At 50.6% G+C, this 68,139-nt stretch overlaps 4 protein-coding genes across 13 annotated transcripts; 2 read left to right on the top strand and 2 right to left on the bottom strand.

Moving 5' to 3' along the window:
- Positions 1–33,271: 33,271 nt before the first annotated feature.
- KAT5 (lysine acetyltransferase 5) lies at positions 33,272–40,794 on the top strand. Of its 5 annotated transcripts, none has more exons than XM_060158613.1 (14): positions 33,272–33,501; positions 33,601–33,667; positions 33,993–34,061; positions 34,148–34,284; positions 34,548–34,730; positions 34,820–34,894; positions 35,004–35,078; positions 35,429–35,677; positions 35,751–35,840; positions 37,614–37,754; positions 37,835–37,928; positions 39,831–39,990; positions 40,126–40,207; positions 40,301–40,794. In XM_060158613.1, exons 1-14 carry the CDS (start codon positions 33,490–33,492, stop codon positions 40,433–40,435), a joined length of 1,569 nt encoding a protein of 522 aa, XP_060014596.1. In that variant the 5' UTR covers positions 33,272–33,489; the 3' UTR covers positions 40,436–40,794. The 5 variants fall into 5 exon arrangements, with proteins under 5 accessions (XP_060014596.1, XP_060014598.1, XP_060014600.1 ...); XM_060158615.1 differs by having other exon boundaries at positions 33,273–33,501; positions 34,575–34,730; XM_060158617.1 differs by lacking the exon at positions 34,548–34,730 and having other exon boundaries at positions 33,276–33,501; positions 40,301–40,793.
- Positions 40,795–40,926: 132 nt separating this feature from the next.
- Positions 40,927–42,279, bottom strand: RNASEH2C (ribonuclease H2 subunit C). The gene is made up of 4 exons (XM_060158618.1): positions 41,971–42,279; positions 41,585–41,781; positions 41,385–41,504; positions 40,927–41,058 (listed from the first exon to the last, which is right to left on the bottom strand). Exons 1-4 carry the CDS (start codon positions 42,140–42,142, stop codon positions 41,032–41,034), a joined length of 516 nt encoding a protein of 171 aa, XP_060014601.1. The 5' UTR covers positions 42,143–42,279; the 3' UTR covers positions 40,927–41,031.
- Positions 42,280–42,689: 410 nt separating this feature from the next.
- AP5B1 (adaptor related protein complex 5 subunit beta 1) lies at positions 42,690–57,731 on the bottom strand. 3 transcript variants are annotated; one of them, XM_060158607.1, is made up of 4 exons: positions 57,324–57,731; positions 48,914–49,081; positions 46,308–48,809; positions 42,690–45,782 (listed from the first exon to the last, which is right to left on the bottom strand). In XM_060158607.1, exons 2-3 carry the CDS (start codon positions 49,061–49,063, stop codon positions 46,326–46,328), a joined length of 2,634 nt encoding a protein of 877 aa, XP_060014590.1. In that variant the 5' UTR covers positions 49,064–49,081; positions 57,324–57,731; the 3' UTR covers positions 42,690–45,782; positions 46,308–46,325. The 3 variants fall into 3 exon arrangements, with proteins under 3 accessions (XP_060014590.1, XP_060014588.1, XP_060014589.1); XM_060158605.1 differs by lacking the exon at positions 57,324–57,731 and adding an exon at positions 49,680–49,903; XM_060158606.1 differs by lacking the exon at positions 57,324–57,731 and adding an exon at positions 49,476–49,544.
- Positions 57,221–66,992, top strand: OVOL1 (ovo like transcriptional repressor 1). 4 transcript variants are annotated; one of them, XM_060158610.1, is made up of 5 exons: positions 57,221–57,687; positions 58,577–59,317; positions 64,237–64,454; positions 66,113–66,302; positions 66,490–66,992. In XM_060158610.1, exons 3-5 carry the CDS (start codon positions 64,323–64,325, stop codon positions 66,783–66,785), a joined length of 618 nt encoding a protein of 205 aa, XP_060014593.1. In that variant the 5' UTR covers positions 57,221–57,687; positions 58,577–59,317; positions 64,237–64,322; the 3' UTR covers positions 66,786–66,992. The 4 variants fall into 4 exon arrangements, with proteins under 4 accessions (XP_060014593.1, XP_060014592.1, XP_060014594.1 ...); XM_060158609.1 differs by lacking the exon at positions 58,577–59,317; XM_060158611.1 differs by lacking the exons at positions 58,577–59,317; positions 64,237–64,454.
- Positions 66,993–68,139: the final 1,147 nt, after the last annotated feature.

Here is a 68,139-nt window from a genome sequence, read left to right as displayed (position 1 = left end):
TCCGCAACAAGAGAAGCCACTGCAATGAGAAGCCCGCCCACCACAACGAAGAGTGGCCCCTGCCCGCCGCAACTAGAGAAAACCCCAGTGCAGCAACGAACACCCAATGCAGCCAAAATAAATAAATTTATAAAAAATAAAAAATGAACAATGGACTTGAATGGACATTTCTTCAAAGAAGATGTAAAATGGCGAATAAGCACATGAAAAGATGCTCAACATAATAGCTATCTGGGAAATGCAAAGAAAAGTCACACTGAAATCCTACTTCATACTCATTAGGATGGCTATTATCAGAAAAACAAAACAACAAGTGTTGGCGACGATGTGGAGAAAGTGGTTTCTTTGTACATCACTGATGGGAATGAAAAATGGTGCAGCTGCTGTGGAAAAGAGTAATCCTCAAGAAATTAAACAGAATTACCATATGATCCAGCAATTCCACCTCTGGGTATATATACAAAACAATTGAAAAGAGGAACTCAATGTTCATAGCAGCATTATTCACAATAGCCAAAAGGTAGAAGCAACCCAGATGTCCTTGAACAGAGAAACAAAATGTGGTATATACATACAGTGGCATATCATTCAGCCTTAAAAAAGAATGAACAGCAGAAACTAACACAACATTGTTAGTGAATATACTTAGTGCCACTGAACTGTACACTTAATCATGGTTAAAATGGTAAATTTTGGGCCTTCGCAGGTGGCGCAGTGGTTGAGAGTCAGCCTGCCGATGCAGGGGACATGGGTTTGTGCCCCAGTCCGGGAGGATCCCACATGCCGCAGAGCGGCTGGGCCTGCGCCTCCAGAGCCTGTGCTCCTCAACAGGAGAGGCCACAACAGTGAGAGGCCCGCGTACAGCAAAAAAAAAAAAAAAAAAAAAAAAAGGTAAATTTTATATTACGTATATTTTACTACAATAAAAACAAATCTCTCAGTGATACCAGACAATTACTCATTTGGTCTGTCTCATACTATACACAAAACACTCAGAATAATGATACCAACTCTACCACCAATAATGTGATTAAATACAGAGTATATTTTTACAGTTCTTGTCCTTAGGTTACATTCAGTTTTGTTTTTGTTTTGTTTGTTTTGGTACATATCTATTACCAAGTTAAGGACGCTCCTTTCTAGTTCTAGTTTACTGCATTTATGATAAATGGGTGTTGATTTTTTTTTTTTTTTGGCTGCACCGTGAGGCTTGCGAGATCTTATTTCCACTACCAGGGATTGAAACTGGCCCCAGCAGTGAAAGAGCTGAGTCCCAACCACTGGCCTGCCAGGGAATTCCCTGGGTGTTGATTTTTTATCAAATGCTTTTCCTGTATTTATGGAGAAGATTCTTCTTTATCTGTTAATGCCAAGTATGACATAGATTTCCTAATAGTAAACCGTCCTGTATTCTTGGGATAAACCTAACTTGGTCACAGTGTGTTACATTGTAGAATTTGATTCACTGATATTTTAGGAGGAAATTTTACAACTGTATTTGTAAATAAAATGGCTGTAGTTTTCCTTTTCTTCCCCATCCCCCTGGCCTTGCCTAATTTTGGTATGAAAGTTGTACCAGCCTCATAGAATGACTTGAGGAAAAATCCCCCCTTTTCTATTCCCCAGAAGAGTCTATGTAAATTTGGAATGATATATTACTTGCAAGATTGGTAAAACTCACCAGTAAAATTGACTGTGGCTGTTGATTTCTCTGCAAAAGATTTTATTTATTTATTTTAACCTTTCATTATGAACATTTTCAGACACACTCAATATTAGAGAGAATGGTGTAATTAACCCCCATATAGCCATCCTTCAGCTTACATAAGTTATCAGCTTTGCTATTTTTGTTTCATCTCTCTCCCATTTTTTGGGGGGTGGGAGAGTATTTTAAAACAATCATTATATTGACTCATAAATACAGAATTACATATATCTCCATATAAGGATTTCTTTAAAAAATAACTTCTTTGTGGGAAAATTTTAAACTACTATTTCAGTTTCTTCAATATATTGGAATATTTTGTATTTATAGGACTATTCCACTTTTCCGGAGTTAATTTTGAAAAGTTGTGTTTTTCTTGGAATTTATTTTACCTAAGTTTTCAAACCTATTGGCATGAGGTTGATGACAGTTTTCTTATCTTTTTCATATGTGCTGTAACTATAGTTATGTGTCCCTTTTCATTCATTATGCTATTTATTTGTACTTTCTATTTCTCTGTAGAAGTCTTACCAGAGGTTTTTCGAGAATCTTTTCATATGCTTATTTGCTATCCATATATCTTATCTAGTGAAGCATTATTCAGATGTTTGCCTTTTTTAAAAAATTGGGTTATACGTGGTTTTCTATAGTCTAAATACAAGTCCTTTGTTGAGTGTATGCTTTGCAAATATTTTCTCCCAGTCTGTGTCTTGCCTTTTCATTTTCAAAATAGTATTAGTTGCAGAATAAAACATTTTCATTTTGCTGAAGCCCATTTTTTTTCTTTTGTACTTCTTACCTTTTGTGTCATGTTTAAGAAATCTGAGCCCATCTAGAGATGAATGGATAAAGATGTGACATATAATGGAATATTACTCAGCCATAAAAAGGAATGAAATCTTACTATTTGCAACAACATTGATGGACCTGGAGGGTATTATGCTTAGCGAAATAGGTCAGACAAAGACAAATACTGTATGTTTTCACTTATATGTAGAATCTAAAAAATAGAACAAATGAATAAATATGACAAAACAGACACAGATTTACAGATACAGAGAACAAACCCAGTGGCTACTAGAGGGGAGAGTGGTGGGAAGAGGGTCAAAATAAGTGAAGGGGATTAGGAAGTACAAACTGGCAGTTATAAAATAAATAAGACACAAGGCTGTAATGTACAGCGCAGAAAATAGTCAACATTTTATAATAACTTTGTATAATGTGTATTCTATAAAAATATCAAATCACTATGTTGTACACCTGAAACTAATATAATATTGTATGCAAATACACTTCAATAAATTTTTTTTAAAAAGAAAGAAATCTTTGTCAAACCCAAGGCCACTGTGATTTTCTTCAATTTTTTTTTTCTAGAAGCTTTACAGTTTTGGCTCTTACATTTAGGTCTATCCATTTCTTTTTCTTTTTTCTTTTTTGGCTGCCCTGCGCAGCATGTGGCATCTTAGTTCCACGAACAGGGATGGAACCCATATCCCCTGTTTTGGAAGTGCAGAGTCTTAACCAATGCACCGCCAGGAAAGTCCCATTTTTTTTTTTTAATAATCCATTTCGAGTTAACTTTTGTAGATAGTATGAAGTATGGGAATGCTTCTTTCTTTTTCTTTTTTCCCTGTTTTTCATACAGTTATTGAATTGTTTCAACACCACTTGTTGAAAAAATTATCCTTTCTCCATTGAATTACTTTGACACCTTGTGAAAACCAACTGACCATATATACATGGGTATACTTCTGGACTCTTTATTCTGTTGCATGTATCTATATGTTTATCTTTACGCCAATACCACAAAGTCTCAATTACTGTAGCATTAAAATATATCTTGAAATCAGGTACTGTAATCCTTCAACTTTCCTCTTCTTTTTTTTTCAATCCTTTCCATTTTCTTATAAATGTTAAGATACAGCTTGTTAGTTTCTACAATTGGGGGAGCATTGACATCTTAATATCAAGTCTCTCCATCCATGATCTCAGGTATATCTCTACCCTTATTTACGTTTTCTTTAATTTATTTATGCATTTTGTTTTGTAGTTTTCAGTGTATAGGTCTTGCACATCTTTTGTTAAATTTATCCCTAAGTATTCAATATGTTATGGTATTTTAAATGTTTTTAAATTTATGATTGTTGCTAGTATATAGAAATATAATTTATTGTTGAATATTGCAACCTTGCCAAACTCCCATTTTAGTTCTTGTAGCTTTTTTTTTTTTTTTTTGAGTGGAGGGTAAATTTCTTAGGATTTTCTACATAGATGATCATGTTGTTTATAATAAAGGCAGCTTTGCTTTTTGCTTTCCAATTCAGATAGCTGGATACCTTTTAATTTCTTTTCTTTTTTCTTTTTTTTTTTACTTTATTGTACTGGCTGGAACTTCCAGTACGAGTTTGATTTAAAGTGGTAGCAATGGACATCCTCGCCTTTTTTCCAGATCTTGGGAGGAAAGCATTCTTTTTCACTATTAGTATCATGTTTGCTGCAGGTTTTTCCTCTAGATGCCTTTAATCAGGTTGAAGAAGTTCCTTTCTATTCCTACTTTTCTGAAAGTTTTTATCACGCTGATCAAATTTTTAAAAATTTATTTTATTTATTTTTGGCTGCGTTGGGTCTTCGTTGCTGTGCGCAGGCTTTCTCTAGTTGCAGCAAGCGGGGGCTACTCCATTGTGGTTCATGGGCTTCACATTGCGGTGGCTTCTCTTGTTGCAGAGCACAGGCTCTAGGTGCACAGGCTTCAGTAGTTGCGGCACGTGGGCTCAGTAGTTGTGGCACACAGGCTTAGTTGCTCCATGGCATGTGGGATCTTCCCGGACCAGGGCTCAAACCCGTGTCCCCTGCATTGGCAGGCAGATTCTTAACCACTGTGCCACCAGGGAAGCCCAGGGGTTCTTTATATATTCTGGATATAAGTAGTTTTTCAGGTGTTTGTCTTGCAAGTATTTTTTCCTTGTGGTTTATCTAATCATTTTATTAATAAGTCACAGAAAGAACATATGGAAAGCATGGAGGAGAGGTAATATATTAAGAGATAATGGGGGCTTCCCTGGTGACGGAAGTAACAAAATCCACACTGGCAGAAGTAACAAGGTCTGATTATAATGAGGAGGTAGGATTCTGTTTCACAAGGAGAACAGCGGAAATATATCTGGAAATCAAGAGATTCACTGACAATGCCTATTGATAAGTATGTATGGGCAATTGCAGCAGCCACAGGAAGACAAGGCTGAGGATTGGGTTAACCCACTGGGCTAACAACCAGGTTCATGGATTGGATGATTCAATATTGTTAAGACATCAGTTCTCCCCAAATTTCTCTACAGATTCAGTGCATTCTCAATTAAAATACTGGCAGAATCTACAAAAGATTCTACAAGTTGATTCTATAATGTATATGGAAATGCAAAGGACCTATAATAGACAAAACATCTTTGAAAAAGAACAAAGTTGGAGGAATTACATTACTTGATTTCAAATTTTATTTTAAAGCTAAATATTGGAATTTGATTAAAGAAGGTTTTTTTTGTTTTTTTGTTTTGTTTTTGTTTTTGTTTTTGGACTTCCCTGGTAGCGCAGTGGTTAAGAATCTGCCTGCCAAGGCAGGGGACACGGGCTCAGTCCCTGGTCCGGGAAGATCCTACATGTTGCAGAGTAACTAAGCCCGTGCATCACAACTACTGAGCCTGCACTCTAGAACCTGTGTGTCACAACTACTGAGCCCACATGCCACAACTACTGAAGCTCACGGACCTAGAGCCTGCATTCCGCCACAAGAGAAGCCACCGCCATAAGAAACCCACGCACTGCAATGAAGAGTAGCCCCCACTCGCAGCAACAAGAGAAAGCCCGGGCACAACAGTGAAGACCCAATGCAGCCAAAAATAAAATAAATAAGTAAATAAATTTTTTAAAAAATAGCAGGGATTTTTTTGAAGGACTTCCTTGATGGTCCAGTGGTTGAGACTCTGAGCTTCCACTGCAGGGGGCGTGGGTTCGATCCCTGGTAGGTGAACTAAGATCCTGCATGCTGCGTGGTTCAGCCAAAAAAAAAAAGAAGAAGGGTTTTTTGAAGTAAAAAAAAAAAAAAAATGCTGCAGTAACCAAGAAAGTGGGATATTAGTATAAAAATATAGATAATGATATAAAGATATAGGTAAGAGAGACCAGGAAGGGACCTACATATACATGGTCAATTGATTTTTGATAAGGGTACCAAGAAAATTCAATGTGGAAAGGTGAATCTTTTCAAAAAATGGTGCTGGAACAATAGGGAGGGAGAAACAAAACTGAATCCTTAACCTCGCACCATATACCATAAGTGGTTTCTTGTTTCTGCTGATATTCACTCACAGTAGTTTACTTTCATGTGTTTGGTGGTGGTTGTGAGATCAAACAATCCTGTAGGCTTACTTGGAAAAGCTTCCCTCCGTGGAGGGTTTGTTTCTGCTTCTGCTGTTAGTTCAGTGGGGGCGGGAGCCATAGGAGCATTAAGTTCATTTTAGGACTAATTCAGCCTCTCTTGTGGGTTTAGCTTCAAGTGGGAGTCTCCAAATCAGTGTTTTAACCTTGTTCTTGTTCTGAGAATTTTTAGATGTTGGTCTAATGTTAATCATGTTTGCTAAATATTTTAAAACTACAACTTTATTGTCATTGTTGATAAAATTTCTGTTTCTACAGATGATTCACTTTGTATTAACATAGATTTTAATAAAAACCATTTAAATATTGTCTACAAAACAATCTAAATATTTCTTTTGTTAGATCCGGTTGTTCTAACAGAGAATAAAACTAGTGCCTGAAACTCCCTGCTTAGGTAAAGCACTTAGAACCAAGTTATCTGTCAGTTCTCTGACATGTATGAGAAATCTCTGCACGAGTTATGGACTTAGTATCTGTTTCTATAACTCTCCTAAAATGACACCTTCCTTACCTCTGAATATTGTCCTTCCAGTGATAACTTTAGTGTATGAATTAAAATTCTATCAAACTAGAAAAGTGCACTCAGATAGTTAATGAAGTCACTGTCAGACACTTTTCTGGCCAACCACCAGTTGATTTACTTTACATGTGTTCTGTCCTAGTTCACTGGGCCCTGGGCACCAGCTCCCCCTCACTTCACCCGGCCATCTCCGGCACAGTAACAATAGCTAACGTTTGCTGAGCATTGGCTGTGTGCCACATGTTGAGCTAAATGCTGTATATGGCTGATCCTTTGAATCTAATGCGTATAGCCAGCCTTTGAGGTGAGTGTTTTATCACTAGGATCTCCATATTACAGATTTGGTAATAGGTTCAGAGACATTGGGTAACCTGCCCAAGGTCACACAGCTTAATGGAGGGGCCAGGATTTAAATCCAATTCTGTCTGACTCAAGAGCTGACATCTTGTTGCAGGAACCTACCGCAACGTGACTCGGGAGCCAAGTCCTAGATGCAGTGGCTGGAAAGACCCACAGGGACCCTTCAGTTCTGCCTTGAAGCAAGTCATCTTCCCTTCAGGCCCACCTCTGGCCTCAACGTGGTCACTTCAGGCAACGGTATGCTCACAGCAGCTCTGTTTTTTCAAGGTCCTTTGTGATGTAGGGTCAAAATCTGTCTCCCTTTGGTTTCCATGAGATGGTCAGCCATCTGCCCATAGAGCCTTACAGAAGACACTAGCCTGCTCCCCACCCTAGGAAATCCCCTCAGACCCAATCCCCTTGACCCAAGCAAGGTATTTACTGTGGACCCACAATGTGCCTGGGACAGAACAGTGAGAAAGACAAAGTTCTAGCCCTGGTGGAATTGACATTTTAAAGGGAGAAATAAAAAGTTCCATTTTGACAGTGACACACTCACCCACCCACCCCTTCTAGCCTTTCTGGATCATTGCAGATTTCCAGATTCGAGACCCTTTGGAAATGTGGTCCTTGGTGAGGTAACCACACAAGGGACAGGGCCATGGGGCTGGCTGTGCTGATCCGGCATGAGATGCCCTGACTTGGGGCTTGGAGTGGCCATAGGTCCAGGGCAATCCCAGAGCTTCACTCTGTTCAAATCTTGGCAAAGGAGGAAAGAAAATCCTGCTGCTTCACTGCTATTCACCAAACAAGCAGGCAGCAAGACAGGCTCGATCCACTGCCCTCTCTACCCTCCCCAAACTCCGAGTTCCCCTTTCCCACCCCTGCCAATGTGTCCTGCACCTGCCCCACCTTCCCTAGCTAGAGCCCACACGCACTTGTGACTAAACTCATGTTCTGCTCTTCTCCAGCCCAAAGTGTGCTTGCTGTTCTCACTGCACTGGCTCCCCCCGTCCCCACCCCCAACTTCTCAGTTCCTCCCCCACATTCTGGCCTCTTCTACTTCCAAAATCTCTCTCCAGTCCAGCCATGACCCAAAACCAAGTGTTAGTGCCATTCCCTCGGACTGCACCCTTCCTCCTTATAGCTATTTGGAATAGGTGAGCACTTAAGAGAGCATCACAGGTCAAACACACACACACACACACACACACACACACACACACACACACACACTTCCTTCTATCCAGTGACACTCCCTCTCTAGTCACAGACTCAGGACACAGTGGAACAGAAGGAGCCACGGTGCTGGTTTCCGGGTCATAAACAATAGATGTGGAAGAACAAATGCTCCGCTATTGAGCCCATCAACTTACCACCCTCCCCAAGGGAGATAATGAAAGGAGAGGAGAAGAGAGGAATAGCAGAGGCTTCAGAAAGGAGCGGAAAAGTTGGGGTGTCCCCAGGAAGAGCCTGTGTCCCAGTCCCCACTGGCCTGCACCCTGGCTGAGGTGTAGAAACGAAAAGAGAACCCTGAGAGATTGAGTTGCTCACAGCCCTGACGCCTGTGCTGTGCTTCTGGGATGGAACCAGGGTCAAGGGTGTTCTCAAGGCTGATGGCCAATGGGAGGCCAAGAGTCAGTCTGAGGGGCTTCAAAGAGTCTCTGGGCATCATCAGGGATTGGGGCACGAGAGATGGGTTCCCCTGGCCACCAAGAGTTGTGTGATCTTGGCATCAAGAGCTGGTCCAACTGGACCAGCTGGAGTGATCCTGCTCTCAGGGTAGCGGAGGCCAAGATGCAATTGAAGGGAACAACTGGGGTTTACATAGGTGCCAGGAGGGACTGGATGGCTCTCCCTCAGTAATATTATCTCGCCTTTGTGGAGTGCTCATAACATGACCCTTCATGTGAATGAATCTCATTTAAATCTCTCAAAACAACCCCGTGAGATACTATGATTCCCATTTTACAGATGAGTGAATTGAGGTACAGAGAAGAGAAGATACCCATTCGAAGACACAGTACAGAAGTGGCAGGGCAGGTATTTTCACTTGTTTTTTTTAAGTCAATTTTATTAAGATATATTTGCCTACAATAAATGCATATGTTTTGAGTGTACAGTTCAACGAGTTTTGTTTCTTGGGTTTTTTGTTTTTTGTTTTTTTTTTGGCTGTGCTGCAGGGCTTGAGGGATCTTAGTTCCCTGACCAGGGATCGAACCCAGGCCCTGAGCAGTGAAAGCGCAGAGTCCTACTTTAGATGAATGTAAGCTGGTTCTTCAAATGTGTGGTATGGTGGAGGGCATCCATTTAGTCACTCTAGATTTGTGGTAGAAGGTCTACTGATAATACTTCTCATTTGGATGTGAATGCTTCTCAGATAATGAAGATTATCAATACGACTGCTGTTAATGAGATGAATGAACCTATTGATGAAATAGTATTTCATGTTGTGTAGGTGTCTGGAGAGTCGGAGTATCGTCGAGACATGCCAGATAAGCCTAGGAAATGTTGTGGGAAGAAGGTTAGGTTGACACCCACGAATATAATCACAGTGAATTTTTGCTCATGTTGAGTTGAGTGTATATCCTGAGAATAGTGGAAATCAGTGTACAAACCCCCCTCTAATAGCGAAAACAGCTCCCACTGAGAGCATGTAGTGAAAGTGTACGACTACATAGTAGGTATCATGAAGGACAATGTCTAATGACGAATTGGCTAGGACAATACCTGTCAGTCCACCGACTGTGAAAAGGAAGATGAAACCTAAGGCTCACATCAGGGCTGGGGATCATTTAATATTGCCTCCGTGAAGTGTTGTCAGTCAGCTAAATATTTACTCCTGTAGGGATAGCAGTAATTATAGTGGCTGATGTAAAGTATGCTTGCGGGTCAACGTCCATACTTACTGTGAATATATGGTGAGCTCATACGATAAAACCTAAGAACCCGATTGATACCATAGCTCATACCATACCTATATATCCGAAAGGTTCTTTTTTTCCTGAGTAGTAAGTTACAATGTGTGCAATTATCCCAAACCCAGGTAGGATTCAAATGTATGCTTCGGGATGTCCAAAGAATCAAAATAAGTGTTGATATAGGACTGGGTCTCCTCCTCCTGCCGGATCAAAGAAAGTTGTATTCAAGTTTCGGTCGGTTAACAGTATGGTAATCCTGGAGGCTAGGACAGGTAAGGACAATAGAAGTAATAGTGCTGTGACTAGGACTGATCATATGAAGAGTGGTGTTTGGTATTGGGTTATGGCGGGTGGTTTTATGTTGATAATAGTAGTAATAAAATTAATGGCCTGGGCTTCTCTGGTGGCGCAAGCGGTTGAGAGTCTGCCCGCCTGCCGATGCAGGGGACGCGGGTTCGTGCCCCGATCCGGGAAGGTCCCACATGCCGCGGAGCGGCTGGGCCCGTGAGCCATGGCCGCTGGGTCTGCGCGTCCGGAGCCTGTGCTCCGCAACGGGAGAGGCCACAGCAGTGAGAGGCCCGTGTACCGCAAAACAATAAAAAAATAAAAATTAAATTAAATTAAATTAATGGCCCCGAGAATTGAGGATACGTCAGCTAGGTGCAGAGAGAAGATGGTGAGGTCAACTGAAGCGCCTGCATGTGCTAGGTTTCCGGCTAAGGGAGGGTACACAGTTCAGCCTGCCTGCGCCGGCTTCAACTATTGATGATGCTAGTAGTAATAGGAACGAAGGAGGGAGCAATCAGAAACTTATGTTGTTTATACGGGGGAAAGCTATATCGGGTGCCCCAATTATTAAGGGCACTAGTCAGTTTCCAAATCCGCCAATTATAATGGGTATGACTATAAAGAAAATTATTACAAACGCGTGGGCTGTTACTAGTATGTTGTAGATTTGGTCGTCTCCGAGCAGTGTGCCGGGTTGGCCCAGTTCAGCGCGAATTAATAAGCTTAGGTCAGTGCCCACTATTCCTGCTCAGGTGCCAAATAGTAGGTATAAGGTGCCAATGTCTTTGTGGTTGGTTGAAAATACTCAGCGATTTATGAACGTAGGTAAAATGACCGAGCAGGCATTAGACTGTAAATCTAAAGACAGGTTGAACCCTCTTTTTGCCAAGTCCCCTGGTGAAAGATCATTTTGAATTGCAAATTCAGGGAAGCAGCTTCAACCCTGCCAGGACTTCTCCCGCCTTTTTTTTTTTTTTTAAAGGTAATCAAAATTTTTATTGATTAACTTTTCTTCTTACCTGAAAGATTAACACATGCATGTGATGAAAAATTTAAGTAGTACCAGAAGAGTCACAGTGAAAAGAAATCTTCTTCCCACGTATGATCCCCAGGGTGCTAGTTTATCTCCCCAAAGGCAACTGTGCCATATTCTAGGGTACTAACCTCAAATTAATCTATGAATACACACATATATGTATCTTCTATATTGCATATCTTTTACACAAATAGATACCTGCTATACATGCTGTAGTGCATTTTGCTTAAAATGTGATTTTTTTTAACATCTTTATTGGGGTATAATTGCTTTACAATGGTGTGTTAGTTTCTGCTTTATAACAAAGTGAATCAGTTATACATATACATATGTTCCCATATCTCTTCCCTCTTGCGTCTCCCTCCCTCCCACCCTCCCTATCCCACCCCTCCAGGCGGTCACAAAGCACCGAGCCGATATCCCTGTGCCATGCGGCTGCTTCCCACTAGCTACCTACCTTACGTTTGTTAGTGTATATATGTCCATGACTCTCTCTCGCCCTGTCACAGCTCACCCTTCCCCCTCCCCATATCCTCAAGTCCGTTCTCCAGTAGGTCTGTGTCTTTATTCCTGTCTTACCCCTAGGTTCTTCATGACATTTTTTTCCCCTTAAATTCCATTTATATGTGTTAGCATACGGTATTTGTCTTTTTCTCCCGCCTTTTTTTCTCGTGGCAGGAGAAGTAGATTGAAGCCAGTTGATTAGGGTATTTAGCTGTTAACTAAAAATTCGTGGGAAATGTATCCCTCCAATCTAGTGAGGATTTAGCTTAATTAAAGTGTTTGATTTGCATTCAATTGATGTAAGATATAGTCTTGCAGTCCTTATTGGGCAGGAATTAAGTAAATTGTACTTGCTTAGGGCTTTGAAGGTCCTTGGTGTGGTCTAACCTAAATTCCTATTCTAGGATTGACAGTATTGCTGTGAGAGGTAGAAGTATTGTGGATATTACGACTATAGTTGGTAGAAGGGTTATTTGTTTCGTGGTGTCAAATTGTCATTTTATTTTCATGTTGTTTGTAGAGGGGAATAAAGTTAGTGCTGTGGAGTAAGTGAGCCGTATGTAGAAATACAGGTTGAGTAGTGCTGTGATGGCCATGAGTGTGGGTAGAATAATGGTATTATTTTTTATTTCTTGAATAATCATTCATTTAAGCATGAATCCTGATAGCGGTGGGAGCCCTCCTACTGAGAGTAGAGTGAGTATGGTGAGGGTTGTGGTAATAGGTGTTTTGTTTCATGTCTGTGATAGTGATAGTGTGGCGGTAGTTGAGTTTTGAGTAAATAGCTTGAGTGAATGAATATGGTGAGGATTGTTATGATGTAGATCAGCAGGTTTAGGATGGTTACGGTTGGGTTGTACAGTAAGATGGCCGTTATTCGCCCCACGTGCGCGATTGACGAGTAGGCCGTGATTTTTCAGAGTTGTGTTTGGTTTAATCCACCTCAACCTCCGACTAGGATAGAGAGTGTGGATATGGTTACTATTAGGTATAGATTAACTGATGGTGAGATTTGATAAAGGATTGACAGGGGTGACAGTTTTTGTCATGATAGTAGGATTAGACCTGCGGTTAAGGGTATGCCTTGTGTTACTTCGGACACTCAAAAGTGGAAGGGGGATAGTCCTAGTTTAATAGCTAGTGCTATTGTTGTTGTTATGGATGCTGTTGGGTTGAATAGCTTTGTGATGGTTCACTGGCCAGAGTGCAGTAGATGAATGATGACTGCTATTATAAGTAATATGGATGCGGTGGCCTGTGTTAGAAACTATTTAGTGGAGGCTTCTATAGCTCGCGGGCTAAAGTTTTTTATTATGATGGGGATGATAGCTATTACGTTTATTTCGAACCCAATTCAGGCTAGCAATCAGTGAGAGCTAGTAATTACGATTGTAGTCCCTAAAATGACGGTTGTTAAGATAATAATAAAGATAACGGGGTTTATTAGTACGGGAAGGATATAAACCAACATTTTCGGGGTATGGGCCCCATAGGTTGTTTAGCTGAACTTACTGTAGATGGTAGTGTAATGTGGTAACACGAAGAACTTTGAATTCTTAAGGGTAGGTTCAATTCCTATGATTCTAGAAATAAGAGGGCTTAAACCTCTATTATTCACTCTATCAAAGTAACTCTTTTATCAGACATATTTCTTATGTTTGTGGAGGGATACTTGCTGTTATGATGGGTAGTGAGACATGTCATATACACAAGGCTAGTGTCAGAGGTAGGAAGTATTTTCAGAGTAAGTGTATTAGTTGATCGTATCGGAATCGAGGGTAGGATGCTCGAATCCATAGGAAAGATGTTGTTAGTAATAGTGTTTTAACAATGACATTTGCTGTATAGAGTTCTGGTGTGTAGGGGTTGTGGAATGCTCCCAGGAATAGAATAGTTGTGAATATATTTATTATAATGATGTTGGCGTATTCCGCTAAGAAGAAGATGGCGAAAGGGCCTGCTGAGTGTTCTACATTGAAGCTGGATACGAGTTCTGATCTGATTCTCCTTCTGTTAAATCAGATGGGGCTCGGTTGGTTTCTGCTAGGGTAGAGATGAATCATATCATAGCTAACGGTCATGATGGGCAGAATAGCCATAGTTGTTCTTGTGCTGTAGTTAGTGTTGATAGGGTAAAGGATCCATTTATCAAGAGTACTCATAGGAGGATCATTGCTAGTGTTACCTCATATGAAATTGTTTGTGCTGCTGCTCATAGAGCTCCAATTAATGCGTATTTTGAGTTGGAGGCCCAGCTGGATCATAGAATGGAATATACAGCTGGGCTTGATATTGCTAGTATGAATACTACTCCTAAGTTTATGTTGATGAGGGGGTATGGTACGGGCAGAGAGATTCACACTGTGAGGGCTAGGGTCAGGGCTAGGATAGGTGCAATGATGAATATAGTGGTGGAGGACGTGGCTGGTCGCAGGGGTTCCTTAGTGAACAGCTTGACTGCGTTGGCAAAGGGTTGGAGCAGGCCATGAGGGCCTACAATGTTTGGTCCTTTTCAGAGTTGCAGGTAGCCTAGGATCTTACGTTCTACTAGTGTCAGGAATGCTACGGCTATGAGGAGAGGGATGGTGAGCATTAAAATGTTAATAATAAACATTTTTTTCGGGAGAGGGTTTGAACCTCTGAGTATAAAGGTTTAAGTTTTACGCAATTGGCGGCCTCTGCCACCCCAACAAAACCCTGGTCTCGGGTAAATTAGTCTGTGCTTATTAAGTTGAGATTAGAATCATTAATTGCTTTGAAGGCACTTACTTAAAGTGGGCCTTATTTCTCTTGTCCTTTCGTACTGGGAGAAATGCATGATAGATAGAAACCGACCTGGATTGTTCCGGTCTGAACTCAGATCACGCAGGACTTTAATCGTTGAACAAACGAACACTTACTAGTGGTTACACCATTAGGATGTCCTGATCCAACATCAAGGTCGTAAACCTTATTGTCGATATGGACTCTAGAATAGGATTGCGCTGTTATCCCTAGGGTAACTTGTTCCGTTGATCAATTTTTTTGATCAATAAGTGATACTATGCTTTGGCTAGTAGGTCTAGGCATTAATCATTCCCACCAGGGAATTCCCTACTCAATGAGTTTTGACAAACATATACAAACAGCCATGTATACATCCCCACAATCAAGATAAAGAACATTTCCACCACCCCAAAATGCTCCGTTGTGCCTTTTCCCAGTCAATCCCACACCCACCCCATGCCCCAGGAAATCAGTGGTCTGCTTTCTGACACTATTTTCCTTATTATTATTTATTTATTTATTTTTTGGCTGTGTGGGGTCTTAGTTGCGGCACACAGGATCTTCGTTGAGGTATGCGGGATCTTTCATTACGGCACGCCATCTCTTCATTGCAGCGCTTGGGCTTCTCTCTTGTTGTGGTGCATGGGCTCCAGGGTGCATGGGCTCTGTAGTTTGTGGCACGTGGGTTCTCCAGTTGAGGTCCTCAGTAGCTGTGGCACGCGGGCTTAGTTGCCCCGCAGCATGTGGGACCTTAGTTCCTCGACCAAGGATGGAACCCGCATCCCGTGCGCTGGAAGGTGGATTCTTTACCACTGGACCACCAGGGAAGTCCCCTCTGACACTGAGTATAATTGCTTTACAATGGTGTGTTAGTTTCTGCTTTATAACAAAGAGAATCAGCTATACATATACATATACATATATCCCCATATTGCCTCCCTCTTGCGCCCTCTGACACTATTAATTACATTCTTCTTTCCTAGAATTTCATAAAAATGGAATCATACAATATGTACTCTTTTGTGTCTGGCTTCACATGTCATCTATTGTGAAGTTTCCATTCAAATGTTTTGCTCTTCTTTTTTGTCTTGTTATTGAGTTTTTAGAGTTCTTTATACATCTGGATACCAGTCTTTGACTTTGCAATATGTGTATTGAAAATATTTTTTCTCAGTTTGTGGCTTGCCTTTTCATTTTGCTAATGATGTCTAAGAGTAGATTTTTATTTCATCACTTTTTTTCCTTTATGGTTCATGCTCCTTCTGTCCTATTAAAGAGATCTCTGCTCATCCTAAAGACACAAAAATTTTCTCCTGCGTTTTCATCTAGAGAGCTTTATAGTTTTATAGTTATAGTTTAATAGTTTTAGTTCTACATTTAGGTCTATGATCTATTTTTTTAATTAATTAATTAATTAATTTTTGTCTGTGTTGGGTCTGCGTTGCGGTGCATGGGCTTCTCACTGCCGTGGCTTCTCTGGTTGTGGAGCACGGGCTCTAGGTGCAAGGGCTTCAGTAGTTGTGGCACACGGGCTTAGTTGCTCCGAGGCATGTGGAATCTTCCCGGACCAGGGCTCGAGCCCGTGTCCCCTGCACTGGCAGGCGGATTCATAACCACTGCACCACCAGGGAAGTCCCTATGATCTATTTTGAATTAGTTTTTGTGTGGGGTATGAAGTAAGGATCAAAACCCATTTTTTTCCCAAATGGATGTCCAGCTGTCCCAGCTTCATTTGCCTAAAAGGCTATCCTTTTCTCATTGAATTCTCTTGACCCCTTTGTCACAAGTCAATTGACTATATATATGCAGATCTATTTCTGGGCCCTATTCTGTTCCATAGATCTATGTTTTGACATATGTTTCTATTCTTTTTTTTTTTTTTTTTTTGTGGTACGCGGGTCTCTCACTGTTGTGGCCTCTCCCGCTGCGGAGCACAGGCTCTGGACGCACAGGCTCAGCGGCCATGGCTTACGGGCCCAGCCGCTCCGCGGCATGTGGGATCTTCCCAGAGTGGGGCACGAACCCGTGTCCCCTGCATCGGCAGGCGGACTCTCAACCACTGCGCCACCAGGGAAGCCCCTATGTTTCTATTCTAATGCTAATATGATCCTGTCTTGTAAATCCTCTGATCGCATTCTTCATTTTCAAAATTGTATTGGCTATTCCACGTTGCGCTGGTGAGGATATGGAGAAATTGGAACACTTGGGCACTGTTGATGATACCAGGGTAACACCAATCACTTTACAAAGTGAGTTGGGAAGTGTCCCCTCTTCTGTTTTCTCTCACCACATTAAAGATGTTGCTTCATGTCTTCTTGCTTGCATTGTTACCAACAAGAAATCTGTTGTCATCCTTATCTTTATTTCTCTGTATGTAACATGTCTATTTTTTTTTCCTGACTGCTTCTAAGCTTTTCTTTTTACCACTGGTTTTGAACAATATGATAATGATGGGCTTTGATTTTTTTTCATATTTTTTGTGCTTGAGGTAGGTTGAACTTCTTAGATCTGAGGGTTTATAGTTTTCATCAAATTTAGAAAAGTTTCTTGTTGGTGGTGGTGATAGTGGTGGGTATTTTTTTAAATAAATTTATTTATTTTATTTATTTATTTTTGGCTGCATTGGGTCTTCGTTGCTGCGCGTGGGCTTTCTCTAGTTGCTACGAGCAGGGGCTACTCTTCATTGCGGTGCGCGGGCTTCTCATTGTGGTGGCTTCTCTTGTTGCGGAGCATGGGCTCTAGGGCACGCGGGCTTCAGTAGTTTTGGCACTCGGGCTCAGTAGTTGTGACACACAGGCTCTAGAGCGCAGGGTCAGTAGTTGTGGCTCACGGGCTTAGTTGCTCCGAGGCATGTAGGATCTTCCCAGACCAGGCCTCGAACCTGTGTCCCCTGCATTGGCAGGCAGATTCTAAACCACTAAGCCACCAGGGAAGACCCCCCCTTTTTTTTGGCCTCATTGTGCGGCTTGCGGGATCCCCAACAAGGGATCCAACCCATGGCCTCTGCAGTGGAAGCTCGGAGTCCTAACCACTGGACCACCAGGGAATTCCCAGCATCTTTTTTTTTTTTTTTGAGGTACGCGGGCCTCCCACTGTTGTGGCCTCTCCCGGTGCGGAGCACAGGCTCCGGACGCGCAGGCTCAGCGGCCATGGCTCATGGGCACAGCCGCTCCGCGGCATGTGGGATCTTCCCGGACCGGGGCACGAACCCATGTCCCCTGCATCGGCAGGTGGACTCTCAACCACTGCGCCACCAGGGAAGCCCCCCAGCATCTTCTTTCTTGACTTCTAAACCACTCTTTCCAGAACGCTCTCAGACTCTCTTGCACACCCTCTTCCAGGCAGGTTTTCCATACTCTGCCCAGCAAAAATCCCTACTCTCTCCTTGATCTCTCCGTCTGCTGAGGACCTCAGAAGTTCCACGGCTGTCACAAGGAAAAAAATTTGCATCCTGATCTCGGCCCATCCCTTGGGCAGCTCCCTTTCTGGTCCCCATTATCAGCTATTCCAAACATGAACCTCCATTTTAAAGCCTCTACATCCATCCACAGCCTCAACAGAGCACCTGGTCTCCTGCTCCCCCCAAAAATAGAGACCAAGGAAGAGGTTCTCAAACCTCAGGACACCTCAGCAGTGCCAAAGCCCCATGATATCGTAAGATAAACTTGCAGTCTTTGATTCAATAAAATGTATTTTAGTGACTATTTATTGTACACTTACTCTGCTGGGCCCTTTATGTTCAATAGTTATTTATTTCTCACAAACACCAATTAAAAGAGTTGTTGTTATTCGCATTTTATAGATCAGGAAACTGAGATTGAGAGAAGTGAAATTACTTGCCCAATCATATAGCTAGTAAGTGGCAGAGTAAGGATTTTTTCTGGAGCATTAGTTTTATTCAGTGGTATGTTAAAACATTTTTAAGACAGACATAATTTCTTTAAACTTAAAAAATAAAGAAAAGTAAAGAAATAGCAATGTAAAATAAATTCTACTTATAAAGCAATATTGAAAGAATTGAAAGTACATCATTCGTTACACTAAATGTGAGGGACTGGATACTTGCAATAAAAGGTAAACTGCCAGATAAGGTTAAAAACACCAAAGCAGGGCTTCCCTGGTGGCGCAGTGGTTGAGAGTCCACCTGCCGATGCAGGGGACATGGGTTCGTGCCCCGGTCCGGGAGGATCCCACGTGCCACGGAGCGGCTGGGCCCGTAAGCCATGGCCGCTGAGCCTGCGCGTCCGGAGCCTGTGCTCCGCAACGGGAGAGGCCACAACAGTGAGAGGCCGACGTACCGCAAAAAAAAAAAAAAAAAAACACCAAAGCAGCCTAAAAATATTATATTATAACCATCAGACTTGCTAAGAGAACTTAATGATTCCAGCCACTAAAAAGAGAGGATAATTATGTAACCTGATAGAGGTACTAACTATTGCTGCAATGGCAATCATATTATACTACATAAAATTATCAGATTAACATGTTGTACACCTTAAATTTCCACAGTGTTACATGTCAAATATATTTCTTTTTTGGTAGATTTTTATTTTATTTTTAAATTTTTATTGGAGTATAATTGATTTACAGTGCTGTGTTAGCTTCAGGTAAATATGTTTCAATTAAAAAAAAAAAAGACCTGCCAAAAACACTGTGATATTGCCATAACAACAGATATATGGACTAGTGGAATAGAATTGAGACCCCAGAAATAAACCCTCACATTTTGTTTTTGTTTGTTTTTTTTTGCGGTACGCGGGCCTCTCACTGTTGTGGCCTCTCCCGGTGCGGAGCACAGGCTCCGGACGCGCAGGCCCAGCGGCCATGGCTCACGGGCTCAGCCGCTCCGCGGCACGCGGGATCTTCCCGGACCGGGGCACAAACCCGCGTCCCCTGCATCGGCAGGCGGACTCCCAACCACTGCGCCACCAGGGAAGCCCAAACCCTCACATTTACGGTTAACGGATTTTAGACAGGAGTGCCAAGACCATTCGATGGGGAAAGGACAGTCTTTCAACCAATGGTACTGGGAAAACTGGATATTCACATGCAGAAGAATGAAGTTGGACCTTTACCTTACACCAGACACAAAAATTAACTCAAAATGATCAAAGATAAATCTAAATTTATCAAGAAAAGCACAGATCAATATGAACAATCATATTCTCAACATCATATTGAAAGATATTTTAAAAAATGGAACAAATAGAAAGCTATCCCAGGTTTTGGCTGGTTAGACATGATAGCATAAAACGGTCCCTTGTCCCAAAATTAGTATATACATTTAATGCAATTTGAATTAGCATTCTAATAAGTTTTCTCTTTTAATTGGTTTAAATGATCATAATGCCTGTCTCAAATAATACAAATCTAGGAATAGTCAAAATATATGAAAAAGAATAATGAGGGGGGCCTTGCCTTCCAAGAAAGGAACCATTATAAGCACACTGTAATCAAATCAACATGGTATTGGCAAAGAATTAGTTAAACAGATTCATGAAGCCAAATTAAGAATATAAAGCTGGGTCCCAGTCCATTTTAGGATTTCATATATAATACATGTGGAATGTTGATTTAGCAGAAAAGGAGGGCCTTATTACCTAATGAGAGGTGTCAGCACACAGCTCACTACCCATCCAAAAGAAAATACAGTTGGGCCTGTTTCTTCCACCAGTCTCCAGAATAAATTCCAGAAGAATCAAATTCTTAAATGTAATGAATAACATAATAACAATCTTGCAAGAAAATTTAAAAGATGAGAAGAGGCCCGTGAGCCATGGCCGCTGAGCCTGCGCGTCCGGAGCCTGTGCTCCGCACCAGGAGAGGCCACAACAGTGAGAGGCCCACGTACCGCAAGCAAAAAAAAAAAAAAATGAGAAGACCCTCTTAACCAAGACTGGAAACCCAGAAGTTATTACAGGAAGGATAGGCATATTTGACTAAATAAAAAATTTAAACGTATGTATGCCAAAAGATGCTAGAGAATAGATTTAGGAAAAAATATTTACAAAGCAGAAGACAATAACAGGTTAATATTGCTCTACAAATCAAGGTGGAACAAAGAACACAACAGAAAAATGAACTAAGCATATAAAGAGGCAGTTCACAGAAGGAAAATTCCAAATGGAAAACAAAGGAAAAGATGCTTAAACTGACTGAAAGATTGGGAAATGCACATTAAAATTATAATGCTATGCCACTTTACTCACTGGTCTGGCAAAAATTTTAAAAGACTTTAGCATCTGTTGGCTGGAGAAGATACAGGGAAACAGGAATTTCCATGCATTTTTTGTGGAAATGAGATATGTTACTTAAAAAAAAAACACTCAACTAATATTCAGCAAAATAGAAAATTCTTGTATCTTTCAACACAGCAATCCCACTCATGGGACTCCAACCCTTAGATCCTATAAGAGACTTACTGTAGCAATATTCATGTTGGCATACAACCGAGACCAAAGCAAAGACCCACAGGTAGCTGAATTCCACTTGTAGAAATATTATAGCCATTAAAAAAGAGTGAATTAAAGCTGTAACAGTTGACTTGATGAGAGTCCCACGAGGTATTGCTGAGTGAGAAAAGAAAAGTGCATCTGGTACAGCACTTCTAGTAACTAGAAAACCAAACAAAACCCACATCCTGTGTATGTACATTTGCACATATTTACAATTATATGTAGGTTTATTCTTGATTATGAGAGTATTGGTAAAATACGGGAGATTACATAGCAGGGTGTTAATCTGTGTTATGGGGGGGTATTGGTGGTAAACATGGGTGAAGGGAGGGAGAGGTCAAGCAAAAAGGACAAAGGAAAATTAGACTGCATAAAAAACATGTATTATGACCATGTATTCATCAGGTTCTCCAGAACCAATAGGGGATATAGATATATATTTACATATATTTTATTATATGTATGTCTCTTCCTCCCTTTCTCTCTCTCTATTATAAGGAATTGGCTCACATGATTAGGGTGGCTGGGATGTCCCATCATCTGCAAGCTGGAGGCCCAGGAAAGCTGGTGGTATAGTTCCAGTCCAAATATGAAGGTCTGAGAACCAGAAGAGCGAATGGTGAAAGGTCCAGTCTGAGGCCGAAGACTGATGTTCCAGCTCACACAGTCAGTCAGAGAGCAAATTCTCCTCCTCTGCCTTTTTGTTCTATTCTGGCCCAACAGATTGAATGATGCCCACCCACAGTGGGGAGAGCCAACTTCTTTACTAGGTCTATTGATTCAAATGCTAATCTCATCCAAAAACACCTTCACAGACACACCCAGAAATAATGTTTCATCAAATATCTAGGTGCCCTGGGACTTCCCTGGTGGTGCAGTGGTTAAGAATCCGCCTGCCAATGCAGGGGACACGGGTTCGAGCCCTGGTCTGGGAAGATCCCACATGCCGCGTAGCAACTAAGCCCATGAACCACAAATACTGAGCCTGTGCTCTAGAGCTCGTGAGCCACAACTACTGAAGCCCGCAGGCCTAGAGCCCGTGCTCCGCAACAAGAGAAGCCCCGGCAATGAGAAGCTTACGCACCACAACGAAGAGTAGCCCCCACTTGCCGCAACTAGAGAAAGCCCTCACACAGCAACAAAGACCCAAGACAGCCAAAAATAAATAAATAAAATTTAAAAAAAAAAGACTAGTAAGTATCTGAAAAAGAATTTATTGCTGGCTCTCTGTAAGTGAATCAAGTGGATGTACAGCAGCAAGTAACACAGCATTGAAAATCAGCTATACACCATTATAAAAATAAATTACAACAACAACAAAAAGACAGTGAGAGAGAGAGAAATTCTTACAGAATTCCTTCAGAGGCTGTGATGCAACCTGGACTGACCACATCTAGACCCACAGCTGGATGGGGCCTAAGGCTGGACACTCGTGGGGCTGAGAGGCTCGGCAAATGCAGCCCCTTTAGAGTAATACTGCCTGGTCCCCATTCCATGGGTCCCAAATCTCCAGGTGCAAGGGACCCTTCCTAGAGCTAAAACATGCATGGGACACCCAGAGGATGGTACACCATCTGATCGGGAAGAGTTTGGAAAAGGCACCTCATCTCCTTATCTCCTGGTCATTGGGTTCCCCCCTCTCCAGCCTCTTTCCTAACCATCTCCCCACTTGGGGAAGTCAGCACCTTCAACTTCCTGTTTCGCACAGTTTGGAATTTGTCCGGATGATGAAGTGGAAGTGGGGGAACCAATGAGAGACTAGCCCTAGGTGTTTGGACAGGCACATGCCACTCTAATTTCCAATCAGGAAGAGGAATTGACCAAAGGCTCAGCTTGCCCCGGAACCAGAATAGGGCTTGAAGCAATCCTGCTGTTTTGTGGCCAGTTCCCAAAAAAGCAAGTTGAAAAATGTAGCTCGGGGGCACTGCAATTCACAAACCTGCAGGGTTGTAAATGATACCTATCCTTGAAAAATGTCTTGAGGTAAGTCATCGAAAAGGACTTGTAAGCAAGGCAGAATTGCAGGAAAGGGATTTCAAGAGGTAGATTGGACTCGCCCTTAAAGTACATGATAAGCGGGTGAGCCTCCCCATGGATGCAGTTGGCCAAAAAGGGCGTATGCGTTTTTCCTGAATATATTCAGGAAAATATATTTGGCCAACCAAACAGGCGAACAATGCAAATCAACACTACAAAGAGGTGTCACTTCACATCAAAAAAGTGAAGAAAAAGAAAGAAAAAAAAAGAAACAAAAGAACAAAAAAAAAAGAAACTGCCAGCCAATGCAGGGGACACAGGTTCGAGCCCCGGTCCGGGAAGATCCCACACGCTGCAGAGCAACTAAGCCTGTGCACCACAACTACTGAGCCTGTGCTCTAAAGCTCATGAGCCACAACTACTGAGCCCATGTGCTACAACTACTGAAGCCTGCACGCCTAGAGCCCATGCTCTGCAACATGAAAAGCCACTGCAATGAGAAGCCTGCACACAGCAACAAAGAGTAGCCCCCGCTGCTGCAACTAGAGAAAGCCTGCACGCAGCAACAAAAACCCAAAGCAGTCAAAAACAAATAAATTAATTTTTTTTTTTTTTTTTTTTTTTTGCGGTACGCGGGCCTGTCACTGCTGTGACCTCTCCCGTTGCGGAGCACAGGCTCCAGACGCGCAGGCTCAGCGGCCATGGCCCACGGGCCCAGCCGCTCCGCGACGTGTGGGATCTTCCCGAACCAGGGCACAAACCCGTGTCCCCTGCATCGGCAGGTGGACTCTCAACCACTGCGCCCCCAGGGAAGCCCAAATAAATTAATTTTTAAAAAAATTTAGGTGCCCTGTGATCCAGTCAAGTTAACACATAAAACTAACCATCACAGACCGTATATTCATTTATATAAAATTATGTATAAGGGATACATCTAAGAAACATTTCAAATTAAAAAATCTGCCCTCAATTGGAGCCGTCTCACCCCAGGGGCAAAGAGATGGGTGTTTATCTTCCCACTCCCATCAGGCATCGGTTGAGAGGAGCTTCTGAAGGTGTTCGTTTCCCCAACTTCCGGCCTTCCCTGTGCATGGGCTGGATACATCCCTGTGGTCTGAGGAAACCTCTATCAGAGCTGCAGGTATATGCAATGAGAGACCTTCCCTGTGTACAGAAGAACGTGGAGGGGAGAGCGGAGGGGCACGATAGCATCTGCTCCAGATATGTTGCGTTTTTGCAACAGCAGGCCTAAGTGGGGTATTGAAAACACTTACCCATGCTAGTTGTGGTTAAGGCCTATTGATTTTTGGATGCTTACCATGTACTGAATATGGTACCTGACCTGCACACACATCACCTGTAGGTGTAACCATTACCGTCCCTGTGATACAGCAACCAGTATCTCTCCACTGCTTCAGCACAGAAGCTCTTCTAAAGAGATGGAATGGAGATGGGGGTCCTCTGTGCTGGTGACATGCAGAATCGAAGGCAGGTGCCACATGAAGGAGATTGCTCAGCCTGACCGGAGACCCATTTCCCCTAGCAAACACTTTATTAACACCTTTCGAGCCCAAATCCTTGAAGCTGATGTTGAAGGGTGGACAATGGCTTTTTTCTCTGCTAGCTACTTTGTATGTGGCCCATAAGGATGGTGACACTGCAAGAGATAGGGCTTTATAATGGTTGTGTCTAATCTGAGAATAGAAATATTTTTAAGCAAAAAAAAATATATATATATATATATATATTTGCAGTGAAACAAAAATTCTGAAAAGCCTTCACGAGCCCTCCATCTTCAGGATGGTTCTAGGTAGAGCTCAAGTTAACCCTACAGCTCACAAGACCACCTGACTTGCAAAGTGTGTTTATTAGGACAAATGGAGCAAACACCAATTGATGCTACCTGACAACAACAATGCAAGTCCACTACGGTGAAGTAGAATAAGAAAATGTCACATAACCTTTAAGGTGGCGCACGGTTCTTAGAGGATCACCTGCTCAGCAGCACTGCTGTAGCCACGCAGACCACGGCCCCAGTCTCTCTGCTGAGGTGCAGTCTGTGCTCCTAGGGTCCCTGCCCCACTGGCTCTGGGTTTCCAGGAGCAGGGCTGGCAGGGGTTTGGATAGTGGATTGGAAGGAAGGGTCTGTGTTTGAATGGTGTCTCTGCTAATGCTTGGCTCCGAGGCTTGGTTAAGTCCTCAGATTTCTGAGCTTTCGTGGTTCACCTGTCAAATGGGTACAGCACCTAACCCATTCACAGGGCGACTGTGGGGTCAGATTCATTCCTCCAGCAAATGTTCACTGAGAGCCTCTTTTGTGCAGGCACCTTTTTGGGCACTGGAGAAATTGGGGGCTTCCCTGGTGGCGCAGTGGTTGAGAGTCTGCCTGCCAGTGCAGGGGACACGGGTTCGTGCCCCGGTTCGGGAAGATCCCACATGCTGCGGAGCGGCTGGGCCCATGGGCCATGGCCGCTGAGCCTGCGTGTCCAGAGCCTCTGCTCCACAATGGGAGAGGCCACAACAGTGAGAGGCCCACGTACCTAAATATTTAATATTTAGAAGTTATCATTCTTAAAATGACAATGTAGGGCTTCCCTGGTGGCGCAGTGGTTGAGAATCTGCCTGCTAATGCAGGGGACGCGGGTTCGAGCCCTGGTCTGGGAGGATCCCACATGCCGCGGAGCAACTAGGCCCGTGAGCCACACTACTGAGCCTGCGCGTCTGGAGCCTGTGCTCCGCAACAAGAGAGGCCACGATAGTGAGAGGCCCGCGCACCGCAATGAAGAGTGGCCCCCGCTTGCCACAACTGGAGAAAGCCCTCGCACAGAAACGAAGAATTTAAAAAAAAAAAAAAATGACAATGTAAAACATACAAAGCTTTCATTGCCCTGATACTCTTTTTTTTTTTTTTTGCCCTGATACTCTTGATAACTGTTTCATAACTAGACCAGATGTAAAGACCTTCGTTTCAGTTTGCATTTACCTTGGTCAAAATGGTGTCCACAAACATCTTCAACAATTTGGGTGTATATGTTCCTTTGTAAAAGCTCATCTCCTCATCTTCTTTTTTTTTTTTTTTTTTTTTTGGCCATGCAGTTTGCGGGATCTTAGTTCCCCGACAACCAGGGATCGAACCCCTGCTCCCTGCAGTGGAAGCTCAGAGCCCTAACCACTGGACCACCGGGGAAGTCCCTCATCTGCTTTCTTAATGAGGAAAACATTTTATCTGCTAGTCCTGATTTTGGTTTTGCTGTTGAAATCAATACTGTTAATTCAGATTTCAGATCAGTTTCTGGTTTCCTGTTGGAGTATTACATAACTTTCACAACTATTTTTTCTCCTCTTAAAGCAGGGGTCCCCAACATTTTTGGCACCAGGGACTGGTTTCGTGGAAGACAGTTTTTCCACAGATGCGGGGGGAGGGTGGTTTCAGGAAGTTTCAAGCGCATTACAACTATTGTGCATTTTATTTCTATTATTATTACATTGTAATGTATAATGAAATAATTATACGACTCACCATAATGCAGAATCATTATGGGAGCCCATAAGTAGAGCCCAATCACTGGGAGCCCTGAGCTTGTTTTCCTGCAACTAGATGGTTCCATCTGAGGGTGATGGGAGACAGTGACACCCGAAGTGCATTGCTTATGTCCAATCTACTCTGTAAGATGCAGCTTGTCACTTGCCACTCACTGATAGGGTTTTGATATGAGTCTGCAAGCAATTGATTTATTATGGTCTCTGTGCAGTCAAACCTCTCTGCTAATGATAATCTGTATTTGCAGCCGCTCCCCAGTGCTAGCATCAATGCCTCAGCTCCACTTCAGATCACCAGGCATTAGATTCTCATAAGGAGCGCACAACCTAGATCCCTCGCATGCGCAGTTCACCGTAGGGTTCGCGCTCCTATGAGAATCTAATGCCGCAGCTGATCTGACAGGAGGCGGAACTCAGGCGGTAATGCCAGTGATGGGGAGCTGCTGTAAATACAGTGAAGCTTTGTTGACTTGCCCGCCACTCATCTCCTGCTGTGTGGCCTGTTTCCTAGCAGGCCACGGACGGGTACTGGTCCATGGCCCAGGGGTTGAGGACCCCTGTCTTAAAGTATTCACAAAGAACTGTAGCCTATAGTGAATATTTAAAATACTGGAATACTCCTGTGAACATTATTGGGTCGTATTTGAATAATGTAACATTTGAATCTTCCAGCAAGATTAGCAGTACTACACAGAATCCCTTGGTGAAATGACCAATTTAAGAACTTATTTTACTTCCAAAAGGCGTTATTTTTTGAACACCATTCACAAACTTTGTATAAAGAATACTTGTATACAAATTTATTAACTTATATTTTAGTTGCCAGAATGACTCATTGATGTGGTATATCCATGCAATGGAATATTATTCAACCTTAAAAGGGAATGAAATTCTGATACATTCTACAACATGGACAAATCTTAAAAACATTATTCTAAGTGAAATAAGCCATATGCAAAAAGACAGATTTGTATGATCCTATTTGTATGAGGTACCTAAAGCAGTGAAATTCTTAGAGAGAGAAAGTGGAATAGTGGCTACCATGGTCTGGGAGGGCGGGGTGGGGAGTTAGTGTTTTAATAGGTACAGAGTTTATGTTGGGGATGGTGAAAAGATTTGGAGATGGATAGTGGAGATGATTGCACAACACAGTGAATGTACTTACTGCCACTAAACTGTACACTCAAAAATGGTTAAAATGGTAAATTTTATGTTATGTATATTTTACCATAACTTAAAAAAAAAAAGACTGACTCACTGTTATCAGGGCCACAAACGTACACTTACAAAATGGTAACAGCTGCAAGAAGCAAGACTAATTTCATCACGATGACTTCTGGCTTTCACAGTCCTATTTCTGCTTTTGCTTTTAACCTGACATCAGTGAGTTCTTTTGAAGCAGTAACGTCTCCACGTGGATTGCTAAGCCTTAACTGTTGAGGGAGAATTATAATCCTTTTTTTCTTGATTTTTTTCAGGATCAGGTCCAGCCATGAAACTTGTGGGGCCTGGTGCAAAATGCATATGCGGGGTCCCGTGTTCAAAAATTAAGAATTTTTAAGATGTCAACAATGGAGCATTAAACTAAGTGCAGGATCCTTCTAAGCTCTGGGCCCTGTGCAACTGCACTGGTCTTACACCCATGAAATCAGCCCTGCTCAGGATTCAGCAAAACACAAATTTATGAGAGATGCCAAGAAGGCGTTTATGCCTGGAAACAGGAGGTGTGAAAGCAGAAGCGTGTGGCCCAGCGGCTGCGGCGGGCACTGGGCCACCCTAAGGGGAATCCCCTTGAAAACAAAGCCAACCGACTGAGCTGGTGGATAAAGATGCCATCTTTGAGCCACAGAGTTGACCAGCTTTGGAGCTGCTCCAGCTCCAGGGAGGTAAGAACTCCAGTTTATTTGGAGTTTATTCTTTGTTTTCTGTTATTTACAACCAAGAATGTCCAACTGATGCACGTCTTATAGAAACGTCCTTCCTCATCCTTGCAGCCCCCTCTGGTTCCCCTCCAATCACTCTTCTTAAAAAAAAAATGGCTTCCCTGGTGGCGCAGTGGTTGAGAGTCCGCCTGCCAATGCAGGAGACACAGGATCGTGCCCCGGTCCGGGAAGATCCCACATGCCGCGGAGCGCCTGGGCCCGTGAGCCATGGCCGCTGAGCCTGCGTGTCCGGAGCCTCTGCTCCACAACGGGAGAGGCCACAACAGTGAGAGGCCCGCGTACCGCAAAAAAAAAAAAAAAAAAAAAAGGTGGAACTCCCTGGTGGTCTAGTGGTTAGGACATGGCGCTTCCACTGCAGCGGTCTGAGTTCAATCCCTCATCTGAGAACTAGGATCCCAGAAGCTGCGAGGTGTGACCCCCCCAAAAAAAAGCTAAAAAAAGTTTTTGTTTTCATTTTAACTTTTTTTTTCTTTTTTTAACATCTTTATTGGAGTATAACTGCTTTACAATGGTGTGTTAGTTTCTACTTTATAACAAAGTGAATCAGTTATACATATACATATATCCCCATATCTCCTCCCTCTTGCGTCTCCCTCCCACCCTCCCTATCCCACCCCTCTAGGTGGTCACAAAGCACCGAGCTGATCTCCCTGTGCTATGTGGCTGCTTCCCACTAGTTATCTATTTTACGTTTGGTAGTGTATATATGTCCATGCCACTCTCTCACTTTGTCCCAGCTTACCCTTCCCCCTCCCCGTGTCCTCAAGTCCATTCTCTAGTAGGTCTGCATCTTTATTCCTGCCTTGCCCCTAGGTTCTTCATGACCATTTTTTTGTTTTGTTTTTTAGATTCCATATGTATGTGTTAGGATACAGTACTTGTTTTACTCTTTCTAACTTACTTCACTCTGCATGACAGACTCTAGGTCCATCCACCTCACTACAAATAACTCAGTTTCGTTCCTTTTTATGGCTGAGTAATATTCCATTGTATATATGTGCCACATCTTCTTTATCCATTCATCTGTCGATGGACACTTAGGTTGCTTCCATGTCCTGGCTATTGTAAATAGAGCTGCAATGAACATTGTGGTACGTGACTCTTTTTGAATTATGGTTTTCTCAGGGTATATGCCCAGTAGTGGGATTGCTGGGTCGTATGGTAGTTCTAATTTTAGTTTTTTAAGGAACCTCCATACTGTTCTCCATAGTGGCTGTATCAATTTACATTCCCACCAACAGTGCAAGAGGGTTCCCTTTTCTCCACATCCTCTCCAGCATTTATTGTTTGTAGATTTTTTGATGATGGCCATTCTGACTGGTGTGAGATGATATCTCATTGTAGTTTCGATTTGCATTTCTCTAATGATTGGTGATGTTGAGCATCCTTTCATGTGTTTGTTGGCAATCTGTATCTCTTCTTTGGAGAAATGTCTATTTAGGTCTTCTGCCCATTTTTGGATTGGGCTGTTTGTTTTTTGATATTGAGCTGCATGAGCTGCTTGTAAATTTTGGAGATTAATCCTTTGTCAGTTGCTTCATTTGCAAATATTTTCTCCCATTCTGAGGGTTGTCTTTTCATCTTGTTTATGGTTTCCTTTGCTGTGCAAAAGCTTTTAAGTTTCATTAGATCCCATTTGTTTATTTTTATTTCCATTTCTCTAGGAGATAGGTCAAAAAGGATTTTGCTGTGATTTATGTCATAGAGTGTTCTGCCTATATTTTCCTCTAAGAGTCATTTTAACCTTTCACGCAAACTCAAACTACCCTAAAGAATTGTGTATTTGTGCTGCTTCCAGTCCCTCGAGCCCTACAGAGTCTGGCTTTCTCTCACCCCCACCTCTGTGAGAGTGCCCCCTGAAGTCTGGGAGGGCCAGCCAAGTACCTAGCCCAGCGGGCATTTTCTTGCCCTTGCTGCCATCCATGCTGAGGATTCCCAGACCTGGGCCTGCAGCCTTGGACTCTCTGCCAAGCAGTCTTTACCCCCACTTTGATTTTTTGGTTTTTTTTAAAAAATTAATTCATTTATTTATTTTTGGCTGTGTTGGGTCTTCGTTTCTGTGCGAGGGCTTTCTCTAGTTGTGGCGAGCATGGGCCACTCTTCATCGTGGTGCACGGGACTCTCACTGTCGTGGCCTCTCTTGTTGCAGAGCACAGGCTCCAGACGCACAGGCTCAGTAGTTGTGGCTCACGGGCCTAGTTGCTCCATGGCATGTGGGATCCTCCCAGACCAGGGCTCGAACCCATGTCCCCTGCATTGGCAGGAGACTCTCAACCACTGCGCCACCAGGGAAGCCCTTGGGTTTTTTTTTAACACAAATAATTTTTTTTTTAAAGTTACAACCTACCGAGAAATTAACACCTTGTCAATCCAGAACAACACCGGCAACCATTCCTCATGCACTTCTCTGAGAATAAAAGTCCCCTCGGCTGGTAGGATGAGGCTTACGCTATGGAACCTTCTCTCCCACAGCCACGACCCCCTTCTATGACAGGCCCCTGCTACCCTTGTTCCCCCCACATCCCCACAACAGCATTCACCTGTCCCACCCCAGAAAGTGCCGCTCATGGTAACCGTTTGTAGAAAATGATTTTAATGGGTACAGCAAATACACTTTTTAAAAAGCCGTCTCTGAAAACCAGAGATGATGAAAATGAATTGTGTTCTTGAATTGTTTTTTTTTTAAGCCTTCACTGGGCCGAAAAGGTGTCATTCTGAATATTTGACTTTTGTCTTGGGTACTTGTTTTCCTTTAGATCCCCTGAGATATAAAGGAGAGCACAAGTCCGTTTTCCCAAATGAGTGAGCTGTTGAGCCCAGTGGGGCTCAGCTTCCGGCCCCTTTCCTGGCTCGGGGTCTTTCCTGGGAACCAGTTATTGCTTCCACGACACTGTGACAGGGAATGTTCCACAAAGGTCATGGGCCTGGTCACAGCCCACCTGCAATGACAACCCTGCGCTGAAAAACACACCAGCCCGAGAGCTCTTACCCAGAAGAAACATCTTCAGCCCTCAAGGTCACGGGCACATCATTAGTGCAGTTTAGAGGAAATGCTTGTTTACCCCCACCTTGAATTCAGCCAGCATTTTGATGAATCTGGATCTTTTAAGCACAAACATAGCACATACATTTGGAAAACAGAAGTCCATGTTCCTTCCTTCTTCTTTTTTGAAAATATTTATTTGGCCGCATTGGGTCTTAGTTGCGGCATGCGGGATCTTTCCTTGCGGTGCACAGGCTTCTCTCTAGTTGTGGCATGCAGGGTTTTTTTCTCTTCTCTAGTTGTCGTGCGCAGGTTCCAGAGCACATGGACTCTGTTGTTTGCAGCTCGCAGGCTCTAGTTGAGGCACACAAACTCAGTAGTTGTGGCATGAGAGCTTAGTTTCCCCACAGCACGTGGGATCTTTGTTCCCTGACCAGGGATCGAACCCGCATCCCCTGCATTGTGAGGCAGATTCTTTACCACTGGACCACCAAGGGAGTCCCAGTTATCCATTTTATTTATTTGTTTGTTTTTTTATGGTTCCATATGGTTATTATGGACCATATGGTTATTTATGGTCTTCGTTGCTGCACGCAGGCTTTCTCTAGTTGCGGCAAGTGGGGGCTACACGCAGCCTTCTCATTGCGGTGGCTTCTCTTGTTGCAGATCACGGGCTCTAGGTGCGTGGGCTCTAGAGTGCAGGCTCAGTAGTTGTGGCGCACGGGCTTAGTTGTTCCGAGGCACGTGGGACCCTCCCGGACCAGGGCTGGAACCCCTGTCTCCTGCGTTGACAGGTGGCTTCTTAACCACTGCGCCAGCAGGGAAGTTCCAATTATTCAGTTTTAATGTGGATGGAGTCATAGACAAAACGTCAATGAATGAGTGTGGCTATGCTCCAACAAAACATTGTTTACAGACCCTGAAATTTGAATTTCATAATTTTCATGTGTCATAAAATATTCTTTTGATATTTCCCCAAGCTTTAAAAAATATAAAAACCATTCTTAGCCCACTGGCTGTAGGAAAACTAGCAGAGGGTTGGATTTGGCCTGCATGCCACAGTTTGCCTACCTGCCCATTTCCTTCACCTTGCAGGGTTTTTTTTTTTTTTTGGTTTCCCAAAACACTTATCACTCTTTTTTTTTTTTTTTTTTGCGGTACGCGGGCCTCTCACTGCGGCCCCTCCCGCTGCGGAGCACAGGCTCCGACGCGCAGGCCCAGCTGCCATGGCTCACGGGCCCAGCCGCTCCGCGGCATGTGGGATCCTCCCGGACCGGGGCACGAACCCGCGTCCCCTGCATCAGCAGGCGGACTCCCAACCACTGTGCCATCAGGGAAGCCCATCACTCTTTAATAGACAAGATAATTTATTTTTAAAATATATTTACTGTTTGTTATCTATACCCCTCTTTTTTTCTTCCCAACCTCCAAGAATGCAAGCTCCAGGAGGAGGAGATTATTTTATTCACTGATGTATTCCAGGCTCCTAGAATAGGGCCTGGCACATGGTAGGCGATAACTAAGGACTTGTTGAATGTATAAATGAAAAATGTTGTAATTACTCTTATAATTAGCAACCTATTATGCAAAACAACAAACCCATAAATCTTCCGTGACTCCCAGCCCTAAGGAATGAAGTCCACAACTTACCGACGCGTTGAGTCCTTCAAGTCCCGGCCACTTCTCCAGACCCGCCCCCCAACTCCCGGCCGAGCACGCGCAGTTCACTCCCCGCGACGCATCGTTACGCCAGTAGGAGACGCCCCAGCCCGGCCTCCCTCAAAGCACTAACACCAGTCCCACGTGACCGGCGTCGCACCCAGTGAGCGTCACGTGACGGACTCAGTTTTCCTCCAATCGTTGTGCACGTTGTAGGGATTCCACCCAGGACCTGGCCTGAGACTTAAAACACACCATTCCCCCAGCAGCCAAACGGGCCGGCTCCGTCAGCAAGCTGGGCGGCGATGTCTCGCAAGTGTCCTCTCGTAAAGCCGCTTCGGGGAGGCCCGGGCCTACAACGTGTTCAGTCCCGGAAGTGACGTCTCCCAGAGGGGCCGGAAGTGGCAGTGGAGGGAGGGAAGATGGCGGAGGTGGTGAGTCCGGTGCCCGGGGCGGGGCGGAGGGAGCCAGGGGAGGTGGGTAGAGCCCGAGGCCCCCCAGTAGCCGACCCTGGCGCCGCGCTGTCTCCCCAGGGGGAGATAATCGAGGGCTGCCGCCTGCCCGTGCTGCGGCGGAACCAAGACAACGAAGATGAGTGGCGTGAGTGACGTCGGGGGGCGGGGCTAAGGAACCTGAGGGCGAGGGGCGGGGGAGAGTCAACCGAACCCAGGGGAGGGGGTGGGGCCTCTAGAATCCTGGAGCGGGCGGGGTGCAGATACTCAGGAGGGGCGTGGCTTTTAGCCGTTTGTGAGGGACCGGGCAGGGCTTGGAGAGGGGATGGCACTTGGTGACTAACGGGGGCTTGAGCGAGCGGTTCCAAGTGCTGGGGCTTAGGAATCGGGCCTCGTGGTGGAGTTCAGGTCGTAGGAGGGTGGAGCCTCATGGCCTGGTCTGTCTAAGGCCCTTGCCTCTGCTGTTCCCACAGCCCTGGCTGAGATACTGAGCGTGAAGGACATCAGTGGCCGGAAGCTTTTCTACGTCCATTACATTGACTGTGAGTTCTGGGCCGGGATGAGGTGGGGCCGCAGGGTTGCGGGGCAGCCTCTGGCACTCCTTCCTGAGCCATCCCCACTGCTGCAGTCAACAAACGCCTGGATGAATGGGTGACCCACGAGCGGCTGGACCTAAAGAAGATCCAGTTCCCCAAGAAAGAGGCCAAGACCCCCACCAAGAACGGACTTCCTGGGTCCCGCCCCGGCTCTCCAGAGAGAGAGGTGGTGAGTAGGTCCCCTGCTTCACCTCCTCTCTCCTGCCTCCTACTTTTCAAATCTCTTGGCCTCAGTGGCTCCTGGATGGGCTGGAGGCTGTGCCCTCCCACCCTGGCATCAGCTTGTGAAGGATGGGGGCCAAATTGCAGATGTAGTTTCCAGAGTCCAGTGGCTGTTCCTGTGTCCTTGAAAGGGCAGAGGGTGGGGTTTGATCACTCCATGCTGAGGGGGCCCTACTCCCCTTCCTGATCCCACCACCAACCCCGCCCCAGAGGAAGACCCTGGACCTATCTCTACAGCCGGCCTCCGCCCAGGCCAGCGGGAAGACCTTGCCAATCCCGGTCCAGATCACACTCCGCTTCAACCTGCCCAAGGAGCGGGAGGCCATTCCCGGCGGCGAGCCCGACCAGCCGCTCTCCTCCAGCTCCTGCCTGCAGCCCAACCACCGCTCAACGGTACCCTCAGCAATTCCAGGGACCTTGCTTTCCTCTCAGGTCCCACCTTCTCTACCTTCTGACCCACCTGTCCTGGTTTCTTTCTGCAGAAACGGAAGGTGGAGGTGGTTTCACCAGCGACCCCAGTGCCCAGCGAGACAGCCCCAGCCTCAGTTTTTCCCCAGGTGAGTCCCCCAAACCATCTCTTCTTCCCTCCCCTTCTTCTAACCTCTGGTAGCCCCTTTTGGGCTCATTTCACAGCTATGTTTTCTGTTCCTACTTTTTCATCGGCAGAATGGATCAGCCCGTAGGGCAGTGGCAGCTCAGCCAGGGCGGAAGCGAAAATCGAATTGCTTGGGCACTGATGAGGTAGGTCTGAGGAAGAGGGAAGCTGGGTGAAAAGGAGGGAACATAGGCAGGGCGGAGACTTTAGTGACTAGTTTAAAAATGAACAAGGGGTGCTGAGCAGAGATGGCGCTGGTGGGACTGGGAGTGAGGCGGAGCTGGTTCAGATCAGGCATTGGGTGATTTTTTCTACATTCCAAATGAAAACTGTCCAAGTCTTGGTTTCTTTAACTGGAAAGTGGGGATTTTAGTACCTCCCCCAATAGGTTTGCTGTTAGGTTTGAACAAGGAAACCTGTGGAAAGGCTGTGAGCTGTAAAGTGCCCTGCTTGAATTGTCTCCTGTAACCTGGTGTCTTCCACCGGCCTTGGGCAGGACTCGCAGGACAGCTCAGATGGAATACCGTCAGCTCCTCGCATGACTGGGAGCCTGGTGTCTGACCGGAGCCACGACGACATTGTCACCCGGATGAAGAACATTGAATGCATCGAGCTGGGCCGGCACCGCCTCAAGCCCTGGTACTTCTCTCCATACCCACAGGAGCTCACCACGCTGCCCGTCCTCTACCTCTGCGAGTTCTGCCTCAAGTACGGCCGAAGCCTCAAGTGTCTGCAGCGTCACTTGGTATGAGGGGTCCCAGGAGGCCATCCTCCTAGCAACCCCCCGCCCCCGCCCCTAATTCTCCTCTCTTCCTCAGACCAAGTGTGACCTGCGACATCCTCCAGGCAACGAGATTTACCGAAAGGGCACCATCTCCTTCTTTGAGATCGATGGACGTAAGAACAAGGTCAGTGGCTGAGGGGCAGCGGGGAGTCCTTGTTGCCGGGAGTCTGAGGGAGTCGAGTGAGCAGCTTCTTCCAGCTCAGGAAAACACTGACCGTTGTGGCTGACAGATCTGTTCACCCCATTTACTGCATTCCTGCTGTAGGGCAGGTAGTGGGAGATACTGTACAAGGTGAATTGGACAAAATCTCTGCTGAGAGCTCACAGGGGAAAACAGACATGCTAATGGCTGCATAGATCCCAGTGTGATACGTGTCATGAAACACAAAGGGTGGGTTATCAGGATCCAGAAGAGGTGGACAGCAAAGCTTCACAGAGGAGGTAACCTTTGAGCCGTGACACAGGCAGTGGGTTCTGAAGGGCAGGAATGGATGCTGACTCCAGAGATACTGCGGGTTCAGTTTCAGACCACCACAATCAGGTGAACATCGAAATAAAGCAGTCACACAATATTTTTGGCTTCCCTGAGCATATCAAAGGTACATGTACGCTGTGCCGTAGTCCGTTAAGCGTGCAGTAGCATTGTGTCTAAAAAAACAATTGTAGTGGTAACGTTGAGAATCACTGGTCACCATAACAAATATAATAAGGAAAAAGTTTGTAATATTATTGCAAGAATTATAAAAATGTGACACAGACATGAAGTGAGCACATGCTTTTGGAAAAATGGCAGTGATAGACTCAATGCAGGGTTGCCACAAACCTTCAATTTGTAAAAAAAATGCGTTATCTGTGAAATGCAAAAAAATGTGCAGAGACGGTGTAAAAGGCGAAGATCCTTTCTTCTGGCCGGAGGGCAGACAGGAGGAGGCAAGGCTGTCTTACGTGGGACAGAGCTTAGGTGGAGGGCAGACAGGATGAGGCAAGGCTGTCTTACGTGGGACAGAGCTCAGGTGGTGGGATTGAGGTCAGCTGGGAAGTGGGGACACTACAGGTTTGGGGCTTCAAACCTGCCTTAGTCTGGCTGTGGGGAGGAAGAAGGGCATAACTTGGAGGGACTTTAAAAGTGAAATGCCTCCATTCTTGGGGCCTGGAGGGCGGGGAGGGAGAGGCAGTCACCTAGACTGCCAGGGGACAGCTCTTGCTTGGGTGCTGGGGGGACTTGAGAGGAAGATGCTGCTTTAACCACTGTTAACTGTATTAAGTGTGTGGGCTTGGGTATCCAAATGGTCGTGTCTAGCAGGTGCTTAAAAAGCCAAATCTGAAATGCAGGAAAGTTGTGAGACTAGAAGTAAAGTAGCAAGATTAATAATTTTGCTGAGGCAGCCCTTGAGGCAGTTATTTTGTCAAATTCCGGAATTCTTTACCCCTGTTGTAGAAGAGCAGATCAGTTCTCAAGAGATGTGACTGGGGGTTGCAGAGTGTTGTTCTTTTGACAACCAGTTTCCTAAGACTGTCACACAGGCAGAGCTTTTCTCATAATCCTTGGTCAGTCTTTCTTTGTAGGGACACATCAGTTTCTTGACTGGTAACTGTGGCAGAGGGCAGTGGAGGCTTCCAGGCCAGAGTTAGATGGGGTATGGAGAGCACGAGTAGACCTGCCCAGCTCACCGGAGGGCGGGTGCTTGAACACCATCACACAGCTGAAACGTGGGCTCCTGGACACTAAGAAGGGCCCGTGCGCCGGACACACTGACCAATGGACTGGTTCAGGCCCCAGGGAGGAAGGCTTCTCACCTATCAGCCTGGGGGACAAAGAAGCTTCAGGCTGACCCTGGCCCAACGGCCATGCTCAAGGCTGGGTACCCAGGGTGGTGACAGACCTTTTCGTTTGCAGAGTTACTCCCAGAACCTGTGTCTCCTGGCTAAGTGTTTCCTCGACCACAAGACGCTGTACTATGACACAGATCCTTTCCTCTTCTACGTCATGACGGAGTATGACTGCAAGGGCTTCCACATCGTGGGCTACTTCTCCAAGGTGAGTGCTCTTCCAGGCTGTCCTCAGTCCTGCCCTGAGCTAGGTCCCTTCCCTCACACTCACCTGCCCCTCTTTTCCAGGAAAAGGAATCCACAGAAGACTACAATGTGGCCTGCATCCTGACCCTGCCTCCCTACCAGCGCCGGGGCTACGGCAAGCTGCTGATCGAGTTCAGTGAGTACCTGTGCTGCTGGCCGGGGGCTGGGGGCAGGTCCTGGGAGGCCCAGGCCCCATCGCTGTCTCACGCACAGATGCTGCACACAGACATGTCGGGTTGCTGTGTTCTCAGCCCTGGCTGTGCAGTCCAGTCACCAGGGGAACTGGCTAGAAATAAAGATGAGACTCTCCCAAGGTTCTCTCCGTACTGGGGTGACTGCCCTGTTCGTCTGGACTAGGTTTTCAGCCCCTCATAGTTCCTTGGCTAAGGTTCTAAGTACCACTCAACTTTTCCCAAATCTGACTTGTCTGCTCCTGCCCAGGGCACGGGCAGAAGCCGAGTGAGCCACTCCCGCTCAGCTGTCTGGTCCTGTGCGGTTATACACGTTCCTGGGCAAGGACCTGTGGTTTATTTTCCTACTTGTTCTCTGAGCCTTGGGGACAGCAGATGTCACGTCAAACGTGACTCACAGGGATCTGGCCTCTGCCCCTCATCAGACGTGAACTCTTCATTAGCCCCCAAGGCCCCCTCTTGCTTCCCAGCCTCTTACCGTCATTCCATTCAACTCACCACTCACTGCACCCTTGGGATAACCAAGCTCTGACCCGGGAGATGAGGGAGGCTTAGCTGTCTGGTGAAGACTTGCAGGCTTGACTTGATCACCGACATGTTCTGAGAAATTTTATTGGTATAGAAATATGCCAAGATGTGGTCACATCCTCAGGAAACCTTCTGCCTGAAGAGCAGAAGGTTGCTGAAAGTCAGTCTAGCCTTGGAGCTCAGCCCTCAGTGGAGATGGGATGTGTGCGGGGCCACCAAGGAAATGTGCTCAGTTGTGCCCGGCAGGAGCAGACAGGGCACTAGAAGCACCATTCCAGGCAGCTCCAGAGGGTGGGTCGGTTGTTGACTGGGGGGGGCTGGGAGCTCCTGCAGCTGAGGAGGCAAGTGTGGCCTCCAGTTGATCTGTCAGGACTCTGCATGCACTCCCCCCAAAGTTGAGTAAGAACTCAAGTGTGCCCCTTCCCTCTTCCATGCTTCCTTCCTCCAAAGCACAAGCCTCTCTGTCCTCCCCACCGGGCTGCTTGGTGAAAGTCACAGGAAGTTGGGCAAGAGGGTCAGACTGGCTGATAAAGATGAATCAAGGGGGAAAGGAGAAAGGGCTACGATCCGACACAAGGCTCGTTATGACTGAGGATAAAGAAGGGCTTCTAGAAGTAGTGGAGACATCTCAGGGCCCTGACGGGGAAATGAATACTGTCCAAGAGATGTGAAACCGCTCAGGGTTTTGCATGGCCTGAGGGTCTCACCAGGAACTGCCTGCCAGTGCCCAGTGGTCAGCAGGGTAGAGGAGGGCACAGCAGTCAGAATGGGAGGGAGAGAGCCACTGGAGAGGTAGCTACTGCTGAGGAATGGCCTCCCTCTGACTTGGGAAGTGCTTTGGCGCCCTTCTTCCTTCCTCCCAGCCATCCAGTCAGGCCAGCCTGGTCTTAGAGCAGCTGATGCTTCTCAGGTCACAGCTGAGGAACTGATTTGACTGAGAATGCAAGCATCCTCAGGCCTGGACCAGAGGTGGGGTCTTCCCCTCTTCTCTCCTCACATATCCAGGTGCAGAGAGTCTGGTATGACTGAGGCAAGTTGGAGGCACGCACTTTCCACAAACCATTTTCTCTGCACTCCCCGCATCCCACCTGTAAGCCCTCACTGGCTTCTAGTTGATTGTAGCTACTTCTCTCGGTGCCCTCAGCACACAGGTGAACAGTACGCTCACTAGTCCTTTACAAGGAAACTGAGGCACAGAACTACCACATGGCAGGCCCAGAATGGAAGCCATGCAGTCTACCTCTGCAACCTGCATTCCTAAACGATGGTTGCATAACGCTGTGATTGCTTACCCACGCCCTCCTGCTCCATTGCTTTAGGCTATGAACTCTCCAAAGTGGAAGGGAAAACGGGGACCCCTGAGAAGCCCCTCTCGGATCTTGGCCTCCTATCCTACCGAAGCTACTGGTCCCAGACCATTCTGGAGATCTTGATGGGGCTGAAGTCAGAGAGCGGGGAGAGGCCGCAGATCACCATCAAGTGAGCCTGGCCCTGCCTGCCCCGGGGGTGCATGGCATGACCTGTCTGTTCCCGGGCTTTCTCACTCTTCGGGCTACTGGGGGCCTGGGGTGGAGATGTAGGCCCCCAGGGGACCTGATCTTTGCCCTCCCACAGTGAGATCAGTGAAATTACCAGCATCAAGAAGGAGGATGTCATCTCCACTCTACAGTACCTCAACCTCATCAACTACTACAAGGTAGGGAGACAGGCAGGGGGAGACACGTGTGTGTAGGGGTGCAGAGAGCAGGCCCCACGTGGGCTGACCTGCCTGGCCCCGTCTCCTGTCCAGGGCCAGTATATCCTCACACTGTCGGAGGACATCGTGGATGGGCACGAACGGGCTATGCTCAAGCGGCTTCTTCGGATCGACTCCAAGTGTCTGCATTTCACTCCCAAGGACTGGAGCAAGAGGGGAAAATGGTGACCAGGCACTGCGTGTGGCAGTGCCAGCAAAGCCAGCAGAACTGCGGCTGACGGCCCATCCCTCCCCCACTGGGGTCTCCAAGAGGCGCGCCAAGGGAGAGAGGGCGGAGGACAACTCCACAAGAAGAGGACAGGCCTGGTAAAGGCCTGCTGGTGCCTAGCACCAGGGCGAGCTCAGGGCTCAGGTCAACTCCAAGGTCGGCTGGCCGCAGGCCCAGGCCTGCTGTGAACCAGGGACCAGAGGGAGCCAGGCAGCTGTGTACAGTGAGATGGGGGGTGCGGGTGGCTTGTATAGAGGACTGGTGGCTGTACAAATTTCTTTTGTAAAGTAGAAGCTGGGGGTGGGGTGGGGTGGGAACTGGCTGCAGAATTCTGGCCTCTCTTGCCCCACTGCCCCCTGGCAATAAATTGTTTCTATAGGTCAGAGCTGTGAAAGGTCCTTGTGGGAAAATGGGCAGTGCTGGATCCAAGGTGCTGGCGAACTTACAGGTGTTCTGTGAAGAGCTCCTTTATTGGGGTGATGGAATCAGGCTCCAAAGTGAAGAAGGGTTTACTGGGGTGAAGGGATCGGTGGCTTTCAGTTTCAAGCTCTGGTTCTCAGTCCTCGGGTACCTGTGCGTGAATCTGCAACAGGAATCACCTCTACTATTGGATTTCTGCAGTATAGTGACTGGGTGGCCCAGATCCTCAGGGGAGAGACCCAGCTGCTCAAAATCATAGCCCTTCTAGAAGGCCAGAGAAGAATGGTGGGGAAGCCATGCTGCCCCTACCCAGTCTAATCCTCCAGTCAGATCCAGGTTCCATCTGCCCCATTGTTCTCCCCAGCCCCGAAGCCCCCAGATTCACTCAGGGACAAGATTCTGGACAACTTAGGAAACCACCTTGAAGGGGCGGGGGGGGTGGGGGGTTGGATGGGGTCTGGGAGGGAGGGGGCCCATCCATGTACTCACCGCTGCAGCGAGGCTGGGCCAGGTTAGGGCCCCACGCACTTTGGCATCGGGACCGGGGATAGTCTCCAGGCCCCACAGGGTGAAGCTGCTGAAACTGGCTGTGGCTCCAATAAAGCGGTCCTGGGGAAGGGGCCCCGGCTCAGCATCGAGGCCGCTGCTCCCACCCGCGCTCCCTTGCAACCCTATACCCCCGTGCTCACGAAGTCGCGCTCCAGCGCCTCCGGGGGCTCCACCAGTTCCCGCTCCTCTTGCTCGTCATCCTCCAAACCCTCCGAGAAGTCCTGCTTCCCCAGCAACACCTCTCCCTTCTCTTCTGTCATCACATATCCCACGAGACCGGGCGGCACCACCACCTCCTCGCCGCGTAGACTGCGGCCCCGGAACGACACTTCCAGTCCTGGAGGAGGCAGGCGAAGGGCCCCAGTGAGGGTCTGATCCAGGCCTACCGGAGCAAGCCCGGTAGCCGCCCTCCCGCCACCTTCGGTGGACCACGATCCCCGGGAGCCCTCGCGCCGCTCCTCGCGGAGGAGAGCGCGGCGCCGGCGCGGGGGCTGCCGGGAGCCGTAGTCCAGCCGAGAGCGCTCACCGTCGGGACCCTGGCGGATGGCCGGGGTGAAGAAGAGCCCCACGGGGGCGGGCCGGTTAACCAGAACCTCGCAGGGCAGAAGGTGCAGCAAGATTGGGGCGGGATCGCGCAGCGTAACAGGGCGCAGGTGGACGCGGCGCTTGTCGACGGCTTCCCCGTCGCTGCTTTCCATTGTCCGTCGCGACCCCGTTGCTCGCAGGCTAAGGCCAAAGCTGGCGCGTAAAGCGCGCGGAGCCTGTCGGGAGGCCTGGGGCAGTCAGCGCAGAGCCTCCTGGGAAACGTAGGCTTCTCTGACGCTCCTCTGCAATACCGCCTGTGTTCGAGACCCAGATTTTTTTCTTGAAAATTTTTTTCCAATAGTATATTTTTATTGTAAAACATCAACACGATCCCTAAGAGTTCACTTTTTATATATTGACTGGTAGAGAGTGTTTTGTTTTGTCTTGTTTGTGTGTAACTAGGGATATCAACCCTTCCTCAAATGTGTTGAAGATACTTTACCCGAGTTTGTCTTACAAACTTCTGTATTGGTCATTTTTATTAGAGAAGACTTTTATTTTTTGTAGTCAAATATATAAGCCTTTTCGTTTCATGTCTAGTTTTCGCAGTACTCTTTCCCTTTTGATTTCTTAACTCTTCTTTAATGTTTATTTGTCCTGATACCCAACTTAAATAGATTTTGGGAAGTACTCTCATAAAACGAACCCATACATAACTGGTAATTAACATTAAAATTGCATTTAATTTATAGATTTGAGAAAGAGAAAAGCATCCTCGGACATCCAGGAGCTGGCCTTGGTGTTCTGTTGAACATGAACAATTTCACAGAACATAGACATCAGACAAGGTCACTCTGTGATGTGAAGGATCAAAACAAAAACAAGATCATTCTGTAATCATGTGAACACTGACAAAGACACAAATATTGTCCAACACACAAAAATAATGAAAATCCCTCTATCTTGGATAATATAAGTTTCTGTTGCTACTTCACCAATTGCAGCTTTAGCCTCCGTATAGTTAAGATCTGTTAACATATCCCATCACAGAAATACTCCCACTTGCTGACAGCATCCAATCCAGAGAAAAGTCCTACTTCTTTAAACCCTCCCTCATATCCCCAACACAAGCCCAAATCCTAGAAATCCTTCCTAATCCCTTCTTACTGAGATACCCCACACTGCAAAACTAGTAACTACAGATGTGTGCCTGGTGGTCTTTGGCTGGAGGGTATTGACAGATTGAATAGAATTTTGCTTTCATTTTCTACCAAGCATAAGATACATAATACCATTTATTTATGTCTCCTTTTATGTCTTATCCGTACGGTTGTGAGGTTTTCTTCTTTTATACATATTTTAAAGTTTATTCCTAGATAGCTTATATTGTTTCTATTACAAACAAGATCCTTTTTCTCTTTTTTTCCTTTTACATTCTGATTATTATTTATCTATAGCAGAGGTTGGTGAACCTCACATTTGTTCTCTGACACAAGTACTCAGCTTTGTCATTGTAGCCATAGAGGGCTTCCCTGGTGGCACAGTGGTTTAGAGTCTGCCTGCCGATGCCAGGGGACACGGGTTCGTGCCCCGGTCCGGGAAGATCCCACATACCACGGAGTGGCTGGGCCCGTGAGCCATGGCCGCCGAGCCTGTGTGTCCGGAGCCTGTGCTCCGCAGCGGGAGAGGCCACAACAGTGAGAGGCCCGCATACCGCAAAAAAAAACCAAAAACAAACAAAAAAAAAACATAGACAATATGTAAATAAATAAGCATGGCTGTGTTCCAATATAACTTTATTTGCAAAAACACAGTGGGCTGAAAAAAAGAAGTGGACTGGATTTGGCCTGTAGGCCATAGTTTTCAGGAAAGCTATTGATTCTTATTTATGGCTGTACTGGGTCTTCGTTTCTGTGCGAGGGCTTTCTATAGTTGCGATGAGCGGGGGCCACTCTTCATCGCAGTGCGTGTGCCTCTCACTATCGCGGCCTCTCTTGTTGCGGAGCACAGGCTCCAGACGCGCAGGCTCAGTAATTGTGGCTCACGGGCCCAGTTGCTCCGCAGCATGTGGGATCCTCCCAGACCAGGGCTTGAACCTGTGTCCCCTGAACTGGCAGGCAGACTCTCAACCACTGCGCCACCAGGGAAGCCCTAAAAGATTTACTTTTACTTTATGTGATTATTTACATTTCCAAAATCAAACTACAAAGTAAGATCTATTTAGAGAAACCTAGTGTCTATTCCTGTTCCTTGCAAACAGTTCTCTCCTGCCCTATGTGATCTTTTGAATATTTTAGTTCATCTTTCCATTGTTTACTCTTTTAAAGTGTTAGCATACATTTATGTATATTGAATTCAATTTCATAATATTTTTTTGTGGAGGATTTTTGCACCTATGTTCATGAGTGATATTGATCTGTAGTTTCCTCTCTCGTGATGTCTTTATCTGGTGTTGGTATTAGGATAATGCTGGTCTCATAGAATGAATTAGGAAGTGTTCCCTCTGCTTCTATTTTCTGGAAGAGATTGTAAGGAATTGTTATTCTTTCTGAAATGTTTTTTCACAAGAAGAATTCACCAGGGAACCATCTCGGCCTGTTGCTTTTTTTTTTTTTTTTTAGGAGATTTTCACTAATTTTTGTTGTTCATTTTAAGAAATTTTTTTTTCAGCTTTACTGAGGTATAACTGACAAATAAAATTGATATTTAAAGTGTACATCATGATGATTTGATATATGTGTCACCTCATATCTATTATTATGTTAACAATATACAGTATTAACCATTATAACTATTAATTATTCACTTTCTCGAGATATAGCTCTATTCAGATTATCTATTTTCCTTTGTGTAAGTTTTGTTACTTTGTGTCGTTCAAGGAATTGGTCCATTTCATTTAAGTTATGAGATTGTGGGCATAGAATTGTTCATAATATTTACTATCCCTTTAACGTCCATGGGCTCAGTAGTGATGACCCCTCTTTTATTTCTGGTATTAATAATTTGTGCTCTTTTTTTCTTAGTTAGCCTAGCTAGAGGCTTATCAATTTTACTGATATTTTCATAGAACCAGCTTTTGGTTTCGTCGATTTTCTCTGAATTCCTCCTTTCGATTTCACTGATTTCTGCTTTAATTTTTATTTATCTTCCTCTACTTGCTGTAGGCTCATATTACTCTTCTTTCTCTAGTAACCTAAAATAAAAGGTTACACTATTGATTTTTATATCTTTCTTCTTTTCTAATATATTCATTTAATGCCACAAACCTCACTCCAAGTATTGCTTTCACTGAATCACACAGATTTTGACAAGTTGTATTTTCATTTGCATTTAGTTCAGGATATTTTAAAATTTCCCATGGGGCTTCTTTGACCCATGTGTTATACAGAAGTATGTTGCCTGATCTCCAAATATTTGGGAATTTTCCAGCTGTCATTCTGTCATGATTTCTACTTTAATTCCATTGTGGTCCAAAAGCAGACTCCTGTTCTTTTAAATTTGTTAAGGTGTGTTTTATGGCCCAAAATGTGGTCTGTCGCAGTGGATGTTCTATGTGCACTTGAGAACATGTATTCTTCTCTTGTTGGATACAATATTCTATAATCCTTTTTTTTTAATGAGTAATGTTCTTTCTTTATTTATTTATTGGCTGCGTTGGGTCTTTGTTGCTGCGCGGGCTTTCTCTAGTTGCGATGAGTGGGGGCTACTCTTCATTGTGGTGTGTGGGTTTCTCATCGCGGTGGCTTCTCTTGTTGCAGAACGCAGGCTTCAGCAGTTGTGGCACATGGGCTCGGTAGTTGTGGCTCACGGGCTCTAGAGGAAGGGGCCACCAGGCCACTGCAGCCTCCTCTGTTTCTGCCCATTGGTCCCTCGTCCTATCTAGCCTGAGCTCCCTGTGCAGAGACCCTGCAAACCTCTGGAGTTGAAAAGCACTGGCTCACAGGTCAGGAGGCCCAAGTCCAGCTTCACTCTCATTCCTAAATTGCTGGGTGGCTTTGAGCAAGGCTTTTCCCTCTCTGGGAGGCAAAGATGTGGATATTTTTTCTCCTGCCTCTTGGGCAGGGATTCTAGAGAATCCTAGTATATCCGGGCAGGAAGGAACTTTCATGCCCTGCAGTCTGCGGGTTCCTAGCTTGGAAGCTTTCCTGGAGCCTCTGACCCCCATCCCACTGTGCCTTCCCCCAACCAGGGCCCAAAAGAAAACAAACCAGTGAGGATTCTTAGCAAATATAGGGGCCTTTTGTTTTGTTTTTACAGAAAGGAGCTACGGGGCTGTATCCTGGCTCTCAGCAGCACTTCTTGGGCAAGAGCCTGCAAAGGCCGCAGTCCTGCTCCTACCTGTGCCAGCCCTGGGGCTCAGCCAGCCGCTGACAGCCCCCGGAGGTAGTCCCCCACCAGAGGCAGCACGGCCCAGTCATCAGTCCGCAGGGCCACAGGCACTCCGTCTGCCTGGGCTGCTTCCAGCCGCAGCAGCAACCGCGAGTCTGGGGGCAGACGGATGGCTATAAGGTAGCTGGTTGGGGGTTGGGCCACCACCACAAAGGGCTCCAGGTGGCGGGACACCAAGGCCTCCAGCCCATGTGGCCCTAGAGGGCACCACAAGCGACTCTCGGTGCCCTTTGGCAGGCAGGAGTCCCAGAGCTCCTCGAAGAAGCCCAGCTTGGCCCCCTCGGGGGGCTGGGGGAAAGGCAGAAAGAGGTCAGCGAAGTTCACAAGCAGGGGTGGCAGGTGAGCATGGCAGGTGAGGCCGCTGGGTGTGGTGTACAGGGCGCGCACAGCCAGCCTCGCGGGAGCCGGGCGTCGGGGCTGCAGAGGCAGCAGCAGAGGGCGGGTGGGGCGGCTGGGGCACAGGCACGGCACGTGCACAGCCCCCAAGGGTGCATAGAGCTGTCTTTCCACACGGAAGCGCAGTTCCAGAGAATACACCTGCTCCAGCACCTCCACCTGGAGCTGCAGCACTGGGACCGGGCCCTTGGCTCTGTGGGGACCCATGCTTAGCCGAATCGGGGCCGGGGCCTCCTGCACCATCAGCGCTGCAGCAAAGCCCTGGTTCTCGGCCACCAGTGAAGAGGCCAGTGCAGGTGCGGCAAGGGAGGGGCCCAGGGCCACCCCCAGCTTGGGCTCTTCCAGGTGGGCCAGGAGGATGTAGTAGAGGCGCGCGTGGTCCCGCCCATCAGGGTCCTCCAGCTGCCTGGCCAGGGCCTGCAGCAAGTCCGCCAGGCCTCCTCCAACACCTGCCCGCAGCAGGACCCGGCAGACCTGCAGGAGGGCCTGCTGGAGGCCCCAGTCCGTGCAGCGAGCAGCTGCAGCCTGCAGGAAGCCAAGGGTGGCACTCTGGGCATCCCCATCTGCCACCCTTGCCAGCATCTGCAGGTGCCAACGAAGGGCCTCATCCCTGCCTGGCCTGGACACCACCTCCTGCCGCAAGACCACCTTTAAGGGTTCCCCCAGCTCAGGGCCCACCCGATCCAAGAGATCCACGAAATGGGGAGCCAGTGCAGGCCGGGCTCGGTACAGCTGGGCCAGTCCGTGGGTCAAGGGTGTCAGCACCACAGGCTGCCCGGCCAGGCAGCGAGCAACGAGGTAGGAGGCCTGGAAGCAGAGAGTGGCTAAGGCCCGGGGGCCACCATCCAGGGCTGCCCTCTGCCGCAGGCCAGCCAGTAGCTCCTCCAGGTACTGCCGGGGGCTCTGATCCTGGCCCTTTTCCTCCTTTTCTTCGTCTTCCACACAGAGGAGGCACAGCAGATGCAGGCGGGCCAGCAGGGCCATCGGGTCATGCAGGAGACTGGGCAGGAGACCACGGCATAGCTGGAACCCCAGCAATAGCGGGGCAGCCTCCTCGCCTGCGGGGCCCAGCGGCCAGTTCTCAGGGAAGTTCAAGAGGCAGTGCAGGTAGAAGAGATGGGCGGGCAGGGGCAGGGCCGGGTGCTGGGCAGCCAAGGTGAGCCGGCGAAGCAGCAAGGCCTCATCCTGGGCTGTGAACAGTGCCTCACCAAAGGCCGCCTTCAGAGCCAGGACGGCGTGCAGCAGCGTCAGCTGTGCTGTGCCCAGCAGCCGTACCAGCTGTGGCTTGAAGAGCACTGGTGGCTGTCCCCGAAGACCCCGCAGGGCCCAGCCCAGCAGCCACAGAAGCTGGGCCTGGGCCACAGGAGTGAGCAGGTAGGAGATGTCCAGAAGCTGGGCCACGGCAGCCCGCAGCTCCCGGGCCTCCTCAGGACTGAGCTCCAGCGTGGCAAGGCAACACTCCCCCTCCTCAGCTGCTGGCCAACTGGGTGCCTGGGGCTGAAGGTGGGCATCACCCTCCTCAGCTAGCATCCAGTTCCAGGGACCACCCTCGGTGGGACAGCCCCCAGCCACGAGCAGGCCCTGCAGGCCAGACCTGGCCCTGGCCTGTATCACCAAGGCGTTTCGTAGGGCAAGTGCCAGCAGCAGGCTGAGTGGCTGTACAGCGGCCTCCTGCCCCAGCAGGCCCCGAAGCAGCCCCAGACAGCCCCCCAGCAGCCCAGGCTTGCAGCTCTCCAGCTCCCGCAGGCACTCCCACGCTGTGGCCTGCAGGGGGCGCTGTTCCGAGGCAGGACCGAAGCTTCTCCCCAAATCGCGGCCCGAGGCCAAGCCCAGCAGCAGGGGCAAGAGCCGGCGGGAAGCTCTCGAGGTGGGGCCCAACGCACCTCCTGCCGCCAAGGCTGTGGTGGCCGCCAGCAGAAGGGGCCGCCGCAGAGCCGAGGGCCGCGGGGGTAGAAGGACCAGGGTATCCAACAAGGAGGTGGCGGCTATTTCGGCCGCAGGAGCGTCCGGCCACAGCTGCGCTGGGTACTCCAAGCTCAGAGCCAGCAAGGAAACCTGGGGATAGGGGATTCTGGGTGGGAATCACGAAGCTGAGGTTCACGGCACGGCAGGCTGAAGGGACCACGTGGGCCAGGACACAGGTCACGCGCAGGGCCTACCTTAGTTGGCTCGCTCAGCTTCTCACTCCTCAGGTCGCTCAGCAGGTGACGACCCAGATCCTCACCCTCAGGACCTGCCATGAAGGCGGACGGGCTGGCCCGGAAGGTGCCCAGGCGCTGGGCCCAGGTTTCCCGGCTCCTGGGCCCCATGGTCAGGCACGCAAGTCCCTGCAGAAGAGCGAGGGAGGATCAGACGTGCGGCCTGGAGACGCGCGGGGCCCCAGGGCCGCCAGAGGGCGCGCCAGCCCCTGCGCCAACCCCGAAGGGGCCACTGTCACCCCAGGGCCGCCTAGCAGATCCCAACCGCCCTCGGCCACGCGCAGAGGCCAGCGGGGACCCCGCACCCGGGTCCCGAGATGAAACCCAGAGGTTTCGGGGGTGACGCTAGGGCGGGCCGCCAGGGTCCCCGGGGTGAGGAGGGCTGGAGAGCAGGGGCGGGGGTGCCGGGCAGGCAGCTAGCGCAGGGGTGCGTGCCGAGAGCTCATTAGGCCGCCTGCCTGCAGCCGGTACCGAAGCCACAGCACCGCCCCGGCGCCCGCGGTAACGGGTTGACCGCTCTCACCCTGCCTGACCCAGCGGCCGCTGGCGATCTGGCCGGCCGGCTACTTCCGGGATGGCGGCGCTGGGCGGGGTGGGGCGGGGCGCGCGGCGCGTGGGCGGCCGAACTGAGGCGGGTCCCTCTCGGGGGCGGGGCCGTAACGGGGCCACCGCCTCCCCCGCCCTCCGGGCCGCCGCCCCCCCGCCCTCCCTGCTGGCAGGTGAAGACCTGTTGGTTTCGCTGGGGCTAACTGTCCCGCTGTGCTTAGGCCCCCCTTTCCCGGAACCGCCGCAGGCCCAGGCGGAGGCGGTGGAGTTGGGTGGGCCTGGGCTCCCGGATGCCAGGGTCCCCACTGCGTGCGGACTGCAATCTCAGGGCGCTCCGGCGGACAGCGGCCCGGGCCCCGCCCGCGCCTGCCAGACTGCTGAGGATGGCAACCAGCGCGCCCCGCGCCGGCGCCCGGGCGCGGCGCACCCTGCGCCAGCCGCCCGCGGCCCCTGGGGGTGACGCGGATTGGAGTCCTTGGGGCTCCCCTTGTGGCCGCTGGGGGGTGTACAAGGTGCGGTCCCCGGGCGCCCGCAGGAACTGCGCGCCGTGGGCCCGGCTAAACCGGTCGGGCGGGCGCCGCAGGGCTTGGCTTCGCTTCCCCGACGCCGGCCCCGGTTCCCCACCCGCTCGGCTTGGGGGCGCTGAGCCGGCGCCGGGGTCGGGGCAGGCGGAAGCTGCTGACTTTGGCGGAGGCCGCGCCGACGGTCGGCTAGGGTCGCGGCAGCCAGACCAGGGTAGAGCTGGCGGGGCCAAGTCCCAAGCTGCGATGAAGCCGGAAAACAACGGGATGCAGACGTGAGGACTGGCAGGGTCTGTCCGGTCACGGGGCTCACAGCACGCTTAGCACGGACCGGGAAACTGAGGCCTTGCCGCCGCAGGAGATCTGGGGTCTGCAGTGCCCGAGCCCAGCACTCTTGACTTCCAGAGGGATGGAGCAGGGCTGTTTGGGGGCACTCAGAGGGCTGGGCCTGGGGCTCAGCTAGCAGCCCCTCCTGGGTCTAGGGTCCAGGCTGCAGACGCCCCACTGATTGCAGATTTCCAGGGTACAGAACCGCGGGCGTCCAGACCCCACACCCACAGCCCGCCGATCTGAGTAACGCATCTGGCTCTCATTAGCCCGCTCTGAAGATGAAACAGGCCTGAGCCCCCATGCCATCGCTGCCAACTAGTTTCTCACCTTTCCCAGGGCTTGGCAGGCCCCTCCCCACCCCCTCCTGCTGCCCTCCAAATGGGAGGTGGTAGGGAGTGGTGAGGTAGAGAGACCTGGAAAAGAGGCTGTCTGTGTACCCAGGGTGCCAAGGGGATGGAGACAGGGATCCACCCCAAGGGACAAGTCCAGCTGGAAAACCCAGTCCCAGCTCCTCTGGGCCCTGGCTCAACAGTTGACTCACAGGCGGCAATCCCAAACTACTTCCCTCTAGGTGCCTCAGTTTCCCCACCTATAAAATGGGAGTGATGACTTCGGCCGGAAAGGCTGTGGAGTGGGGCTGCCTGGCTAATTAAATCTAGGATGAAAGAGGCCAGGATGACAGCAGCCCTGGGAGGGAAGGCAGCTTGGAGGTAACAGGAGCCTGTCTGGTTTCCCTGTCTGAGGCCCAGAGGGTGCTGATAACTGCACATCCCCAGCCCTTATCACTTACAGGGAGGGAGGAATGATTATTAAACCCCTTTTACAGTTGAGGAGACAGGCTTCAAAGGGTCAGAAACTACAATGCTGGCTCCGGCCCCTGTTCAGCCTCTGACAGCCGCCAGCCTTTCTGAGCCTTTGCTCCTTGGGGCCCACGGTCTGGAGGGAGGGAACCCACGTGTAGTTCTCGATGCTGTGGTGGGAGCATCCACATGGATTCACTGAGGCTTACAGCACCCTGAGGTACCTGAGGATGGGCACCATTCACAGAGAAGGAAAGGGAGGCCCAGCGGGGTGCAGTCACTTGCTCACAGTCACAGAGCTCCTAAAAGGTGGAGCCTGGGCTTCAGGCCACAACCCGTTGCTATCCCTGACTTGGCCCTCCACTCACACAGCTACCCTCAGCCTTCACCTGCCTGCCCAGATGTCTGCTCCCCTGTGGGAGGGTGGTGCTGGTACTGTCCCTGGCACAGGCCAGGCATAACATTGAACTCAGACCACCAGCACTGAATCTGCAGTCAGCAAGCCCACCCGCAAGAGTGACCTCCCAGCCGAGAGGGCCCAGGTGTGGGCTGCAGCAAGTGGCTGAGCAGGGAACTCCCCACTCAATGCCCACAACCCATTTCTTCTCTTTCTGCTGAGTTTCCATCCTCCCCAGGGCATCCCAGTTCTGTGGAGACACTAGGCACACTGAAAAAAGGGAAAGTCAGTTTCCTGAGTCTCAGTTTTCTCATCTGTAAAATGGGAGATACCCACCCTCACAGCACTAGGCACTGGGGATACAGAGATGCTTTAAAAAGAACACATCAATATGCAAATCCATAGAGAGCAGAATAGTGGGTTCCAGGAGCCGGGGGTTGGGAGGAATGGAGAGTGACTGCTAACGGGTACGGTCTTTCTTTTGGGGTGATGAAAATGTTATGGAAGACAGGGGTGGTGGTTGCACAGCTCTGTGAAGATACTAAAAACCACTGAATTGGGAATTCCCTGGCAGTCCAGTGGTTAGGTCTCCATGTTTTCACTGCTGAGGGTGCAGGTTCAATCCCTGGTCAGGGAACTAAGGTCCCACAAGCTGCACAGCACAGCCCAAAACAAAAAAACCCAAAACCAAAACAAAACAGAACACTGAACTGTACCCTTTAAAAGGGTGAGTTTTATGGTATGTGAACTATATCTAAATAAAGCTACTAAAAATGATGTTAAAAGAGGTCCCTTATGTACAGAACTTACACTAGGGAAGAAAGGAACAAACAAGACAAATCAAAATTTCATGGAATAAGAGATTCTGTAGGGACTTCCCTGGTGGCGCAGTGGATAAGACTCTGCGTTCCCAATGCAAGGGGTCCAGGTTCGATCCCTGGTTGGGGAACTAGATCCCACATGCATGCCACAACGAAGAGTTTGCATGCCACAACTAAGAAGCCCGCGTGCCACAACTAAGGAGCAGACGAGCCACAACTAAGGAGCCCTGGAGCAGCAACTCAGGAGCCAGGCTGCTGCAACTAAGACCCAGTGCAACCAAATAAATAATAAATAAATAAATATTTTTTTAAAAGACAGATGCTGCAAAAAAGAATAAGAAAATAGGGTAATGGGACAGAAGTGACTGGGGGGACAACGATTTAGCTAGGGCAGTCAGAGAGGACTCTTGGAAGAGGGCACATCTGGCTGAAACCTGAGTAACGAGAGAGCCAGTCATCAAGTGGGGAAAAGCCTTCCGGGCAGAGGGAGCAGCAGAGGAGAGGCATGAGCTGGGAACAGGATTTGGCCAGTTCAGTGGACAGAGGGCCAGCAGTGTGGCGGGCACACACACAATCAGTGAGACGGAAGAAGCACGGGGTCAGGCCAGCTGGGGCCAGAGCACGCTGGGCCCCAAGGACTTTATTCAGTTGCGAAGGATCAGGGTGGTAAACGTGGAGACGGAGGTGTGGGAAGATTCCAGATGCTTTGGGAGCTGACAGGACAGAACTCAGCAAGAGATGGAGGTGTCAGTGTCACCCACAGCACGTCACAGTTTGTCAGGGGCTTTGCAGCCTCCACGGGGCTACTGTCAAACAGAGCTGGAAAGGCCACTATTTGAGCCAAGCAGAGGCCTCGGTGGCCAGGGGCACTGTCGGCCTGCTTTAAGGCTGAGTCCATTTTCAAGGGCTGCTAGCCTTCTGGGCAAAAGTGAATCAACAGCATCTCTTGACAGCTCTGAGGAGCAGAGCTGGAACTCAGAGCCCCCCGTACAGATGGGGCTTAGCCCAAGTCCCTGGAGACTAAGAGTCTGGGGCAGCCTGACTCTAGGTCCAGTGCTCTGTTCTGCTTGTCCTCTCAGCACAGCTCCCAAAAGCCTTTCTGCCCCGAGCCGCCATGCTTCTAAGCCCCTGCCCCACCCAACCTCATCCCGGCTCTCCCCAGAAGCCTTCTCTGAGAACAGGTAGGAGTTGTTCCAAAACCTCTCCATCCGACTCCTGCCCTAGCTCTCCCTGGGCTACTTGGGATGGGAGCCGAGCTCTAAAGGCGGCTGCCAGCCACCAGCCTTCAGGGGACATGGGCCTTGCCTGCCTGCTAGGGTTCTGCTTCCTTCACACCCCTGTCCACTGTACCAGCGGCATGGCTACTATGTCACCTGGAATTAGCACTCATGGCTCTGCCTGCAGCTGGCCCAGGCCACCATCCCCTCCTTCTTGGACTATGACGGTAGCCTCCTCACTGGTCTCCCTACTGCCACCCTCAGCACCCCTCCTCTGGCGACACACTCCTCTCCCCATAGCAGATCCAAGGCTTCCCACCACACTGAGCCTCACATGACATGACCGACCTGCCTCTCCAGGGTCAGTTCCTACACCTTCCCATCCCCTCATGATCCAGCCCCCTCGCCTTTCGGTTCATCACACACACACACACACACACACACACACAGGCGCTGCTCACTCCTGCTCTGGGGCCTTGGGGCCGCCTGATGCATTTACGGACCAGCCTCTTCCCTGCCCTGCACAGCTGGCCCCTACCTCTCATTCAGATCTCAGCGCCCCCTCACCACCCCATCACTAGTTAAATGTCCTGCAACACACTAATCATTTCCTTATTCTTTGTTTGCCTTGCATCACAGGATACCCAGTGCTAGCATAGAGTAGGTGTTCAATGAATATTTGTTGACTGAATTAAGGAGGGAGAGAACGATATCGAACTGGCACTGCGTGAACAGAGCAGAAGGCGCCTGCCCTCATGGAGCTCACAGTTCAGCTCAGTGTTTACCCAAGTTCACACACATTGTCTGGTTCATGAACCACAGGCCACACGCTGGCAGCCCACGGGTCAAATCTGTCACACGAATGTATTTTATTTGACTCATTCCATGTTTTAAAAAAAGCTAAGTCAACATTTAAAAACTGGTAGATTTCGGAGAATTCCCTGGTGGTCCAGTGGTTAGGACTCTGCGCTTTCACTGCTGAGGGCCCGGGTTTGATGCCTGGTCAGGGAAGTAAGATCCTGCAAGCTGTGCAGTGTGGCCAATAAATTAATTAATTAATTAATTAATTAAAAATTGGTAGATTTCACACATAAATCTGGATTTCTGGTTTCCAAATGGACAAAAGTGGCAACGTTGGGTTTCTGTGCTTGGATGACATGCTTGTCACTGGCCCTTTAGATAGTCACATTCTCCATGCCCCAGCCCCCATCTCTGAGAGTTAGTTGCCCTTTATCACACTGAACTTGCAGTATAGCTTTCCTCATAAGAAAGAAATTTGCTTCGTATTTATGTCTCTAGCAAATTTGGAGCATAAAAGGCTGAATGGGTCACATGAGTCAAGAAACATAGGATATTCATTCATTCAGCAAATATTTATTGACAACCCACTATGTGCCAGGCACAGCTGTAGATGCTGGAGATATAGCAGTGGGCAGCGTGGACGAATATCCCTCCCTCCTGGGGCCTCGATCTGTACACTGTGTAACTTTCTTTCCACAAGTGGAGACATTTGAGTTGTTCCCCCGATGAGAAAGACTGCCTGTGTCCAGCATCATCTACGAAACTTCATCAGAGTTTCCACGAAGCCCCTACTGTGTCCCAGCCCCTGACAGGGTCTGGTACAAGCAAAGTGCTCAATAAATATTTGTTGGGTGAATGAACTAAATTCACCTCTCTCCAAGGCAGTGTTAGTCAAACTTATTTGCCCAGGATATATTCAAAAGACAAGCAAGGGACTTCCCTGGTGGCGCAGTGGTTGAGAGTCCGCCTGCCGATGCAGGGGACACGGGTTCGTGCCCCGGTCCGGGAAGATCCCACATGCTGCGGAGCGGCTGGGCCCGTGAGCCATGGCTGCTGAGCCTGCGCGTCCGGAGCCTGTGCTCCGCAACGGGAGAGGCCACAACAGTGAGAGGCCCGTGTACCGCAAAAAAAAAAAAAAGACAAGCAAGTAGCAGGTGCTCGCTTAATGTCAACTGAACAGAAGGGTCCAGGGTAAGAGTGGAGGGTTGACAAGGGAAGCAGAGCCTGGGAAAGGAAGAGGAAGGGGGCAAACATTAGTGCCCCTGCCAGAGCTCACACCATCCTCACCGTGGACCCAAGAGGTAGATGATGGGATTCTCAGGTGACAGACGAGGATACAGCCTGGAAAGGAAAGCCCCTTGGCCAGACTCACAGGTTCCAGGAAGGAGCAGAGAAGGAGCCCCATCTGCCCCCAAAGTCCACACCTTCCCCACCCACCCAGGGAGTGGTCTACGGAAGGCCAGTGGGGGCATGTAAAGGGCCTCTGGAAGCCTCCCCCTTGAAAAACTACCTTCTTCCACTAGACGCCTGAAAGTCCACCATGAGCAGGCTGCTCCCTTCTGACTCCTGACTTTTGAACTGTGTGAATTCACTTATCAGATTCATTTCCTCCTAATCTGTCCCAGCAAACATTTAATATGTGAGAAAGGTGTATGTGTGGTAGGGACTCCACGGGGGAAGGGGGCGAGCTAAAAAGAGGAAGGGGTCCCATGCCAGCCCTTACTAGTTCAGCTGGTAAGAGAAGCCCAGTGGCTGAAGTGGCACAGTCACTGTGCCTCATGGAGGCCAGCAAGTGCTCCGCAGCTTCTGAGGAGGATGGGGCCTCCGTCCAGGAGGCGGGTCCTGGGCCTGGGCAGAGCGTGATGAATGGCTGGAGTGAGGGGTCCCAGGCTGCGCCTCGGCCAGGGCTGGGCTCTGGGGCCACGACATGAGCTCCCTGACTGCCGTGGCTGCGGCCAGGCAAAGTAAGTTGGTCCTCTGCCCTCGGCTCACCTCCAGTCTTGCTGCACCTGAACTCCGGCCATTTGGGACAAAGATGAGGGCTCGCGGGGGGCGCGGGGGGCGGCGGTGTAAGCCCCAGTGACAAGGCGCTGGGGTCTTTCGGGGTCACGGTGGACTCGGAACGGTTTAAACGCCGTTTCCTCTACGAAACCTTCCACACTTGCCCGGCCAGAAGGCGGGCTCTCCGCTTTGTATTACGGCCCCGGAGAGGCCCGGCCTGCCCGCCCACCGGCCTGCGCGTTCCTGCGGCCCCGCGTGCCTTTCCGAACGGTGCCGGCGACCAACAAATACCTCCCTCTGGGCTGAACCACGAATTGCTCAGCCAGGCGTTTGGGACCCGGGGCCGCCTGGGCCCGGGCCCGGTTCAACAAGTGTGGGCCGGGCCGCCCAGTCCCGCCCGACGGCTTCACGCCTCCCCAGGCGCCCGGGGCGCGCCGGGCCGGGCCCAGTCTGGCGAGTTCCACTTCATCGCCCTTAGAGCGTGCGAGCGCCGAATAACATTGCCCCTTCCCCTCCCTCCCCTCCTCTGCTCCCTTCGAAACTCCGAAACTCCGGTTGGCGAACGCTAGCACTCCAGCTGGGAGGTCCCCGGCGGGCAGCGGCTGGGCCGGCTGGGCAGCCGTGTGCTGGGGGCCCTGCGCCCGCCCCCTCCCGGCAACCCCGCCCAGCCCGCGAGGCCACCTCACCGGCAGCGGAATAGAAACCGGTTCGACAGGTAACAAATAGGTGGGTTGTCACCGTTATTTCCCAACGCATGCGCCGTCGCTCCCCGGGCCACTCCAAGCTAATTAGCTCAGATCAGCTCCCCCCCCTCCCCGCCCCAGCCACCAACACACGCCGCTGCGAGCCAATAAAGCGTGAACCCGTCCGTCCTGCTCGCACTTTAAGACTTCCCGAGCGGACGCGAGGGACGCCAGTCGCGCCGGGAGGAGCATACCTGCCGCTTCCCCCGCCGCCCGGTGCATCTGGCTGAAGGGGACCTCGTTCAGACGGAGGACGGCGACAGCTCCGCGGAGTTGAAACGGGCGCGCGCCGTCCCGGGCACGGCCTCCCGGCGCAACGCGGGACGCTTTGGCGACTTCTTCTCCGACCTGCTCCCCCACCCCCCACCCCCGTCCGCCTCCAGCCCGGCCAGGGAAAGGTGGGACGGCTCCGGCTCTAGTTACGGAAGCAGCCGGTACCCGGCGAGGAGGGTTCGAAAATGCCTCGTGCGTTTCTAGTGAAGAAGACGTGCGTCTCCACGTGCAGGAGGAACTGGAGCGAGCTCCCCGACGAGGAGCGCGGAGAGATCTATGTGCCAGGTGAGGCGCCCAGTCCGCGCGCCCCGAACCCCGCGCCGCCGAAAGGGCGGCGGGGCCCCGTCGAGCGGCCGGCGTGCGGGGCGCAGTGGCGCGGAGCCCGGCGGCCGGCGCAGCTGGGGCGCCCGATTTAATGTTTAAGCGGCCGCTGCCCCGTTAGCCCGCGGCGCGGCCGACCCCGGGCGCGGGTGGAGGGGAGGGCAGGGCCGGCGGAAGGAGCGGCCAGGCGGGGGCGGGGGTGGGCGCGGGGGCTGCCAGGTGGGGGCGACAGCCGTTCCCAGGACCCCGGCCTGTCCGAGGCGCGCGGGCCCGCGCGGTGCCGCTCTCCCCTCCACCGGTCCGAGCCGCGGCGCAGGGGAGGCAACGGGGTGTGTCACCGCTCAGGCAACCTTCCACTCTCGTGCAGTAAATCCCGAAAGCCGGGACTTTTATGAGGCGGGAGGAGGGCACTGGAGCGGTGCCACTTCAGGGGGCAGGGAGCGAGCTGGAGTTTCTGCTGAGATTTGTGTAAATGTAAGAGAAGACCCAGAGTTGAAGCCACCTTCATTGATCTCTCCCTCTCACCCACAACACTGGCTGCCAGAAGGTCCCTGTGAGGGTCGGGCAGGCAGGAGCTCCGAGCCGTGGGGAGCGCGAGACTGTGGGGAAGGCGCCGAGCTGCACCCCACTAGCCCTGAAGACAAAGGTGGGATCAGCTCTCACCTCTGTTAGAAACGCGCCTCCTTCGACCTTGCAGAGGACACCACTGAGCTGAGAGGGGTTTTAAGGAGCCCACCCCACAGCCAGGGAGCAGCCCCGGGGGAAGCTGGGGCACCCAGTTCATTTTCGGAAGACGCCTTGACAGCGTGGGAGTCTACTTTGGATGAGTAACCCCAGTTGTTTCTTCCTCCAGGAGCATCTTCCACGTTAGCTCCGAGACCTCTTCTGCGCCTTCGGTCCTCCCCCACCCCTAACAGAATCTTTGGTCGGGAGCCAGTTTCCTTCGGAACTCCCCTTCCCCAAGCCTTGGGGGTGGGGCGCGGGATGCGCTGAACACTCTGCCCAGCGCCTCCAACGGGGGAGAGGTTGTAATTAACCAACCGACTTTGACCTTTGATCTGCATGTTCCCCCTGCATCGCCCCGGGGCCCTGTAGGAGAGTGGTGAAATAAGGGCGGTGAGGGGCCCTGTGAGGGCTCTTGCCTCGGTTTCTGTCCTGAATAAATTGTTGGAGACTGTGGGTGTAGTGGTGGCCTGACGACCGTCAGGATCCTACGGCCTACAGGGCTGGTGGGGTGTTTCACAGCTTAGCCTTATCTCAAGTGCCTAGGCCCCTATCTACAGCCTCCTTAAAAGGTCGGAATGCGCCAGTAGTCCTGATGACCCCAATGGGGAAACTGAGACAGAAAGGGAAGTGTGCTGCCTCCACACCCGGAGGCGGATCAGGGTGTGGGCCCAGGATTCTGTGTATAGTTTCTTGCTTCTCCAAGTTCCCTGGGGAGTTAGTGATCGGTGTTCCACCTCCAGAAGGGCCATGTGAGGGGGTGAGGGACGCGAGCCCCCTTCCTTGCTCCTGCCTCCTCCCTCACCTGTGTCTGACTTGCTGCTTAGCTGCTCCTTGGGATCTGATAAACCGAACTTGGACTGTGTTAAAGGTGAGCGGAGCCTTGCTCGAGACTAGTGTGCTGTTATTTTTAGTTTTACTTCACATCCCAATCAGTAACAGATCATGTGTTGACTTTTACAAAGGACAAAGGAATTCCGTTGGTTCAAATCATTGACTTCCTTGCATCCTAGTGATTTTCCCCAGCACAGTTCTGGTGGCCATAGTGGGAGTGGCGGGGGAGACCTGCACCAGGGGCTGTCCCATCAGGGGCACAGGATGGTCTGTGCCACCTGCCGCTGCTGTCCCGGTGAGGGGAGCCGCTCACTCTGCAGGATCATCCCGGATGTAGGATGGGGTCTAACCTGGAGGTGCAGGTGACAGTTTGCCAGGGAGAGTCCTGTGGGCTCAGGCAAACAGTAGAAGTCAGAGAGCTTACTTTTGCCTCTCAAAGCCATGTGGCCCACTAGAGAGTTTTCCCACAGTTTTTGGAAATGAGAAAGGGAATGTTCTTGGGCCACGCTCGGGTGCCTCAGATGGCTAGAGGGTGGGGAGTGTGTTTTGTGGTGGCCTGTCCCCTGACTGGGCCATTCCATCACCAGCCGACCGTGACCCTAAGAGCCGGCTGGGCACGTTTCCTTCACCCCACCTCACAGACTCAGCACGTTGTGACCAAGTAAGCATTGACCCCATCCGGTCCCACTGGGAGAGGCACCGGGAGGGCTGGGGAATGAAGCGTTTGAGGTCTGACCTTCCCGCCAGGGCCCTCTGAGACCCTTAGAGCAGCAAAGAATGCCTGGAAGGAAAGTGTTTACTGACTGAAGATCCTGGGCCCCGGCCTGGCAGCTCTGACTCCAGGGCCCCAGTCTGACCAGCACTCCAGCCTCTTCTCTGAGGCACAATTCTAGAGGTTTCCCACCCTCAGTCCCCTGGGCCTCACTCTCCTCCCAAAGCTGAGGGAAAAGCCCAGAAGTGGGCACAGGGCCTGGAAGGCTGCAGGGGTGGGCAACGGCACCACTCACGCCGGGAGCACTGAAAGGGTTCATGGTTAAGTTGCCACCTGTTTGGCCTTCGAGCCCCTGCCCTCCATCTCCCCTGGCATTTCTCCTTGTTGTGTCATTATTGACTGTGGAGTGCAGGGACTGATGCTGGTTTCTTGACGATGAACCCAGGCCCCTGTACCCAGGGGCTAAATTCCATCTCCTGGACCTAAGGGGAAGCTCCAGGAACGGGGAGGAACGGGGATGAAGCGGGGTTCTCCAGGCCCCTGCTGAGAGGAATCTCAAAAGGCCAGGAAGGCACTGGAGGGCAGACCAGGCCTGGAAGCTGAATGACATGCTCCAGCCATGAGCATCCTGGGGCCTCTTCCCTACCCCCCATCAAAACCGCCCCCCCCCACCTCCCCACTTCAGACTGAGCGTCTGCAGTCCGTTCTGCCAGTTCAGCAGCACATGCCTACCCCAGGGGGGCAGCCAGGCTGAGGTGCGCGGGACCGGAGCGTCCTCAACCTGGCTCTGACTAGGCAGTGTGGGCACCTGGGCAGCTCTTTCTGGGCCGAGTTAAAAAGGCTGAGAAAGTCAGCTTTGGGCCCCAGAGTACACATGTAGGGGCGCGAGGGAGTGGAGTTGGGGAGAGATTATGCCTCTGACGGTGATCATTCTGATTCCTGGGAAGTGCTGGCAGTGAGGGACGCGTCTGCCGAGCTCTCCAGGGCAGCAAGGCTGGGAGGGTAGACAGCCAGCCCACGGATGGGTGCGGTGGGCTAGATGGGACTCCTAGCTGTCCCACAGGGTGCCGTCACCCAAGCTGCCAGGCTGTTTGTCCCTAGCTTGGGTGACCTGAGGCAGAATCCTGCCAGACTGTTTGTCCCAGAAAGAGAGCAGGTGAGGCCGAGTCCTCTGGGCACAGGGAGGACGGGAGCAAAGCACGGCCATTGTTGATGTCAGGCTTCTTCTTTAACTCTCTTCATGCTCAGCAAGTATCGTGTGGCGTCCCACAGGGGTGCCAGCCCCGTGCTGCACGGGAGGGAGGGAAGGAAGGACGCAAACTCAGTACGGCCCCGCCGGTTGCAGCGTCCACCCTGGTGTGAGGCTGAGGTGCACGGGGTTGGTTAACTTCACTGTGGACGCGGTATGAGGAACGGTTGGGAAAGGGGGGAAAGATCCTGCCTGAGAGAAGAACTTGGCGTTCACAGAATGGAAACGACAGGCTGAGAGATGGGCCCGTTGTGTTTCCAGGGCTGCCCAGCTCTGCCAGTTGGCTGGCACTGGCTCCCTTTCAGGCCCCTGTTAGCTGACCTGGGGGCCGGAGGAGACGGGCACAGGGGACCCTGCCCTTCCCGATAAGGGTGCAAGACCGCCTAACGCCAGCCTGGGCTGTGCTGACACACTGGGCTCCCCCGCCGCCCCCCTGCCGCTTCCAGGTCGGCAGCAGCCCCAGCCCGTGGCTAGGTGTCCTCACGTCTGCTTCACCCGCTCTCCCCAGAGAGCCTAGGGCCAGGCCTCGTGCCCAGCCCTGGCCTGAGGCCTTGGATAGGGTAGGACCTGGCACCCTGTCTGGTATTTGGGCCAGGAGCTTTCAATCCAAGAGAGAGGGGACTTGCTGAAGGCCTCGGGTGGGAAGCTGCTCTGGGCCCAATGCCCACAATGTCATCCAGGTGGAGGCATGTTGAGCCGACAGAAAGGGAACCCGTGCAGCCCCTGAGGGGGTAGGGAGAGGGCCTTGCCACACTCCTCAGCTGCGGGCGGGCGATGAGTAGCCACAGCGGCCGCCACCTTGCCGGAAACATCTAATTAGGGGACAGAGAGTAGCACAAGCAGGGCCCAGCCAGTTCTGCTCGCTGCCGCTCGGTGCCGCCCAGGGATAGGCGCGGCGGCAGGACCACGCTCCGGGGGTGGCAGGAAGACGGGTTTGGCGGGGCTGGTGGGATGAGGCAACCGTCCCCACCCTGACGGCCTCACCTGCCCCTCGCTCGGGAAAAGCGGCACAGGGGCAGAGCAGGCAGGCCCGCTCCCTGTCCCCGGTTCCCCAGCACTGTCATCTCAGGGCTTCTGCGGAACGGGAGAGGCAGGCCTGCGAAACAGTTCCCCCCCTAAACCTGCTTAGGTCCTCAGAACCCTCACCATGGACCCCACTCTAGTGGAGGCAGGGAGCCAAGGGTGACAACTCGTTTGAGCGCAAACCGGTTAACCCTCACCTGTTGTCACTCTTCCCTCTGCTGCTCCGTGTGCAGGCTCTGAGGCCCGGCTCCAGCTTTTGGGAGCCTTGATCTCGCTCTCTGATACTGAAAGACAGAAGCGGGTAGAGGTTCCTGTTTGTCTCTACCTGGATTGAGAAATGGAAATTGTCATCCAGTTTTGAATTCTCAGCCAGGATCTCCAATAGCTGGTAATCCGGCATAAATTGAAGCCGCCAACACTCTGACACGCCCACCCTCTGGCAGCCCCCATCCCTGTACACAGACGGCTGTCACTGTGGGAGGATGGGGGCCGGGGGGGGCCTCTGAGAGCTCCGGCCTGACGTCCAGCCGTCCAGGGCTTGGAGAGAGGCCAGGCCAGGGCCAGGTGCTGGTGAATCAACTCCCGGAATGAGGTGGCACGTTAGAGTCCCCGGACGGACAGACAGACGGCGCCAGTGCCAGCAGAACGGGTTTGGGTGGCGGGCAGGCGCATTCTTCCCGCCAGAACTTTGTTGTGTTTGAAGGGGGCGAGAGCGGGGCCTCTCCCGAAACTTGGGTGCCTTCATATTCGCCCTTCCTCCATTGGTGTGTCCTCTGCTTCCAGCCTTGCCCGCTGCATCCTGCTGGGGGCCGCCCCTCCCTGGGACCCCGTCCACTGTCGGGGGCTGCAGGCGCAGGGGCCGCCTTCATGGTTCTGAGACCCTAAGTCAACCTGCTAAGTCCCTCTCCCTGAAGCCCACTCATCCTTTCCTTCCTGTGCCCTTCTTGATTTTTCCTTCTGAGGCTTGGAAAATGTTCCTAGCTTAGCCTCTTCGGGAGAAAAATACTGACCAAACCGTAACATTAGATTGTTTGCCTCAGCTCTGGGGGTTTGAGACTTGTCTCCTCTGTGTCACTCGGGAGAGCTCCCCTCCTGTCTAGTCAGGACGAGGGCCAAGCCTCTCCGGCCCTGTTTAGCGTGAGGTGTCTGCCGTGGGGAGCAGCGTGTCAAAGGGCTGCCGGTATTGCTGGTATCACTGCAGCTGCCGTGCGAAGGGCGGGAGCCCAGCCCTCAAAGCGCCACAGCGACCAAGCAAGTGAGCGGTCCCTGCTCTGGGCGAGGCTTGCGTAACAGCCGGGCAGGCTGCCCAGGAGACTGTTAGGCTGCATCCACCTGCTGCTCCCTGACCTCCTCCCTGCCCTGCCCCACCCGGCCTGCTCACCTGCTAAGCTGGGCCAGCGGGAGTGGGGAGCCTGGAGCCCCAATGAGCTGCAACGTCAGGGACAGACCACCCGGAAGGAGAGAGGGGTTAGGACCACCCGTTCCCCACGGCCAGCAGCTAAATCTGCCTGGAAGAGAGGCTCAGAGTGGCGCAGACCACTGGGACCCTTCTGGGGCAGGGATGAGTCCCTGGGTCCAGGGCCTCCAGTGGTGCCCTTTGTCCCTGCAGGAGCGTGGATGAGGCCTGGAATCCAGAGGGACTGGCCCAGGTGGGGCAGGCAGACAGCTCGGGAAGAATAATTGGCAGGGCAGCTTTGGTCCTCCCAGTTCCGCTAAGACACAGATTACTCAGCGGGCAGGCCTGTGGGCCGTGGAGCTTGGCTGGCGTCACCTGTAATTACCTTAATGGGGTGGGGGGAGGGAGGTGCGGCATGCAGTGGGCTGGGGGCAGCCCTGCTCTGCCACATGCCTGCAAGGGGTGGGACAGCGGCTCCACGTTCCAGCCAGCTAACCGCCAGGGAACCTTCCGGAAATCCCGCGCAATCCCCTTTTCTCCACCAAGCCCCTCACTTGGCTGTTCTTCTCTTCCCAGTCAGCCTAGGCTTCTGCCCACCACAGCCCTACAGGGAGCCAGAGCCATCAGTGGCCGAACCCCCTTCTTGCCCCCTGGCTTTGGACATGAGCCTTCGGGACTCCAGCTATAGTGTGACCCCAGGACCCTGCGTGGTGGCCCAGCTGCCCTCTGAAGACATGAGCCGCCTGGCAGACCCACAGAGCAGGGACCATGGCTTCCTGCGCACCAAGATGAAGGTACTGACCCTCACGCTGTCTCCAACGGCCAGGGGCACGTGTATCCTCCTGGGTCCAGCCCACGAGACGTGGCACAAATGAGACTTAAGCAGAGATTGGCCTTGGATCTGGGTCTAGGTTTCTGCAGAGAAGTGAACCTCACTGGAGCACGGACGGGGGTGGCAAAGAAGAGAAGTGGGTCGGAAGTGAGAATGCCCGTGCGCTGGGAAGAAGCAGTGAGGTTCCAAAGACGCTTAACCCTTTGGAGTCCTCTCTGGGGGTTGTTTAGCTTCATTTCGGGTCTTGAGGGGAGGCACCTCTTTACACAGAAGTCCTAGGAGAAGCGGGGAAGCGTGAGCCTGGCTCTGCAAGCTGGCCTGGGCCTGCGTCTCCGCCGCCTGAGAGTGAGGTCTGGAGTCTGCTCGGTGGTCGACTCCCTGCGCAGGTGCCCGGCGGCAGTCTCCGCCTCGCCCAAGTGTGTGCTTCCATCCCGGAGCCTTGCGTCTGGGGCGGGGCCTGGTGAGCGCCCCCTGCTCAGCAGCAGAGGCAGGAAGGAGCTCACAGGAATGCCCCTGCTTTCCAGCGTGCGAACAGCAGGGCTGTCTCTGGCTGGGCCTGCATTCCTGAAAGCTCCGGGATCTGGAAGCAGTCATCTAGAGGAAGGGCTCCCGTGGAGCTTTCCTATGAGCCAAAAGACTGAAGAAAACTGGCCGTGCAGTGCTGTTCCCGCCTCTCTTAACTGCGGAGGCCACATGTTGTAACCAGAGGGGAATCGCCAAGACATGTGCTGGGCGGTTGGCTGGGGAGCTGACACAGTGCCCCTGATCCCCGAGGGCCCTTCCTCCCACCCCTTAATCCCAGTGGCTAGGGAGCGCGTGGAGAGAGCGAGCGGGGGGCACAGGACAGCAGATGTGCCAGAGGAGCGAGTCCTGGCCCCAAAGGGCTTGCTTAGTAGCAGCAAGGCATTTACCCGGTGCCCGAAGGCATGGGGTGACGGGGCGCCCGGTGCCCAGGGAGCTTGGGAGGAGTGGCCAGCGACAAGGCCACCACAAAGCACAAGTAACCTCTGAACATTCACAGAGGCAGGGCGTTGAGGCCACGTCTCCACTTCTGAACAGCTGTTCCATAATTACAAAGAAACTGAAAAATGTTTATAAGCAAGAGAGTCATCAGGGTGGCAAAGGGACTCAGACCAGACCACGTCAGGCTCAAGGAAGGCCAGGGGCGGGGCTGGCCTGCGAGGGGACTCCAGGCTCCTAGCGGTGGCCTCAGCCTGGGAAGGCTGCACGGAGACCGCGTCGTGGGCACTCTTCCCTGTCCTAAGGCTTAGAATGGGAACAGAGGGCAGAAACTACAGAGAAAGGTTTGGGCTCAGTGAAGGGAGGACTTTCTAACAGGTAGAGTTACCGAATCGGGCTGTTTCTGTGGGGAGATGGCCACAGATGGTAAGGAAGGGGCTGGGTGGCGGCCCTGCACAGAGACTCAGGAGCCCAACAGGAGGCGGACCTTCCTTCCAGCTCCACCACCAGACCTCTGGGAGCCAGCGGCACAGAGGTGTGGCCTCTGGGGTGGGCACCGCCCTCCTCACGTGGCTGGGGGCTGGTGTGTGTGTCCTCGCAGTCTGCCACCTGCAGCCCCAACTCCTGGGTGTCCGTCACAAACCCCGTCCTCGCCCACAGGTGACTCTGGGGGACACTCCCAGTGGAGACCTCTTCACCTGCCACATCTGCCGGAAGGCCTTCACGTACCAGCGCATGCTGAATCGCCACATGAAGTGTCACAACGACGTCAAGAGGCACCTCTGCACCTACTGCGGGAAGGGCTTCAACGACACCTTTGACCTGAAGAGGCACGTGCGCACCCACACTGGTAAGAGGAGCCCGCCCGGCGGAGGCCGCGGCCGCGGCCGCCGTGCTGCTGTCCTGGGCCCTGGGGGGCCTGGGAGCTCTGGGCAGACGTCCTCCGCGGTTCGCTGGGGAGCTGGAGTCGGGCGGGCCTCCGGGCGCTCCTCTGCCGCGGAGTCGGGTCCCTGACACAGGCACTGCCCTCCCCGCAGGCGTGCGGCCCTACAAATGCAGCCTGTGCGACAAGGCCTTCACGCAGCGCTGCTCTCTGGAGTCTCATCTCAAGAAGATCCACGGCGTGCAGCAGAAGTACGCGTACAAGGAGCGGCGGGCCAAGCTGTACGTGTGCGAGGAGTGCGGCTGCACGTCTGAGAGCCAGGAGGGCCATGTCCTGCACCTGAAGGAGCGCCACCCTGACAGCCCGCTGCTGCGCAAGACCTCCAAGAAGGTGGCCGTGGCCTTGCAGGACACCGTCACCTCCCTGCTGCAGAGCAGTCACCACCTCTGAGCAGTGGTGCCCTGGCTTGGGCAGCCCCGAGAAGGCGAGGGCCGCCTCCCTGCCGCCCGGCCAGCCCGCCCTCTGCGGCCTCCTGCCGGAGCGCCAGTGACCTGGCGTGGAGCCCGTGGGCACGCATGCTCGCTCGGGCCGGTGCTGACCTCTGCTCGCATTTGCGTCGGTGTTTGGGGGGCAGAGGCCGCTCTGAGCCCGGGCAGACATGTGTAACTGTGGGGCGGGGCGGGGCGGGCCAGGGCTGCCTTCGATTTGAAGCAGCTCGGGTCCAGAGACAGGACTTCCTTCCCAGAGGAGGTACGTGAGGGCGATCCTGTTGTCCTCTGCTTCTGGAGCAGCGGGGGGATGGGGGGCTGCTGGTCCCCCGTGGACGGCAGAGTCAGGCGCCCCGGCAGAGGGCACCCCTGCAAACAACAGCCGTGCAGGAGCTGGCGGCGGCCCGCCCGGCCATGTTCCTCGCGCTCAGGGCTGCAGGGGCGCTGCGGGGCGCTGCTCTTCGACAGGGAGATGCACGCGTGTGCACAGCCGTGGACGTGCGCGCACGCGGGAGGCCTTGCCATATATCACCTCATTTTTAAGAAATCAACTACAAGGTGCCAAGGAGGTTTTATTTCCTTTTTTAAAAGATGACATATGTACAGATAGTAATATATATTTTTGGTGCCGATGGCGACTGTTTTAAGAGAGGGTGGAGCTGGCTTTTCTCCTCCCCACGCAGTTCTATTTATCCTGGACGTTTCACGCCTCCTCTGCGCCTTGGCTCTGGTGTGGCTGCCCTGACCCACCCCTCATACCTCCTGAGATATTTAACCTAAGACTTTCCTCCAGCCCTGCCTGGAGGAGGCTGTACTGCTCTCTGTTCTCCCTCTGCTGCCGGGACAGCCGTCACATCTTCTGCTCTTCCCTCCCCGTGTCTCTGCCTCCCTCCCACATCCTTTGAAGGCAAGTCTCAGGGTGACCGAGAGCCTCCTGATAACAGACCTTTTGCGGAACAACTCACCATTCCGGAGATCCGGGGTGGGGGGTGTCCAGCTGCGGCCGCAGGGGTAAGCCGGTTGGGGTGACGAGTCTGTGATGCGCCCAGAGTCCACTACCTGAAGTAACAGCAAGAGTGCGGGGCCAGGCTGCGAGGCCTGCTCTTTTCCTGGGAGAGTCAAAAACCCTAGGACGGGAACAAAAAAATTGGGACAGAATAATAACCAGACATGTCAGAAACTTCTAGAGGGAGGACAGTATTAGATGGTTAACAAGTTACATTTGTAGCCTTTTTTCTGAATGTTTGGCAAATGGCGAGGCTGGGTCTTGCGCACCTAAGGAGGGAGCCACCCCTGGGCTGGTTGGCTCCACCTGA

This window comes from Lagenorhynchus albirostris, chromosome 9 (genome assembly GCF_949774975.1).
Source record: "Lagenorhynchus albirostris chromosome 9, mLagAlb1.1, whole genome shotgun sequence".
Lineage (NCBI taxonomy): Eukaryota > Metazoa > Chordata > Mammalia > Artiodactyla > Delphinidae > Lagenorhynchus > Lagenorhynchus albirostris.
This window is presented reverse-complemented; position numbering and strand designations above follow the sequence as displayed.

Bases quoted from the DNA above. Each gene is read 5' to 3' on its own strand.
- KAT5 (XM_060158612.1), top strand. From the start codon at position 33,490: ATGGCGGAGGTGGTGAGTCCGGTGCCCGGGGCGGGGCGGAGGGAGCCA. The intron at 34,731-34,819 runs GTACCCTCAGCA...TTCTTTCTGCAG, and splicing joins AGCCCAACCACCGCTCAACG to AAACGGAAGGTGGAGGTGGT. The intron at 34,895-35,003 runs GTGAGTCCCCCA...TTTCATCGGCAG, and splicing joins CAGCCTCAGTTTTTCCCCAG to AATGGATCAGCCCGTAGGGC.
- RNASEH2C (XM_060158618.1), bottom strand. From the start codon at position 42,142: ATGGAAAGCAGCGACGGGGAAGCCGTCGACAAGCGCCGCGTCCACCTG. The intron at 41,782-41,970 runs GTGAGCGCTCTC...TGCCTCCTCCAG, and splicing joins CATCCGCCAGGGTCCCGACG to GACTGGAAGTGTCGTTCCGG. The intron at 41,059-41,384 runs GTGAGTACATGG...TTCCTGTTGCAG, and splicing joins GGCCCAGCCTCGCTGCAGCG to ATTCACGCACAGGTACCCGA.
- AP5B1 (XM_060158607.1), bottom strand. From the start codon at position 49,063: ATGGGGCCCAGGAGCCGGGAAACCTGGGCCCAGCGCCTGGGCACCTTC. The intron at 48,810-48,913 runs GTAGGCCCTGCG...CCCTATCCCCAG, and splicing joins AGCTGAGCGAGCCAACTAAG to GTTTCCTTGCTGGCTCTGAG.
- OVOL1 (XM_060158608.1), top strand. From the start codon at position 64,110: ATGCCTGCAAGGGGTGGGACAGCGGCTCCACGTTCCAGCCAGCTAACC. The intron at 64,455-66,112 runs GTACTGACCCTC...CCTCGCCCACAG, and splicing joins TCCTGCGCACCAAGATGAAG to GTGACTCTGGGGGACACTCC. The intron at 66,303-66,489 runs GTAAGAGGAGCC...CCCTCCCCGCAG, and splicing joins GCACGTGCGCACCCACACTG to GCGTGCGGCCCTACAAATGC.